The sequence below is a fragment of the Triticum dicoccoides genome, chromosome 1A (genome assembly GCF_002162155.2).
Source record: "Triticum dicoccoides isolate Atlit2015 ecotype Zavitan chromosome 1A, WEW_v2.0, whole genome shotgun sequence".
NCBI lineage: Eukaryota > Viridiplantae > Streptophyta > Magnoliopsida > Poales > Poaceae > Triticum > Triticum dicoccoides.
Window position 1 is genome coordinate 476,819,546 of NC_041380.1, and position 72,089 is coordinate 476,891,634.

A 72,089-nucleotide genomic window follows, 5' to 3' on the forward strand; every position below is an offset into this window, starting at 1 on the left:
GCGCCACCGTAACCATCGCCGGAAATCCCCGTTCACGGCCACCGCCTCGGACCGCCTATAAAAAGGGCCCCGAGCTCACCCTCGTGCACGCCTCATCCCCACACCTCACCAACGCCACGCCAGGCCACTAGGGGGACCCCGAGGAGGTCTTCCCCCTCAACTCCGGCCGCCCCGATCCGCCTCGGCCGCCACCTCGATTCGCTCCGGTGAGGCCGTCTCCGGCGCCCAAACCCCGTTCGTTACCCTGTCTAGCTACCAGGAGCATAACCCCCTCCTCAATTTGATCACTGCAGCTCTCTCCGACGAAGTCCGCAACCACCCGAACCGCCGTCCGTCGGAGCAAAGCTCGCCGCCGATGTGGTGCTCGCCGACCGCCACCACCACCACCAACCGACGCGGAAGGGTGCCCTGAACACGGAGGTACCCTCCGATCTCTCTGCCTCGCCGTGGATCGCCGCCGGCGACCACCGCGGCTCTCGGGCACCGGCGAACTCTGCCGCCCCGTTTGAATATTTAAACCTGACGGGCGGGACCCGCCTGTCAGCCTCTCTATCCTGTCGGAGCGAAGCGTTTTCTGAAAACGTCTTCTGCCGAATGCGCTTTCCCTCTGGGCTGGCGTAGTCGCTACCGAAGCGCTTTCTGTTTTTATAAACTAGCCCCTAGAAAACTTCTGTTTCATTACAGATGAGTCCCTGGACAAAAACCTTTATAACTTTTAAACAGAAAGGTATTTTTGGTTGATTCTTTGTCTGTTCTCTTCAAAATTTTGTCTAGTTTTTTATCAGATTTATTTGAAAAAAATTTGGTATACTTTCTGTGCACTCCTTGGTATTCACGATAGCGCATATATTTTCTTTATACCGTAGATACCGAAGGAGGTGACGGAGCCGCGAACTTCACCGAGCTAGGCTCCGACTACTCTGAACCAGGCAAGCATGTTTGAACTTTTGATATGATGAGTGTCTTGGCATGTTTTGCATTTAGTTAGTTTCATGGCATGTTGATAAGCATATCGATGAACGTTATTTTATGCGATAATGAGGTAAGTGAGTTCGATGATCCATAAGTGGATGGATGTGAGTATGAATGGCCATGTGTTGGCATGAGGATGGGTGAGATGGCAGTGTTGTAGCATGCCAGTCTTATGCCAGACTATGTGACTTCAGTGTCAAACCGTATCGGTCCAGTTCCTTTCATTTCCTTCCCTGTACTACCACATGTTTTCCGCAAGGAATATGGTTTAGTAAGTTGCAAACCGCTTTTCTGGTACACACCAAAAGGAGAGGCCGTGATGATGGTTCCATGGCCCTGGATTAAAGCCAGTCATCCGGTCAGGGGGCATGGGTGTTTCCGGTTGGGACCGAGAGGGGGGCACCCCTTAGAGCGCGCGTATATAAATTTGATCCCATGCTATTCAAGATTGTGATCTCCCCGTCTCAAAAGTTTTTCTTGGACAATGTCTAGGGTGATTCCTAGCATCGAGAGGTATGATGGGTGTGTACTGGTTAGCTGTGTTTTCTTCCGAAATACCGTAAACGGAACTAGTCCTTCGTGACTACGGAAATCCGTTGGCTGTGGAAATAATTTTGTACAAACTCTGCAGAGTCATATATCCCTCCAAATCATCTATTCCATGTCCAAATTCATATTATCTTGTCCTGACAATGACAGTGTTGATGACAGAGACTCCGGTGATTCGCATGAGTGCTAATTCCGGTTAAATGAGTATTCCTGTGGATGGACTAACCCATTTATTCTCATGAATTAAATGTTTATTATGAGTATTATTTACTTATGAATCAAAGCCCTTTCTGTGATGTCGCCCCGACGTCCGACTGTGGCATTTCTTTTAAAGCCCTTTCTGTGATGTCGCCCCGACGTCCGACTGTGGCATTTCTTTTAAAGCCCTCTCGGTGATGTCGCCCCGACGTCCGACTGTGGCATTTTTTTAAGCCCTTTCTGTGACATCGCCCCGACGTCCGACTGAGGTATTTCTTTTTAAGCCCTTTATGTGGTGTCGCTAAGACGCCCGACTGTGGCATCTTTTTTCTTATATTTATTTGTTCACCTTTCGAGGCGTCGCTTCAGATACCCGATCGGTAATTATTTATGTTCTGTTGGGATTTCAGGCGGACTACCGCCGTTTCCCTTTTACTTACCTTGTTATGATAATTTTGAATGTACATTGGTGAATTTATTCATGACGCATCCATGCATGCATTTGTTATATCTTACGTCCGAACTGTCTTGGCAGTACTTTCAAAGTACTCACTGGCTTGTTGATTTGGCCAGATGCTGACGAAGGCGATTTCATGGATGAAGAGTTCGATAGCGAGTCCGACACTTAGAGGAGTCCCAGTCAGTCTCGTGCGACCCTGGATTTGGTCACTGTTTTATATCCGCTTCTGCTACCAAATAAATTCATCGAGCCTCACCTCGACGCTCGATGAGATGATAGACTTAGAGTCTTGTATTTCTCTCCCCGCTGTGTTTTTCCACCACCGCCCTATCCTTGAGTCAGTAGTATGTCTCCACACCACTGTGTCATGTCCGCCATTATGTATAATTATTGGTGTGCTTGTAATAATTTGGTTGAGCAACCGCAGTTCGACCCTGTAATATATTTTATGCTACTGGCTTATTGTATCAAGAAATTGTCTACCAGTGAGGAGGATTTCTCTCATACTGGACTCAAAAGATTGGTTTCTCAATAAATATTTTTATTGAAAAACCGGTCGTGACAAGCTTGGTACCAGAGCCAGGCTGACTGTAGGAAGCCACTAGGTGCGATCACTAATTAGTTATTAGCATGATAGAGCTAATTTATATTTTTGCAATTGTAGTCATTTTCTGTCAGTCAGCATAAATTTATGATCTGACCCTGCAGAATTTTTGCCTACTTTTGTAGATGGCCAACAATAGCTGCGAGTCTTAGACCTTCGCCAACGTGCCCGATGGGTTCGTCAAGCTTCTTTCTTTCATCGTTCAGGTCGCGATGGGGCCATCCGTGCGCCCAGTCTTCACACTCTGCCAGCACCGAGTCAACGATAGTCTGACCATGCACCAGGCCGCGGTGCAGTTCAAGGGAGGGCGTGGTGAGTTACGCCGATTCCGGTTTGTGGGAAGAGCAATGCCTACGGAGAGGCATGCTATGCAGATGGCAGCCCGTGAGGCGATAGCTCGTCTCAGGGATGTCCTTCCCGTGATGAAGACTCGTCGTTACCGTTATCTTCCGTGCCATGTGCCTTACACCTGTCACTACGCATACTCCTGCCCCAGAGGAGAACGAGACGAGGCTTTTGAGATGCTCATTGAGTATCTCCGGGCCCTGGAGGCAGCCTTCGACAACCTGGTGGACGACTTCGTAGCTACCCGCATGGACTCAGTCCATGGCTGTGCTGCCAACAGGAGGGAGCTCCTACCCATCGCTCCGCCACTGACTTTAGTCTCGTCCTCAGCATCTTATACGCCTACTCGTTGCCTGCCTTCTACCGAAGAATTCAACCAAGTCATTGCACCCACTTCAGCGCGCACTGCACCACCCTTCGCGCCCACTCCTGTACGTGTTGCTCCACCCCTAGCAACCGCTCCGTCCACTCTGCGCAACACTACATGTATGGAGCCTATTAGCGAGGAGGAAGTCGAGTCCCCAACCTCGCTACGCCTCGCCCTCGGCAGGGCAAAGGAGGTCGTCAACATCTCTGCCTGAGTACGCTTAGCTGCCGTGTATTGCACCGCTTTGTAAGATATGTACGTAGGTTGTGAGAAGTAGCCTGTTTGCGCATCATGTAGGATCTGGAGAAGTGCACTAGCCTAAATAACATGTCAGGATTATGTACGCATATCCTGAGTGATGTATTGTATAATTACCGCCCGCGTGTAAGATATGTAATGAGCAGTCCTTCTCCGTGCGCAAGTCGATTTGTTTTTCTTAAGTAAGCCGAGTTATTTAATTCTACCTGCCAGCTTTATGCATTTATGGTTTTGTTTTGTGACTCTTTCCGCTTTTCTTATGAGTTTTACAAAAATGCATCCCCAGAGTGAAAAATGTCTCGTCCTTGGACACGCTCCATGCCAACTCCACCAGAGGAAAATTATGATGCACAACCCAACAACGAGTTCACTCAGGGACAGTCAAGCCAACAGGGCAGTGAATCGGCACTTTCACAAATGTGCCGCCTTTATGAGCAGAGTCAGCAACAACATCGTGAGATGATGAACCAAGTCATCAACATGGGGAATCATCATGGACAGTATCAGCAGCATTCCAAGTTATCTGAGCTACAGAAGACACGTCCTCAAACATTTTCTCCCACTGACAAGGCTCTTGAAGCCGAGGACTGGCTTCGAGATATGGAGAGGAAATTAATTATTGCAAAGTGTTCAGATCTCGAGAAAGTACTATATGCTCCACACTATCTCACAGGAGCAGCCGCATCGTGGTGGGAGAATTTTCTGCACATGCATCCCAACAAAAATGACATAACCTGGGATGATTTCAAGGAAGGTTTCCGTGGTGCACATATTCCTAAGAGTATTATGAAAATCAAGAAGAGAGAATTCGATGACCTCAAACAAAGGAACATGACAGTGTCAGATTACAACAGTCAATTTACCCTATTATCCCGCTACGCCAATGAGGAGCGTATGACTGAAATCAAGAAGATGGAGAAATTCCTTGACGGTCTGGCGCCCGCGCTTAAATGCCAACTGGTCGTGCACACTTTTCCTGATTTTAAAACACTGGTGGACAAAGCCATTACTCTGGAAAATGAGAGACGCAGTCTGGAAGATATCCGCAAGCGAAAAAGGGACCAGACTAATCACGCTCGCAATCACCGAAGCAAGACAGATTTTCAAAAGGGTGGGACACACAAATTCACATCCAATGTCTCATGCCCAATCAAGAATTTTCATGCAAGGGACAAGGAATTCACCTATCGCCCCGGCGTTACTTGTTACGCTTGTGGAGAAGAAGGGCACTATGCCAAACAGTGCCCCAAGCCAAGGAGTTCAACCCCAAAGCCGAACAACGGCGGCAATAATTCAGCACCCAAGCGAAACAATTTCAATCCCAACAATAACCACAGGAAGGGTCATCTGAACCACGTAACCAAAGAGGAGGCACAAAATGCTCCGGATATCGTACTCGGTACGTTTCCTGTCAACACAATACCTGCAATGGTTTTGTTTGGTTCTGGAGCTTCTCACTCTTTCATTTCGAAAAGTTTTGCTTTGCAAAATAAGTTTTCGATACTTCCTTTGGAGAAATCCATGATCATCAAGTCCCCTGGGATTCAGCAAGTTTCTCAGAATTACTGTCAGAATGTGGTCATTGAGTTCGAAGGATTGGAGTTTCACGCAAATCTTATTGTATTGGAAAATAAAGGACTGGATGTCATCCTAGGGATGGATTGGCTAACCACCAATAAAGGTTTTATCGACTGTTTCAACAGGACCGTGATTCTCACACACCATCAAGGGAAGACAATAAGAGTATCAGCCAAGGAAGGAAAAAGACCCCGGCAACCGAGATTAAATAAGGTGGATGTTTCTGAGCTAAACAAGGTTCCAGTAGTGTGTGAATTTCCAGATGTATTCCCTGAAGAGCTACCAGGCATGCCACCAGACCGAGAGATAGAATTCCGCATTGAGCTAGCACCAGGAACCACCCCCATATACAAGAAACCATACAGAATGGCACCATCCGAGTTGATCGAGTTGAAGAAGCAAATAAAGGAATTACTGGAAAAAGGATACATTCGAGCCAGCTCCTCACCTTGGGGATCACCAATTTTATTTGCCAAAAAGAAGGATGGAACGCTGAGATTGTGTATTGACTATCGAGCACTTAACATGGTCACAGTCAAAAACAAATACCCGATGCCAAGGATAAACGATTTGTTTGATCAACTTGCTCAGGCCAAGGTATTCTCAAAAATTGACTTAAGGTCAGGATACCATCAATTGAAGGTACGAACGGAAGATATCCCCAAAACAGCCTTCACCTCCAGATATGGACTGTACGAGTTCACAGTGATGCCATTTGGATTAACTAACGCCCCAGCATATTTTGTTCACCTCATGAACAAAGTATTTATGAAGTTTATGGACAAATTCGTCGTGGTATTCATCAACGATATTCTGGTATACTCCAAGACACCAGAAGAGCACGCAGAACATCTCAGGATTGTGCTAGGAGAGCTAAGAAAACACCAATTGTATGCCAAGTTCAGCAAGTGCGAATTTTGGCTAAGACAAGTAGGTTTTCTAGGCCACGTGCTGACTCAAGACGGTATCGCAGTGGACCCAGAGAAAGTCAAGGCCGTACTTGACTGGAAATCACCAGCCAGCGTAACGGACATACGGAGTTTCTTGGGAATGGCAGGATATTACCGCAGATTTATTGAAGGATTTTCCACCATAGCCAAGCCTATGACACAGTTGCTCAAGAAAGATAAGAAGTTTGAGTGGACAGAAGCCTGCGAGAAAAGTTTCCAAGAGCTAAAGCGGAAATTAACAACAGCACCGGTATTAATTGTACCCGACATACACAAGAATTTTGAAGTATATTGTGATGCGTCCAGAAAGGGTCTCGGATGCGTGTTCATGCAGGAAGGCAAGGTTGTCGCCTACGCTTCAAGGCAACTTCGCAAGCATGAGGAAAATTATCCCACTCATGACTTAGAAATGGCAGCAGTTATTCATGCACTCAAGGAATGGAGGCATTTCTTACTTGGGAATCGATGTGAAATATATACGGATCACAAAAGTCTTAAATATATTTTCACGCAGCCAGAACTAAATTTACGACAACGACGCTGGTTGGAATTGGTAAAGGATTATGATGTTGGTATCCATTACCATCCAGGGAAAGCAAATGTAGTGGCCGATGCCCTGAGTCGGAACCCCAGCTCCGACGGAAACTATCTGCACAGCTTGAGGCCCGAATTCCATCAAGAATTTGCCAAGCTCAACTTGATAATGGTAGCAGAAGGCACCATATCAAACTTGGAAATACAACCCAACCTTGCGGAGAAAATTAAAGAAGCTCAGCCCGGTCACCCCAGCATTGAAGGAATTAAAAGAAAGTTGAATATGGGCAAGGCCTCGGAATTCGTCATAGATAATGAAGGAATATTATGGTACGGAGAAAGGCTATGCGTGCCAAACATAGAAGACCTTAAACAGCAAATTTTAGCTGAAGCACACACCACTCCATATTCGATCCACCCTGGAGGAACCAAAATGTATAAGGATATTCAGGAAAGATTTTGGTGGCACGGTATGAAGAGGGACATAGCCGCCTTCATTGCATGTTGCGACTCATGTCAACGCATAAAAGCTGAACATCAGAGACCAGCCGGACTACTGCAACCTAACAAAATACCTGAGTGGAAATGGGATGAAATAGGGATGGATTTTATTGTCGGACTACCTCGGTCACGACACGGGAATGATGCCATATGGGTCATCACTGACAGGTTGACCAAAGTGGCACACTTTATTCCAGTGAAGACAACCTACACCACTCAGAGGCTTGCCAGGATTTATCTTTCCCGCATAGTTTGTCTGCACGGTGTCCCGAAGACTATAATAACCGACAGAGGCACTCAGTTCGTCTCAAGATTTTGGGAGCATTTACAACAGGCTCTGGGAACCCAACTAGCCTTCAGTACCGCATACCATCCACAGACTGATGGACAAACTGAACGCGTAAACCAAATTTTAGAAGACATGCTGAGAGCATGTGTCCTCACATATGGAACCAGTTGGGAAGAAAGCCTGCCATACGCCGAGTTCGCGTATAACAATAGCTACCAGGCCAGCCTACAAATGGCACCATTTGAGGCTTTGTACGGACGGAGATGTCGTACCCCGTTAAATTGGTCAAAGACCGGAGACAGCCGCATCTACGGACCAGACATGCTCAGAGAAGCCGAGGAAAAGGTCAAGCTAATCAGAGACCGACTTAAGACCGCTCAAAGTCGACAGAAGAGTTATTATGATCAGAAACATCGTAGGGTCAGCTTCGAACCCGGTGAGTTCGTATACCTGAGAGTATCCCCTATGAGAGGATTGCAACGATTTAAGATTAAAGGAAAGTTAGCACCAAGATTCATTGGACCATTCTGCATAGTAGCACGAAGAGGCACTGTAGCCTACCAGCTAGACTTACCCGAAGACTTGTCCGACATTCACGACGTGTTCCACGTCTTTCAATTAAGGAAGTATGTAAGCAACCCAGAGAAACAAGTATCCCATGAGAACATTGACGTGCAGACAGACCTCACTTATCGAGAACGTCCCATAAGAATATTAGAGGAGTCTGAAAGGAGGACCCGACAGAAGACCATCAAGTTTTTCAAAGTCCAGTGGAGCAATCACACCGACAGTGAAGCAACTTGGGAAAGCGAGGATTTTCTTCGGACTGAGCATCCACACCTATTTAAGGATCAGCTGAAATCTCGGGGACGAGAGTTTTCCTAAGGGGGTAGGTGTTGTGACACTCCAAAATTTTTATTTGGTTTTTATCAAAAACTTTGTGGTTTTTGAGGAGAGGCCTTTTTAAAATTTTCCTTTTCAGAAAAACCTTCCACTTAAAAACTTCCTTTGCTTTGGCAAGGATTTTATTTTTTCAAACCTTGGTGTTTGATCTTTTGAAACTTCTTCTCTGTTGGTTCTCTCCCAAATTTATTTTTGGGAGTTTTAAATTGTTTTCTTTTAAAATGAAGCTCTATGAAAATTTGGGGATTTTCATATCTTGGAACCACCCTTGACTTTGCATTGTTCCCTTGTGGTAAAACCCCTCCAAAACCTCCCCTACACCTTGTGATCAACCTAAGTCCTCTGTCACAACTAATCCAAACAAGTTTTGGATTTTATTCTAATTATTTTTCCTCTCAAAACAAATCTGAAAATTATTTTGAGCCCAAATGATTTTCAAAGCAAGTACCATATTGCATTTGAGTTTTGACCTCAAACCAACTCTCCTGGATAGTCCTTTGTACCCACAACCCAGAACCATCTTGATCCACTCCTCCTCTTTTCAAAATTTTCAAAATTTAGTCTCTGCAAGTTTGGACCAGATTTGCCAAATTTGATGAAATTCATATCTACACTGCTCCAAAAATTCCACCAAAATTCAGGCAACCTATGTGAGCAATGAGAAGCCACTCCACCAAGTTTCAGCTCAAGGAAAAATCTGCAGAGGCCAAAAGCATTCTGTCGAACACCTTGCGGGCACTGTTACTGTTCAAAAATTCAGAAATTGTAGTCTTCAGTGTCGTTTGCGTTCGTCAGTTCCCCTCACGCGTAGACAGTGCACTTGGCATGTTCCTCGCAGCCTCTCCCTGCTGTCCGGAGCTTCACATGCGTGCGTGGAGCCTTCCTGGCGTCGGTAGCAGCGAGCCTCGCCGGTGTTGGGAGCTTCTGCGGCGTCGGGACCTCCCGTGGCGGCTGACAGGGGACAAGAACGGCGGCTCAACGCCGTTCCGCGCCGCCCATCGCTCCCTGGCTCTCCGCGTGGCCTCATGCACGCCAACGCACACCCGCTGCACCGTCGCCGTGGCCCGACAGCGTTGGACGCGCTCTCTGCCGCCAACGGACCCGCGCCGTCCCGTTCCGACCAAAGCCTGCTCTAAGCCTCTAATCCAAGTTCGGTTAGCGTCTAAACGGATCCAGTAAACTCCCACGACGGCGCTCGACTCCCTAATCACCCCCGACCGAGCACTGCGCCACCGTAACCATCGCTGGAAATCCCCGTTCACGGCCACCGCCTCGGACCGCCTATAAAAAGGGCCCCCGAGCTCACCCTCGTGCACGCCACATCCCCACACCTCACCAACGCCACGTCAGGCCACTAGGGGGACCCCGAGGAGGTCTTCCCCCTCAACTCCGGCCGCCCCGATCCGCCTCGGTCGCCACCTCGATTCGCTCCGGTGAGGCCGTCTCCGGCGCCCAAACCCCGTTCGTTACCCTCTCTAGCTACCAGGAGCATAACCCCCTCCTCAATTTGATCACTGCAGCTCTCTCCGACGAAGTCCGCAACCACCCAAACCGCCGTCCGCCGGAGCAAAGCTCGCCGTCGACGTGGTGCTCGCCGACCGCCACCACCACCACCAACCGACGCGGAAGGGTGCCCTGAACACGGAGGTACCCTCCGATCTCTCTGCCTCGCCGTGGATCGCCGCCGGCGACCACCGCGGCTCTCGGGCACTGGCGAACTCTGCCGCCCCGTTTGAATATTTAAACCTGACGGGCGGGACCCGCCTGTCAGCCTCTCTATCCTGTCGGAGCGAAGCGTTTTCTGAAAACGTCTTCTGCCGAATGCGCTTTCCCTCTGGGCTGGCGTAGTCGCTACCGAAGCGCTTTCTGTTTTTATAAACTAGCCCCTAGAAAACTTCTGTTTCATTACAGATGAGTCCCTGGACAAAAACCTTTATAACTTTTAAACAGAAAGGTATTTTTGGTTGATTCTTTTTCTGTTCTCTTCAAAATTTTGTCTAGTTTTTTATCAGATTTATTTGACAAAAATTTGGTATACTTTCTGTGCACTCCTTGGTATTCACGATAGCGCATATATTTTCTTTATACCGTAGATACCGAAGGAGGTGACGGAGCCGCGAACTTCACCGAGCTAGGCTCCGACTACTCTGAACCAGGCAAGCATGTTTGAACTTTTGATATGATGAGTGTCTTGGCATGTTTTGCATTTAGTTAGTTTCATGGCATGTTGATAAGCATATCGATGAACGTTATTTTATGCGATAATGAGGTAAGTGAGTTCGATGATCCATAAGTGGATGGATGTGAGTATGAATGGCCATGTGTTGGCATGAGGATGGGTGAGATGGCAGTGTTGTAGCATGCCAGTCTTATGCCAGACTATGTGACTTCAGTGTCAAACCGTATCGGTCCAGTTCCTTTCATTTCCTTCCCTGTACTACCACATGTTTTCCGCAAGGAATATGGTTTAGTAAGTTGCAAACCGCTTTTCTGGTACACACCAAAAGGAGAGGCCGTGATGATGGTTCCATGGCCCTGGATTAAAGCCAGTCATCCGGTCAGGGGGCATGGGTGTTTCCGGTTGGGACCGAGAGGGGGGCACCCCTTAGAGCGCGCGTATATAAATTTGATCCCATGCTATTCAAGATTGTGATCTCCCCGTCTCAAAAGTTTTTCTTGGACAATGTCTAGGGTGATTCCTAGCATCGAGAGGTATGATGGGTGTGTACTGGTTAGCTGTGTTTTCTTCCGAAATACCGTAAACGGAACTAGTCCTTCGTGACTACGGAAATCCGTTGGCTGTGGAAATAATTTTGTACAAACTCTGCAGAGTCATATATCCCTCCAAATCATCTATTCCATGTCCAAATTCATATTATCTTGTCCTGACAATGACAGTGTTGATGACAGAGACTCCGGTGATTCGCATGAGTGCTAATTCCGGTTAAATGAGTATTCCTGTGGATGGACTAACCCATTTATTCTCATGAATTAAATGTTTATTATGAGTATTATTTACTTATGAATCAAAGCCCTTTCTGTGATGTCGCCCCGACGTCCGACTGTGGCATTTCTTTTAAAGCCCTTTCTGTGATGTCGCCCCGACGTCCGACTGTGGCATTTCTTTTAAAGCCCTCTCTGTGATGTCGGCCCGACGTCCGACTGTGGCATTTTTTTAAGCCCTTTCTGTGACGTCGCCCCGACGTCCGACTGAGGTATTTCTTTTTAAGCCCTTTATGTGGTGTCGCTAAGACGCCCGACTGTGGCATCTTTTTTCTTATATTTATTTGTTCACCTTTCGAGGCGTCGCTTCAGACACCCGATCGGTAATTATTTATGTTCTGTTGGGATTTCAGGCGGACTACCGCCGTTTCCCTTTTACTTACCTTGTTATGATAATTTTGAATGTACATTGGTGAATTTATTCATGACGCATCCATGCATGCATTTGTTATATCTTACGTCCGAACTGTCTTGCCAGTACTTTCAAAGTACTCACTGGCTTGTTGATTTGGCCAGATGCTGACGAAGGCGATTTCATGGATGAAGAGTTCGATAGCGAGTCCGACACTTAGAGGAGTCCCAGTCAGTCTCGTACGACCCTGGATTTGGTCACTGTTTTATATCCGCTTCCGCTACCAAATAAATTCATCGAGCCTCACCTCGACGCTCGATGAGATGATAGACTTAGAGTCTTGTATTTCTCTCCCTGCTGTGTTTTTCCACCACCGCCCTATCCTCGAGTCAGTAGTATGTCTCCACACCACTGTGTCATGTCCGCCATTATGTATAATTATTGGCGTGCTTGTAATAATTTGGTTGAGCAACCGCAGTTCGACCCTGTAATATATTTTATGCTACTGGCTTATTGTATCAAGAAATTGTCTACCAGTGAGGAGGATTTCTCTCATACTGGACTCAAAAGATTGGTTTCTCAATAAATATTTTTATTGAAAAACCGGTCGTGACACCCGCAATCAATAAAACATTGCCAAATTAGAACATGCACCTTGATTGGTGAACAGGACATGCCATCTGCCTTTGACTCCTCGAGGTTAGAATAGTCATTAGGATCATATTCTGAACAAGAATCAGCAGGTGGGGAGTGTATGAGTTTCATTGCATCCAAAATGGCACTCAATGCCTTGGTGCCAATTTTGTAAGTCATTGCAGTGTTTAGCTTCAAGAGTGGACTGCTGCTAGTGCGACACAAAGCAGCTACATAGATCATAGTGTAGATATAATGGGAAAACCTTAAGCATCAGAGTAAAATCAGCAAAGTGGAACTTGCTGGAATATATGTGCTAGTATTGCCGGTACGGCTAGAAAGGCCTCGAATACCGGCTCTCTTCAAGTGAAGGTGCGGTACTGTTAATATCAGTGTAACTCTCAAAGGCGGCACAGCTTCCCGCATTTCCTTGCTATTCTTATAGGATTCAAGTGGGCAGGCCACGACAAATCCTATTCTTATGTTTACAAGATCCTACGAATCAAAGAGGCTCAAAGTGTCCATCACAACCGATCATATAGACCTCTACACTGCAAATATCCCTGCTCATCTTCAGTACAAGGAACATACTGTACTACTATCATACTCCCTCCATTCCAAAATATAAGAGATTTCCACTATGGATCACATACAGATGTATCCAGATACATTTTTGAGTGTAGATTCACTCATTTTGCTCCATATGTAGTCCATGGTGGAATCTATACAAAGACTTGTATTTAGGAACGGAGAGAGTACATATTAAAGAAGAATGGAAGAGGGACATGCTAAAGAAGAGCAAGCAGATTTTGGATAATAAAATGTTGGTTGCACAGTGCCCACACATGATGAACCAGAGCACATAAAGAATGCAACTCCCAGCTGTCTCTCGACCATTTCAGGATGTTGGATGAAGATCCTACGTCTCCTAACCCTTCTTCTTCCTTGTCTCTGATTCTTCCCATACAGAACACCACACGGGCCGCCGGCCGGACCACCGGCCCCCACCGCCTGTGTTCCTCCGGCACCCCCACACCCACCCCCGCCCCAACCCCCACCCGCGTCGGGTTTTCTTCATTCGGCGACGCCCCACAACCACCCGAGCCCCTTCGATCGCACCGGCGAACTCCGGCGAGCTCTAAAAAATCGACTGACCCAATTTTGAAATTTAGTCTACTGTGATTTAACTAGTGTGGAATATAAAAGGGGAAAACCATAAGCATTGGGAGTATAGTGTTGAGCGTGCCATGGCGGATCTGAAGGTGCAAACCGGACAAAGGCAACTTCGCAACCAAGACAAGAAATCAGAGTAAAGCAGTGGCGATCTATTTTCTTGCTGCGATAAATACGTTGAGCAGATACGAAAGAGTACCGCCTCTGGTGCGGCGTCGTGTATGCATCTGCTGAGAATTTGACGGTGTTGCGGTAGAGATGGCTGTCGGTGGCATGGAAGTGATACGTCTCCGTCGTATCTATAATTTTTTATTGTTCCATGCCAATATTCTACAACTTTCATATACTTTTGACAACTTTTTATACTATTTTTGGGACTAACATATTGATCCAGTGCCCAGTGTCAGTTCCTGTTTGTTGCATGTTTTTTGTTTCGCAGAATATCCATATCAAACGGAGTCCAAACGGGATAAAAACTGACGGAGATTTTTTCGAATTATATATGATTTTTGGAAAGAAAAATCCACGCGAGACGGTGCCCGAGGTGGCCACGAGGCAAAGGGCGCGCCTGCCCCCCCCCCCGGCACGCCCCTGACCCTCGTGGGCCACTTGTAAGGCGGTTGGTGCCCTTCTTTCGCCGCAAGAAATCTAATATCCAGATAGAGATTGTGTCAAAATTTCAGCCCAATCGGAGTTACGGATCTCCAGAAATATAAGAAACGGTGAAAGGGAAGAATCTGAGAACACAGAAACAAAGAAAGACAGAGAGACAGATCCAATCTCGGAGGGGCTCTCGCCCCTCCCACGCCATGGAGACCATGGACCAGAGGGGAAACCCTTCTCCCATCTAGGGAGAAGGTCAAGGAAGAAGAATAAGGAGGGGGGCTCTCTCCCCCTCGCTTCCGGTGGCACCGGAGTGCCACCGGGGGCCATCATCATCACCACGATCTACACCAACACCTCCGCCATCTTCACCAACATCTCCATCACCTTCCCCCCCTCTATCTACAGCAGTCCACTCTCCCGCAACCCACTGTACCCTCTACTTAAACATGGTGCTTTATGCTTCATATTATTATCCAATGATGTGTTGCCATCCTATGATGTCTGAGTAGATTTTCGTTGTCCTATCGGTGGTTGATGAATTGCTATGACTGATTTAATTTTCTTGTGGTTATGTTGCTGTCCTTTGGTGCCCATCATATGATTGCGCACGTGGATCACACCCTAGGGTTAGTTGTATGTTGATAGGACTATGTATTGGAGGGCAAGAGTGACAGAAGCTTCAACCTAGCATAGAAATTGATGCATACGGGATTGAAGGGGGGCCAATATATCTTAATGCTATGGTTGGGTTTTACCTTAATGAAGATTAGTAGTTGCGGATGCTTGCTAATAGTTCCAATCATAAGTGCATAGAATTCCAAGTCAGGGATGGCATGCTAGCAGTGGCCTCTCCCACATAATACTTGCTATCGGTCTAGTAAAGTAGTCAATTGCTTAGGGGCAATTTCGCAACTCCTACCACCACTTTTCCACACTCGCTATATTTACTTTATTGTTTCTTTATCTAAACAGCCCCTAATTTTTATTTACGTACTCTTTATTATCTTGCAAACCTATCCAACAACACCTACAAAGTACTTCTAGTTTCATACTTGTTCTAGGTAAAGCGAACGTCAAGCGTGCGTAGAGTTGTATCGGTGGTCGATAGAACTTGAGGGAATATTTGTTCTACCTTTAGATCCTCGTTGGGTTCGACACTCTTACTTATCGAAAACTATTGCGATCCCCTATACTTGTGGGTTATCAAGACCTTTTTCTGGCGCCGTTGCCGGGGAGCAATAGCGTGGGGGTGAATATTCTCGTGTGTGCTTGTTTGCTTTATCACTAAGTAGTTTTTATTTGTTGTTCTTAGTTGTTCTTTATCTTTAGTTATGGATATGGAACACGAAATACCAAAAAAATTAGGTGTACTTTCTTCTCATGGAGATGAGGAACCTCCTAAAACCCGCGATGCTGGTTATGTGAAAGATATTATGTACTACTTTAATAATCCTGAGAAAACCCCATTCAATTATGTAATGGGAGTAATGTTGGATCAACGTGAATACTTTAGGGATTACCACTTGACACAAAAAGGGAAACTATTATGGGATCAAATTCATATATTGAATTGGTATGCTAGGCAACTATGCTTGAGATATGATTATACTTGTTGCTCTAAGATGAAGGCTCCACACCTTCCCTTTTTATGCGAATTTAATGATAATAAAACCTTAGCTTCTTATGCTAGAGGTATATATGATTACTATGATGTGAAACAAATAGAAGAATTTGTTGCTTTTATGGGTGCTTATGAAATTGAATCTATGTTTAAAGAGTTTGAAGATTTTGATGATTCGGTTTATACACCTGAAAATTTATCTATCCTTAAATATTGTTATGAGAATTATGAATACAATTACGATATTAATGCACTTATTCAGAAAGTCTCCGCTATCCAAGAAGAGACTAATATTTTGCAGGAATCTATGGAAGAAGTTGATGAAACTGTGAGCTCATTAGATGAAAAAGATGAGGATGAGAGCGAAGAACAAAAGGAGGAAGAGCGGATTGATCACCCGTGGCCACCTTCTAATGAGAGTAACTCTTCAACTCATACATTGTTTAATTCCCCTTCATGCTTACCGAAGGATGAATATTATGATAATTGCTATGATCCCGTCGATTCTTTTGAAATATCCCTTTTTGATGATGCTTGCTATGCTTGTGGCCAAGATGCCAATATGAATTATGCTTATGGAGATGAACTTGCTATAGTTCCTTATGTTAAACATGAAATTGTTGCTACTGCACCCACACATGATAGTCCTATTATCTTTTTGAATTCTCCCGACTACACTATATCGGAGAAGTTTGCCCTTATTAAGGATTATATTGATGGGTTGCCTTTTACCGTTGCACATGATGATTTTGATGAATATAATATGCATGTGCTTGCTGCTCCTACTTGCAATTATTATGAGAGAGGAACTATATCTCCACCTCTCTATGTTTCCAATACGATAAAATTGCAAGAAACTGCTTATACTATGCATTGGCCTTTACTATGTGTGCATGAATTTATCTTTTATGACATGTCGATGCATAGGAAGAGAGTTAGACTTTGTTATTGCATGATATATGTTACTTTGTGCTCACTACTAAATTATAAATCATTGTTAATTAAAATTGGCTTTGATATACCTTGGGATCCGGGTGGATTCATTACTTGAGTACTATATGCCTAGCTTAATGGCTTTAAAGAAAGCGCTGCCAGGGAGAAAACCCAGAAGTTTTAGGGAGTCATTTATTTCTGTTGAGTGCTTTCATATAGTTTAAAAACAACAAAAATAAAGAGGGGAACCCAAAACTTTTTCAAAAAGGAAAGCAAAAGTGAGAAAGACAAGCATTGTTGAAGTGGGAGCTAGCCTTGAACTTTGTTCATGCTCACGGAAACTTTGTGAATCTTGATTACAGAAACTTTTCAATAAAAATAATTATACCCTTGTACAATCCCATTGTATTATAAAAATAATGTGCCAAGGTTTGCCTTTAGGATGTATACATTTGCTTGATGGTTTGTACGGTGCGGGACAGAAACTTTGGCTGTAGTGCGCGATTTTACATTTTTAGCTGGAACGTCAAATGGTTCTGATTATTTTTGAACTGTATTCCTATACAAATTGTCTATTTTTCCTAATTTTGGTATAATTTTTAATATATCAGAAGTATGGTGAATGTTCATATTATTACAGACTGTTCTGTTTTAGACAGATTCTGTTTTTGATGCATAGTTTGCTTGTTTTGATGAAACTGTCAATTTATATCAGTGGATTAAGCCATCAAAAATTTATATTACAGTATACACAATGTAAAAACAAAATATGAATTGGTTTGCCATAGTACTTAGATTAGTAATTTGCTTTATTATACTAACGGATCTTACCGAGTTTTCTGTTGAAGTTTTGTGTGGATGAAGTGTTCGATGATCGAGAAGGTCTTGATGTGAGAAGAAGGAAGAGAGGAAAGAGCTCAAGCTTGGGGATGACCGAGGTGACCCAAGTAAATATTCAAGGAGACTCAAGCGTCTAAGCTTGGGGATGCCCCGGAAGGCATCCCCTCTTTCTTCAATAAGTATCGATATGTTTTTGGATTCGTTTCGTTCATGCGATATGTGCAATCTTGGAGCATCTTTTGCATTTAGTTTTCATTTTTCTTTTATGCACCATGATGGTATGAGATAGTCCTTGGTTGATTTATAGAATGCTCTATGCACTTCACTTATATCTTTTGAGTATGGCTTTATAGAATGCTTCATGTGCTTCACTTATATCATTTGAAGTTTGGATTGCCTGTTTCTCTTTACATAGACAACCGCCATTTGTAGAATGCTCTTTTGCTTCACTTATATTTGTTAGAGCATGGGCATATCTTTTGTAGAAAGAATTAAACTCTCTTGCTTCACTTATACCTATTTAGAGAGAAGACGGGAACTGGTCATTCACATGGTTAGTCATAAAATCCTACATAAAACTTGTAGATCACTGAATATGATATGTTTGATTCCTTGCAATAGTTTTGCGATATAAAGATGGTGATATTAGAGTCATGCTAGTGGGTGGTTGTGAACTGTAGAAATACTTGTGTTGAGGTTTGTGATTCCCGTAGCATGCACGTATGGTGAACCGTTATGTAATGAAGTTGGAGCATGAGGTATTTATTGATTGTCTTCCTTATGAGTGGCGGTCGGGGACGAGCGATGGTCTTTTCCTACCAATCTATCCCCCTAGGAGCATGCGCGTAGTACTTTGTTTCGATGACTAATAGACTTTTTCAATAAGTATGTGAGTTCTTTATGACTAATGTTGAGTCCATGGATTATACGCACTCTCACCCTTCCACCATTGCTAGCCTCTCTAGTACCGCACAACTTTCGCCGGTACCATAAACCCACCATATACCTTCCTCAAAACAACCACCATACCTACCTATCATGGCATTTCCATAGCCATTCCGAGATATATTGCCATGCAACTTCCATCATCATCATATACATGACTTGAGCATTCATTGTCATATTTCTTTGCATGATCGTAAGATAGCTAGCATGATGTTTTCATGGCTTGTCTGTTTTTTGATGTCATTGCTATGCTAGATCATTGCACATCCCAGTACACCGCCGGAGGCATTAATATAGAGTCATATCCTTGTTCTAGATATCGAGTTGTAATATTGAGTTGTAAGTAAATAAAAGTGTGATGATCATCATTATTAGAGCATTGTCCCATGTGAGGTTATCAAAATAAAAGTGGCCAAAGAAGCCCAAAAAAGAGAGAGTGTCGGTGTACTAGAGTAGGGGTACCCTAGTATCCCGAACTTGTGCACGGGCAGTCGCAGCATCCCGCGGCAAGGCTTGCCGGGTGACCACCAAGGTCCTCCGTGGTTTCTTTGGAGCCATTCAAGGACAAAGTATCTAAGCCAAGGAGACAAGACCCCGGCAAGAGGAGCTTGCCGGGAAGGCCAACCAAGGCATGACAAAGTATCCAAGCCAAGGAGACAAGACCCCGGCAAGAGGAGCTTGCCGGGAAGGCCAACCAAGGCATCTCAAGGAACTTGCCGCGACGCGCCACGCGTCCCGGCAAGGCCCGGTGAGCGACAAGCTCCCGGACGCGATAAGACAACAACCGCGGCAAGGCGCTTGCCGCGGCAAGCCACCACTTTGTGCCCGCGCTCCAGCACATCCACCAACGTGTCGCTCTGGGACCCTTCCAGGCGTACGTGGCGGGAGGCTGTGCAGCCAGCGGTGCGCGGTGGCAAGCGGCACTGACAAGATTGCCATCGTGGCAAGCGGTGGCGTCCCTGACGGTCCCTTTTGCACTATTTAGGCGACGCAGATGGGCATTTAATGCCCTTGTCCCCTGCCGTCAGGGTTAGGTATGATACACTGTAGCAGGTAGCTGTACCAACCGCAACACCTTTCCATTTTTACCCTTGTCTACGTTGCCACCTGTCAGTGACCCCTTGAGCATATAAAAGGAGGCCCATGCGCAACGTAGAGAGGGGGGGAGTAGGGAGAGAATGCTCACGCTCGGTCTCGTTAGCTGCTGGGGTGTACTGTAGCACTCCGCGCTCCCGAGCAAGAACTCAATACAAACCACAAAGCAAGAGTAGGGTTTTACGCATCCGTGCGGCCCGAACCTGGGTAAACTGCTCGTGTGCTTCGCCTCGATCCGCTCTTCATGCGACCCTCGCCCCCACCGAACCGAAAGGGACTCGGTCCGCCGGTCCCATAGGTGCTCGTGGATTAGTCCGCCGACATCTTTGGCGCGCCAGGTAGGGGGGTCGAGGTTGTGTGAACCAGATCCGTCGTTCACACGAGCTAGATCTTCATCATCTTCATCGACATGCTGCCGAAGAAGAAGGCTTCGGAGGCGGCTGCTCCGTCCGCGCCGAACCCACCACCACCGGAGCAAACGGCTGATGGGGCAGACGCCGGCGGAAGAACGGGCATCGACGAGGGAGCTCACGGTGCTGCCAGGTCCAAGGACAAGGCTGCGCTGCCCATTGGCGGCGTAGCCGGCTCCCACAACGACCGGGCGCACTCCAAGACCTCGGCGTCCGTACATGCACCGCGCCCATCTCAAGAGGCGCGGGACCGACAGCGTCATGGTACTCACGGTACCATGCGTTTGCTGGACCAAGATCGAGCTGGTGGATCTCGGAGTGCTCAAGACCAGCATGCACGCCAACATGCTGGCACGAGCGAGGCACGGTCGCCTGGACGGGATACTGCTCCTTCTAACATAGTTAGAAGTCCGAGCATATCCTGCTCTTCGCACCGTTCGCCACCGCCACCTGCCACTACAGCAGAAGCTTTGGCGCGAGCTCAACTGCTCCTGGACTACCCTCCAACGGCAGACAAGATCGACGACTGGAGGGCCACCATTCAGAGTCTCATCGGCTTCGCCAACGGCGACACTCAACGGCAGTCGAGCACGTCGCAGCCGCCGCAAGTCAGCCAGGCGCGAGCCGGTGGCGACAAGACCGGTGGGGGCGCAACCACTATGCACTCTCCGCCCCGAAGGCCAAGATCGCCGACTCGCCGGATCCACCTCGACAGCGACTCCACCGCGTCATCAGATCCATGAGCTCGTCGCGATCAGCGCCAAGTTCTTCACGAACGACAGCAAGAAGACGCTCGTACTCGCATCGAGCGCCGAAGAGAAGCGCGACGTCAATCGGACCAGCGCACTGGGCCCTCTGTCGACATGCATGCGCCAGGGGAACCAGGCGACTTGTCGTACACGGTAGGTTGCCCTGCATTTACTCGTGAGCTGCGGCAAGTCCAGTGGCCCAGCATGAAGAATTTCAAGCCAGACGTACCAGAGAAGTACGACGGCAAGTCGCATCCGTCGGAGTTCCTCAGCATCTACACCATCGCAGTGCAGGTTGCCGGGGGGCGGGACGACAAGATCCTTGCCAACTACTTCCCATTAGTGCTCAAGCCCAACGTCAGGTCCTGGCTCATGCACTTGCCGGACAACTCCATATCCTCCTGGGCAGACCTATGCCATCAGTTTGTCGGCGCCTTTACAGGCGGCCACAAACCTCATGGCCGAGAGAGTGACCTTCATCTGCTCGCCCAGAAGGAAGAAGAGCCCCTGCGCAAGTACATTCAGAGATTCAGCCGTGTACAGCACAACATCCCAGATGTCCACCCTGCCGCGGTCATCAGCGCGTTCCATCAGAACGTGCGTAACCGCAGGATGCGGGAGGAGATGGCGATGGTCAAGATCAGAGACGTCAGTGAGCTGTATGCCCTGGCCGACAATGTTGCACGTGCTGAGGAAGGGAGGAAACTCCCCGGAGAGAATACAGGAGTAGGAGCATCTAACAGCGAGGATGCTGCCCCAGCAAAGAAAAACCGGCGGCAGAACAACAGGAAGAAGAAAGGCAAAGATGTGCTAGTCATTGAGCAGTCCGGCAACGAAGGTGGCGCCAAGAAAGCCAAAGCTGGTAGCTCCGGCAAGGAAATTGCCGCATGCACCAACTACCAGACTGTGGCGGTCGCCGACAAGCAGGACGGCACCGACAAGCAGTACTGCAAGATCCACCGCACCAAGGGCCATGACCTCCAGAGCTGCAAGAAGGTCGAGCAGCTTGTCCAGCAGCAAAAGGCTGAATACGAGCGACGCGACAAGGAGAGGGCCCAAGGAGGCGCTGGAGAATCCGGCAAGAAGCGCTCCGGCCGGGGAGGACGCCGCGGCAAGGCCAAGCAGCGGCAAGGAGACAGACCTCCCCGCGGCCGCGACAAGGATGAAGATGACGACGACGACGAAGACATGGATGGTGTCGAGACCAGTGAGCAGGAGTTCCAGAAAGCCACAGAGGTCTTGTGCGTTGACGGCGGTGCTTCTCTGCATACTTCGCACTGCCAACTCAAGCAGTGGGTGCGGGAAGTCAGTGCGGCGGAACCACCTGTCGAGTCACGCAAGCTTCTGAAATGGTCCAGCACGCCTATCATCTTTGATATTGAGGACCACCCTGATCGCACAACTGCGGTCGGGTGCTTGCCGATGTTGGTTTCACCAACTATCCGCAACCTCAAGGTCACTAAGATGCTAGTTGACGGCGGAGCCGGCTTGAACTTGATCTCCTCCGCTGTACTCCAGAAACTCCAGATCCCTGACAGTGAGCTTGAAGAGACCGGCACATTCCAAGGAATCAACCCGGGAAAGAGCAAGCCGAAGGGGAAGGTCACGTTGCCAGTAACATTTGGCAGCGAGGTGAACTTCAGGACTGAGAGGATCACTTTTGACGTTGCCGATTTTCCATTGCCTTACAATGGGATACTCGGCCGTCCAACACTCGCCAAGTTCATGGCAGCCTCTCACTACGCATACAACATGCTGAAGATGCCAGGCCCGATAAGCGTCATCTCTGTCCCTGGCGACAAGAAGGATGCTCTTATCTGCGCCGACAAGATCTACCGGGAAGCGGCAGCCGCAATAGATCGCAAGTCACCTGCCGTTGAAGCTCCCGGGGGGAAGAAGAAGACCAAGTCTGGCAAGAGTTCTGATGCCCACTCCGGCAAGCGCACCTCTTTGGAGTGCTGCGCTGCCGTCGAGGACGCACCATCGAGCTCCACCGGCAAGTGTAAAAAGACAATGGCAGCTCCGCCAGAGACCAAGAAGGTGTCCGCCAAGGAGGACAGCACTGGTGGTACCTTCACTATCAATGCCACTCTCGACCCTAAATAGGAAAGCGCGCTCATTGCTTTCCTGCGGGCGAACGTCGATGTGTTTGCGTGGCAACCGTCTGACATCCTCGGTGTACCCAGGAAAGTAATTGAGCACCATCTTGCCGTTTGTCCTCATGCGTGGCCCGTCAAGCAGAAGATCAGGAAGCAAGCAGTGGAGCGCCAAGAATTCATCGCAGAAGAGATCAAGAAGTTGGAAGCAGCAGGCCTTGTCAGAGGAGTGCTCCATCCTACATGGTTGGCCAATCCTGTAGTCGTGCGCAAGGCGAACGGGAAATGGAGACTTTGTATCGACTTTACCGATGTTAACAAAGCTTGTCCCAAAGACCCATTTCCTTTGCCGCGCATTGACCAGATTGTTGACTCCACGGCCAGATGTGACTTGCTTTCATTTCTTGATGCATACTCAGGATACCATCAGATCTTCATGGCAGAAGAAGATGAGGAGAAGACCGCATTCATCACTCCATGTGGCACGTACTGTTTCATACGGATGCCTTTCGGTTTAAAAATGCTGGTTCAACATTTGCAAGGGTAGTCCATGTCGCTCTTGAGCCACAAATACACAGAAATGTGGAAGCCTACATGGATGACATAGTGGTTAAGAGCAAGGACAAGGCAACTCTGATTCAAGATTTAGACGAGACCTTTGCAAATCTGCACAAGATCAGCCTCAAGCTCAACCCTGAGAAGTGTGTGTTTGGATTCCCCTCCGGCAAGCTTCTCGGGTTCTTCGTGTCTCAGCAGGGAATCGAAGACAATCCCGACAAGATCAAGGCCATTGAGCAGATTGAAGCACCAAAGCGCGTCAAGGATGTACAAAGACTTGTTGGTTGCGTGGCTGCTCTCAGCAGGTTTATCTCTAGGTCTGCTGAGCGCGCCCTGCCGTTTTTCAAAATATTGAAAAAGGCAGGTCCAATGAAATGGACTCCGGAAGCGGAGGTTGCGCTGCAAGACTTGAAGAGATAACTGTCCTCCACTCCAACACTTGTCGCACCTAAGCCACAAGAGAAGTTGCTGCTGTATATAGCGGCAACCAATCAAGTGGTTAGTGTTGCGTTAGTAGCAGAGAGGGAGGCAGATGACGAGCCAGCAACCACGGCAGGCGCATCCAGCGACAAGCAGGGGGGCTTCCCCGACAAGCTCTGGTCCCGACAAGGATGGATCTGCGCAGACGCGCGAGGGGATACAGAAGAGAATGGTACAGCGCCCAGTTTACATTGTCAGTTCCCTTCTGCAGGGGGCTAGGTCAAGGTACTCTGGCATGCAGAAATTGCTTTTCGGCCTTCTCATGGCCTCGAGAAAGTTGCTCCATTACTTCCAAGCACATGAGATCACAGTTGTCACTCGTTTTCCGCTGAAGAGGATACTACAGAATCCAGAAGCGACAGGCAGGATTGTTGAGTGGGCACTGGAACTGTCAAGCTTTGGCCTCAAGTTTGAGAGTACTTCAACTATCCAAAGCAGAGCATTGGCAGAATTCATAGCAGAATGGACGCCAACACCAGATGAAGAAATTCCAGAAACGAGCATCCCCGTCGAGGAAGCAAGCAAAGAGTGGCTGATGTACTTTGATGGTGCCTTTTCGCTGCAAGGCGCTGGCGCTGGCGTGCTGCTTGTCGCACCCACCGGAGAGCACCTCAAGTACGTAGTCCAGATGCACTTTCCCAAGGAGCAAGAAACAAACAATACTACAGAGTATGAAGGCTTGCTTGCCTATCTCAGGATCGCGGCAGACCTTGGGATCAAGAAGCTCATTGTCAGGGGTGACTCGCAGCTTGTCGTCCGCCAAGTCAACAAGAGCTATCAGAGTCTGCTGATGGAAGCCTACATCGACGAAGTGAGAAAGCTAGAAGCGCACTTTGACGGCCTACAGATGGAGCATGTTCCAAGAGCTCAGAACGCCATTGCCGATGGCCTATCAAAGTGCGCCGCACTTAAGTTACCTATGGAACCAGGGATCTTTGTGCTCAAGCTGACTCAACCGCCTGTAACGCCATCAACTGGACAGAGCAAGAAGAGGAAGTTGATTTCTGGTGACTATTTTCCGATAGAGCTTCCCGAAGCCGCTGCCAAGAAGGTCCCCAAGATCAACGCCAAGAGCGGTGAGGAGCAGTCTGCTCCGGCAAGCCCTGGGGTTTGTTCCGTTGAAGCAGAAGCTCCCGACAAGTTTTGCTCCGGCAAGCTTGTCGGGGAACGTCAAGCTCCGGCAGAGCCGCAGCTTCTCGCCGTAGAAGTGGATGTTCCCGCAGCAGCAGATTTGCCTTTAGTCCTTGTTGTCGAGCCACAAGCTCCAACATGGACACAACAGATTGTCCGTTTCCTTCAGACAGGAAAACTTCCCGAAGAGCAAGAAGAAGCGGAAAGAGTAGCCCGGCAGTCAAGTATGTACCAGTTTGTCGACAACACACTGTACAGAAGAAGACTCAATGGTGTGAAATTGAAGTGTATTCACCAGGAAGACGGACAAAAGCTGTTGGCAGAGATACATGGAGGCATATGTGGTCACCACATTGGCGCAAGAGCACTTGCCGACAAAGCATTCCGGCAAGGTTTCTTTTGGCCGACAGCCCTCCAGGATGCAACTGCACAAGTAACCAAGTGTGAAGCGTGCCAATTCCATTCCAAGCAGATACACCAACCAGCTCAAGCTCTCCAGACGATCCCTTTATCCTGGCCATTTTCGGTCTGGGGGCTCGACATCCTCGGCCCCTTTCCCCGAGCAGTCGGGGGCTTTGAGTACTTGTACGTTGCAATCGACAAGTTCACAAAGTGGCCGGAAGTGGAAGCAGTGAGGAAGGTGACAGCACAGTCAGCAGTCAAGTTCTTCAGGTCGATTGTTTGCCGCTTCGGGATCCCTAACAGGATAATCACCAACAACGGTACGCAATTCACGAGCCGCACCTTCATGCAGTACATCCAAGATCTTGGCGCCAAGGTCTGCTTCGCTTCTGTTGCTCACCCGAGAAGCAACGGTCAAGCGGAGAGGGCAAATGCTGAAGTGTTGCGTGGGCTCAAGACCAGGACTTTCGACAGGCTGCACAAGTGCGGAAGAAACTGGATCGAGGAGCTGCTGGTGGTTCTTTGGTCGATCAGGACGACGCCAAATCGAGCCACTGGCCAGACACCTTTCGCTCTAGTCTATGGAGCAGAGGCAGTTCTCCCCACGGAACTCGTATACGGGTCACCTTGAGTGCTCGCTTACGATGAGCTTGAGCAAGAGCAGCTGCGACAAGATGACGCGCTACTCCTTGAGGAAGACCGTCTTCAGGCTGCTGTACGAGCTGCTTGCTACCAGCAAGCTTTGCGCCGCTACCATAGCCGCAAAGTTAACGCCAGAAGTCTCGAGGAAGGCGACCTTGTTCTTCGGCGTGTTCAGTCCGCCAAGAATTCCAACAAGTTGACGCCGAAGTGGGAAGGCCCTTACCGGGTGAAACGAGTCACATGGCCTGGCGCTGTCCGCCTTGAGACCGAAGATAGCATTCCGGTGAGCAATTCCTGGAACATTGAGCATCTTCGTAAGTTTTACCCGTAAGGCACGGTTGCCGGAACCTGTTCCGGCAACCACCTTTTGTACAAGTCTTGCCGCTGTTGCATGTAATCCTTTGTACAAAGCCGGGCGCAGACCCCGTGCATAAGTAAAGCTCATATGCTCCGCACATCCTGTCAATTTCATGCTTTCTATTTTTTGCATATGTGATCTGACACTTTGTGCAGCACCTACTCCCCGGTAAGCAATAACGAGCCGTAAGGCTCCTTATCTTTATTTTCTCCTCTTTCTTTTTTCTCAAGAAAAGGAAGGTTCCCTCGCCCACAAGTTTGCCGGGGGGAAAGGAGAAGATAATAGTATGGACCAGGCGTCGTTCAAGAAAGTTTCGCCTTACCGGGAAGCAAGCAATAGAAAAGCTAAGTTGCCAAAGTTTGAGCAATCAGATTTTTAAAATTTTTAAGTTATCTCCCTTGAACGACCGCACTTTGTATGAAAAACTATGCGCGGAGGAACCAACTCGTAGCTAGTTGCGACCTTACTTTGTTTCGAGTCTGCTCAACAACTTAAGTGAGCTGCGACTAGTTGCGACAAGGTTTCTTGTCGGTAGCGGCACCGCCAGCAGGCTACTGACGTCCTGCACTCAGCGCTCGCGGCTAAGGGTGCCTGCACCGGCAAGTTCCCTAAAAGCGTAGGGCAAAAACATACAAAGGGAGGAATCAAGTAAGGGGAATAACATTGAAATCATTACCCGAAATAGAGTTATATTACAAGGTAGCTTGTCGCGGCTCTAACAGATTGTTCTCATAACATGACCAGCAGCGACAAGAAAAGAAGAAAACGGGCGGCCTAGTCTACGCGATCGCCCTCAATCCTCTTGATCCCGCTCACCTTGTCCACAATGGGTGCGACAAGGGTCTTGAGCGCCTCCAGATCAGCATCCGGCGGCAGGGTCTTGAGGACGTTGGTGAGGTTGAGGCCCGGGTTGCGGAAGACCACCTTCACCAACACCTTTTGAAGAGCTCCCGTACAGATCTTGCGTGACTCGTCGGCCAGCTGCTTTGGGATCTTCTCCCGGAGCCGCTGGAGGGCCGTCGCCATGCCTTTGAAGAACAAGGTGAGCTTGGCGCTGGGTTGGAGGTTCTCATCAGAGGGATACCCGAGATCCTCCACCCCCAGCTGCGCCAGCTCCTTGTCGATATCTGCGGCAGCTTTCACGAGACCCTCCGTCCAGTGCTCCACATTCTCCCTAAAAGCATTCTGGGTGGCGGCAGCACTCGCTAGCAGCGCCTTGTCGGCCTTGATCTCCTCCTTCAAGGCCACCTCCTGCTCCCTGGCGCCGTCCAGCGTCTTGGTCAAAGTAGTCAGCTTCAACTCAAGATCTGCGTTGGAGTCCCTGGCGGCGCTAAGCTCTTTGCCCTTCTCGGCGAGACGAACCTGCAGCTCTGAGTTGCTGTGGGCGTCCTTCTCCCGCTCACGCTTGAGCACGGCAAGCTCTTCATCACTCGCCTTGAGATCGGCCTCCAGCTGCGCCACCTTCGTCTCCAGCTCCTTCTTGGCGGCCTCGGCAACTGCGGCAGCATCCTCTGCTTGCTTAAGGGCTCCGCTGAATTTTTGCTCACGCGCGGCAAGCTCCTCCTCGTGGCTGTCGAGGTTAACTTTCCGCTGCACCAGCTCGCCCTCCTACGCAGACAGCTTTTCAGCGGCAAGACGCTGTTGCTCTTCAACTTCGGCCTTCTCAAGGAAGAAGGCCTTCTGCTCTTCGGCGAGTTACTCCCGCTCCTCTGCCAGGGACCGGAGAGCTTCCTGGTTGAGACCCCGGAGCTCCTCTGCACGCTTCTCGATGTTCGCTCCCGCCTTCGCGACAAGCGCCTCACGGGATTCCAGCTTGGCTTGCCGCGCGTGGTAGAGCGACAACAGCTTCCGCAGCAGCCGCTCCTCCTCAGGCTCGCCATTGCTGCTGCTCGGCGCATCAACTAGCGTCAGCCTAGCGGAGGCGAGCACCTCTCCATCAAAGCTCTCTCCCTCGACCGACGCCCTGGAGCTTGACGCCCAGGGGAGGTTGATGAAGACGCCATCGCCGGCCTTCAAGTAGACGCCTGGCTGGGGCTCTTCGGAGCCTGGCGCTGCGGCAGTGGCGGACGGGTCGGCGGTCGACGTAGCGCCTGGCGCTCCTGCGGCCTCAAGGCCGTCAGTGCGATCGCCAGACCCCTCGCCAGCTGCTGCGGCGACAGCTTTGGCGGCCTCGTCGCCGGCAGGATCATCAGCGCCGGCTGCTTCTTCAGTGGCAGCGGTGTCGTCGACAGCAACCTCGGTCTCCATCGGCTCCGCAGCAGATGGGTCTGATGGCCGGAAAAGTGAGAAAAGTGAAGCAAATACCCAAAAAGAAGAAGAACCCAAGGGAAGCTTTGAAGAGAAGATTACTTGTACTGGGTTCGGCAGTCGTAGTCTCCACTGCCGGGGGGACGCTGGTGCTCTCCCTTGCCGGAGGACTCTCCCTTGGCATTTCGGGGGTAGCCTCCGGGCGCCCCTGGTGGGGCTGCTCTGCTCCTACACAAACCAACAGTCAGATGTCAGCAAAGAAAGAGTATCCATGCGCGCCTAACAGGGGAAAGCGAACCATATACTTACGCTGGGGGCTGCTCTAGAGAACAGTCGCCGGGTCCGGCAAGGTTGTCTCGGACGCACCCCCTGCTGTCGCGGTGGGTTCGTCCTCGATGACAATCACCGGGACCTTGGCTCTCTTCGCTGCTCTCTGGGCCAGAGTCCTAAAAAGGAATAAGTTTAGAGTAAAGCAAATGAGATACAAGACAAAACGGCAAGGATTGACGAACTACAAGTACAACAAGAGAATCTTACTCTTCTTCTTCCTCGTCGGAGCTGAACGCGGAGAAGTCGAAGTCCGGCTCACGTCCGGCGCGAGGAGGCGGAGGAGTAGTTTCCCTTGGCCGCTTGGCGGGAACAGTGGCAGTGGCCTGAGACGACCCCCTTCCGGCTGCCGCCGCGGCGTGAGGAGCGGCAGGAGCAGAAGCGGTGCTCCGGGTGGACCCCGCTCCAGTTGCCGCAGCAGCATGAGGTGCTCCCACGGCAACAGTGCTTGCCGCGGTGGAGCGTGTCGCGTGGCGCGGCGATTGTTGACTCGACCGCTGCCCCGCTACGTCCCCGGCCTTGCGGAGACGCCTTCTTGGTGGGAATGGAGGCTCTGCTTGCGGCGAGCTGCCTGAAGATGAGGAGGAAGAGGAGTTGATCTCCAGCGAGCCGCTCGTATCCTCGGCGGGCTCGCTCGACTCGACGTCATGCCCGGCAAGCTCTTTCTCACTGACAAGCTCCTCTCGCTCGGCCCGGTTGCCGCCTCTGCTGCCTCTGCCTCCTCCACGGTGAATCCAAATTCGCCCGCGGCTGCGGCTGCCGCCGCCTCTTCCAGCCTAGTGGCGATGTGTGTCATCTCCGCATCGGTGGTGTCGCGGGTGAGGCTATTCTTTTCGCCGGAGCAGACCGGCACTTCTACCAAGCCGTCAAAGAACTCCTGCACGACGTACAGCAGCTAACGAGACCGAGCGTGAGCGTTCTCTCCCTCCTCCCCCCTCTCTACGTTGCGCATGGGCCTCCTTTTATATGCTCAAGGGGTCACCGACAGGTGGCAACGTAGACAAGGGTAAAAATGGAAAGGTGTTGCGGTTGGTACAGCTACCTGCTATAGTGTATCATACCTAACCCTGACGGCAGGGGACAAGGGCATTAAATGCCCGTCTGCGTCGCCTAAATAGTGCAAAAGGGACCGTCAGGGACGCCACCGCTCGCCATGATGGCAATCTTGTCAGTGTCGCTTGCCACCGCGCACCGCTGGCTGCATAGCCTCCCGTCACGTACGCCTGGAAGGGTCCCAGAGCGACACGTTGGTGGATGTGCTGGAGCGCGGGCACAGAGTGGTGGCTTGCCGCGGCAAGCGCCTTGCCGCGGTCGTTGTCTTGTCGCGTCCGGGAGCTTGTCGCTCACCGGGCCTTGCCAGGACGCGTGGCGCGTCGCGGCAAGTTCCTTGAGATGCCTTGGTTGGCCTTCCCGGCAAGCTCCTCTTGCTGGGGTCTTGTCTCCTTGGCTTGGATACCTTGTCATGCCTTGGTTGGACTTCCCGGCAAGCTCCTCTTGCCGGGTTCTTGTCTCCTTGGCTTGGATACTTTGTCCTTGAATGGCTCCAAAGGAACCACAGAGGACCTTGGCGGTCACCCGGCAAGCCTTGCCGCCGGATGCTGCGACTGCCCGTGAACAAGTTCGGGATACTAGGGTACCCCTACTCTAGTACACCGATAGGAGCCCCCGGGCCTGGGCCATACACGGTGCCGAGCGCTGTTGGGCCAGGCCCAAAACAGGGCACGGGCACACGCGGCCTGGGTTACACCGTATCTCTCCCCGTGTCCACCGCGCCCTCCCCGAATGGCACGCGTTGAATGCAGCATCGTGGGAGAGATCGTGGGTGGTTTCTTTATTCGGAAAGGCGGAACGTCCGCCCCCTCCCTCTTTATAAGCATGGGAAACAGGGGTAGTTCGCCCATTCACCGGTTGCTACTCCAATCTCGGAAACCTTCGCCGCTCCCTCGTCTTCCCAAAGCTGAAAGAGAGCAGTGCCCCGCCCCCCATCGCCACCAGCACCACCAACGCCGTCGACCTCCTCCACCACTTCCGCCATGGCTCCGAGAGCCGACAAAGGGAAGGTTGTGAAGTCGACCGAGGCGCAGCGGCTTGCGTCGCTGCGAAAGGAGCGGGCAATCTTCCCCCCAAGCTCGTCGCGAGGGAGCTGAGGGAGAATTACTACCTCTTCTGGTCGATGGAGACGCGAGCGCATCCGCGCACGAAGGTACTTCCAGCCGCCGCTTGGAAAATGGCTCCAAATGGATATCCTTTCTTCGCCTTGTTCTTCTACTGCGGGCTCTGCCCGCCTTTCTCTGAGTTTTTCTGCGATATTATGAACACCTACGGGTTCCGCCTCCTTGCTTCACCCCCAATGTTGTTCTGACCATGGCAGTTTTCGCACATCTCTGTGAAAACTTTGTCGGAGTCTATCCCAATGTAGCCCTTTTTCGCCACTTCTTTATGCCCCGAGTAGAGAGAGGAGAGCCTTTATCCGGCGGAATCGCCTGGATCTCGAGGGCCGGCAAGAAGGACACTTATCTGGAGGGAGAGTTCCGCGGCAAGTGGGAGGAATGGAGAGCAGACTGGTGCTGGATTGTCGAGGAGAACCCACAGTCGTTTACCGCCCGGCGCCAAGCCCCAGTAGCACGCGACAGCGTTGGAGTGACGTGGCCCCGGAAGACGATAGGCTGAAGATTGCCGTCACCCGGATCCAACGCCTCAGGCTTGCCGGGCTCACTGTAGGCGCTGTTGGCGCAGATTTTCTTCGCCGCCGCATTGCCCCCCTGCAGGAACGGAGGAGACCCGCCTGGGAGTCCAAGAATGCGGCGGATATCATGAGGCTGCGTCCGGGCCTCAACTTCAACTTCACTGTTCTAGAGCTTAACGCGATGCTCCAGGAGCTGTTCAAGTACGACCCTCAACATCCCGAAGTGTTCAGGTTGCCGAAGGGTGTCGTTCCGCTATGCAACAACTCCACGCTTGACCGCATCCGTGCAATGATGCCGCTGTGCGATTCGCATGGAATTGTCCCAACTTGGCAAGAGCCTGCAGAGAGGCCAAAGAAGCCTACAAAAAAATGAGAGAAAAAGAGAGAAGGGGCAATGTTACTATCCTTTTTCCACACTTGTGCTTCAAAGTAGCACCATGTTCTTCATATAGAGAGTCTCTTAAGTTATCACTTTCATATACTAGTGGAAATTTTCATTATAGAACTTGGCTTGTATATTCCAACGATGGGCTTCCTCAAATGCCCTAGGTCTTCATGAGCAAGCAAGTTGGATGCACACCCACTTAGTTTCAGTTAGAGCTTTCATATACTTATAGCTCTAGTGCATCCATTGCATGGCAATCCCTACTCACTCACATTGATATCTATTGATGGGCATCTCCATAGCCCGTTGATATGCCTAGTTGATTTGAGACTATCTTCTCCTTTTTGTCTTCTCCACAACCACCATTCTATTCCACCTATAGTGCTACGTCGATGGCTCACGCTCATGTATTGCATGAAAGTTGAAAAGGTTTGAGAACGTCAAAAGTATGAAACAATTGCTTGGCTTGCCATCGGGGTTGTGCATGATGTGAGTATTTTGTGTGGTGAAGACGGAGCACAGCCAGACTATATGATTTTGTAGGGATAACTTTCTTTGGCCTTGTTATTTTAAAAAGACATGATTGCTTTATTAGTAGGCTTGAAGTATTATTGTTTTTATGTCAAATGATAGACTATTACTTTGAATCACTCGTATCTTAATATTCATGCCATGATTAGACATATGATCAAGATTATGCTAGGTAGCATTCCACATCTAAAATTATCTTTTTTATTATTTACCTACTCGAGGACGAGCAGGAATTAAGCTTGGGGATGCTGATACGTCTCCGTTGTATCTATAATTTTTGATTGTTCCATGCAAATATTCTACAACTTTCATATACTTTTGGCAACTTTTTATACTATTTTTGGGACTAACATATTGATCCAGTGCCCAGTGCTAGTTCCTGTTTGTTGCATGTCTTTTGTTTCGCAGAATATCCATATCAAACGGAGTCCAAACGAGATAAAAACTGACGGAGATTTTTTTGGAATATATATGATTTTTGGGAAGAAAAATCCATGCGAGACACTGCCCGAGGTGGCCACGAGGCAGGAGGGCACGCCTGCCCCCCCAGGCGCGCCCCTGACCCTCGTGGGCCACCCGTAAGGCGATTGGTACCCTTCTTTCGCCGCAAGAAAGCTAATATCCGGATAGAGATCGTGTCAAAATTTCAGCCCAATCGGAGTTACGGATCTCCGGGAATATAAGAAACAGTGAAAGGGAAGAATCTGAGAACGCAGAAACAAAGAGAGACAGAGAGACAAATCCAATCTCGGAGGGGCTCTCGCCCCTCCCACGCCATGGAGACCATGGACCAGAGGGGAAACCCTTCTCCCATCTAGGGATAAGGTCAAGGAAGAAGAAGAAGGATGGGGGCTCTCTCCCCCTCACTTCCGTTGGCACCGGAGTGCCACCGGGGGCCATCATCATCACCGCAATCTACACCAACACCTCCGCCATCTTCACCAACATCTCCATCACCTTCCCCCCTCTATCTACAGCTGTCCACTCTCCCGCAACCCGCTGTACCCTCAATTGAACATGGTGCTTTATGCTTCATATTATTATCCAATGATGTGTTGCCATCCTATGATGTCTGAGTAGATTTTTGTTGACCTATCGGTGGTTGATGAATTGCTATGATTGATTTAATTTGCTTGTGGTTATGTTGTTGTCCTTTGGTGCCCATCATATGATTGCGTGTGTGGATCACACCCTAGGGTTAGTTGTATGTTGATAGGACTATGTATTGGAGGGCAAGAGTGACAGAAGCTTCAACCTAGCATAGAAATTGATGCGTACGGGATTGAAGGGGGACCAATATATCTTAATGCTATGGTTGGGTTTTACCTTAATGAACATTAGTAGTTGCGGATGCTTGCTAATAGTTCCAATCATAAGTGCATAGAATTCCAAGTCAGGGATGACATGCTAGCAGTGGCCTCTCCCACATAATACTTGCTATCGGTCTAGTAAAGTAGTCAATTGCTTAGGGGCAATTTCGCAACTCCTACCACCACTTTTCCACACTCGCTATATTTACTTTATTGTTTCTTTATCTAAACAGCCCCTAATTTTTCTTTACGTACTCTTTATTATCTTGCAAACCTATCCAACAACACCTACAAAGTAATTCTAGTTTCATACTTGTTCTAGGTAAAGCGAACGTCAAGCGTGCGTAGAGTTGTATCGGTGGTCGATAGAACTTGAGGGAATATTTGTTCTTCCTTTAGCTCCTCGTTGGGTTCGAAACTCTTACTTATCGAAAACTGTTGCGATCCCCTATACTTGTGGGTTATCAGCAAGCAGATCTAGGAGGGTAGACGGTGGCGGCGGGGCGTGGTGGACGAGACGGTCACAGGAGCGGCGCCAGCAAGGTGGACGACGGCGGGGATGAAGCGAGAGTACGGGATGCAAGGATCCTGGTCCGAAGCCGTGGATGAGAGAGGTCGATCTCTTGTAATGGACGGCAGCGTCGGGGTATCAGCTCCGGCATGGTGGAGGAGGACGGTGGTGGATGGGGTGGCGGACGGCGCCAGACGGAGGAGGGTGTTTTGGCGCCCACGGAGCATGAATGGGGAAAAGGGAGGTAGAGAGGAAGGGGGGAACCATGTATTCAGGGCGCGCTTGTCTCAAACGCGAGGAAATTTACAAACTTAGCCCCCATTTCAAATTTCTACTACATCACAGCAACATTAGTTGGTTGGGGATAGGATGGTAATCTCGCATACACCGAATATTTGCCGAGGGAGTTTGTTTTTGGCGCCCACCGTGTATGAATATGAATCGGGGAGGGAGTCGATTTCGGCCGAGGACACATTGTGTTTTGGCGCCCACCATGTATGAATCTGGGTGAGAGGCGGTTACGTCACGTTTGGGTGAAATTACAAACCTACCCCTATCGAAACCTATAGAAATCCAGCAGATAGGCTTTGCGTGGCAGGGATAGGCAGTAGTGATTTCCATCTCGCAGATTTTGGTTTCGGGCGGTTACTACGACTTTCCCCGCTATGTTCAAATTTTGCAGAGTGCATGTTTAACGTGCCAACTCAATTTGAATCTCGTTTGTATTCTATTTTTTTCGGGCGGGATCCATTTTCAATTGGAATTACATTCTATATACATCATTTTTTATATACTTTCAAAAGCACAACAAAAAATTCTGCTCCTTTATATGTATAATATGATTTACAAATACAACGATCTCGAAATCTTAAGGTTGAATTCGAAAAAATTTAACCAAATTATGTTCTACTAAAATGTATGGATCAGTAATATCTCATATTAAATAACATAGATGTGCGTGAATTCATATGAGTATGCATGTTTGATAGATCAATTTTGGTTCGAGTATGGATTACATGTATCATCATCTCGAATTCAAATATTTGAATCCCTTTTTTGTTCACTCCTTTCACGCCCATCTCTCTCGCATGCATGCTCCTTCAGGTAGCTATCACTCTCTTTTCTCCAGCTCACCCGCACGCTCACTTCATGTTTCTCCTATCCTCGCAAACATGGTCTCTCGACGTCTCCCTTGAGAAGTGTCACACTCTCCCTATCATTATACATTACATGGTTTTCATTATCTCTCACGTCTCTACAATTCTCTGGTATCACTCGGTACCTAAGCTTTCTTTTTCATCGCCACACACACAGTCTCCACTCGTCTTTCACTTTGTCTTTCTCTCTATGGGATTCTCTCACACACCATATATGTCTCTACATATGACTCATACCACTAAAATTACTCTCTCTCTCTCTCCTGTAGACACACCATTTGTTGCAGTCTCCTTTTCGTCTCCATCCCAGACTGACATTATTCATTTGTTTACCGATCAGACAACCCCGACTACCGTATCCTCTCTCTCTCACACACAGACACACACACACAACTCCTGCTTCCACTCCCCTTCCCGACTACCCTCTCTCTCACACACAAAACTCTCGCTTTCGCACCCCGACTCGTATTTCTCTCACAAACATTTATCGACTAGCTAACCTCTAGATAGGTTTATACACCCACACACTCGTGCTTCCACCATCGCATACATGTCTCTCCCGCTCCTTGTGTCTATGTAGATTTTTCTTCCCTTCTTGAGACACGCCCTCTCGATCGTGCACACACACACACTATCGCCTCATTATAAGCTGATACTTATCGCACACACACTCCTTGTGTCTTTGTCACACATGCACTCCGTCCTCCTCCACTCTCCCTCTCTCTCACACACGCATGGGCTTTTTGCAACAACTAGCAAGATGCCCATGCATTGCACGGAACATCAAGATGCATTTGTATGAGTAGTTTATCTTGTGGGGGAAAAGGATGAATGAGGAAAGGCCTTATTTGCAAATGTGGAGAGGGGTGTGGGTATCTTTTTGCAAAATTGCCATAGTTTCCTTCCTATCCGTCAGATATAGATCGGACGGCCTATATTGCAGGATGGCAGGCACACGATCATCACCGACAATGCTTTTTATAAGAGTAGGGATAAAAAATAGAGTTGGTGATGATGGTGGGCCTTCCATCCTGCAATGTAGGTCGTCCGATTTATATCTGACGGATAGGAAGGAAAATATGGCAATTTACCCGCACTCTTCACCACATTTGTAGATAAGGCCTTCCCTCGTTCATCCTTTTCTCCCACAAGATCTTGATGTTTCATGCAATGCACGGGCATCTTGCTAGTAAGAGTAGAAATTAGACATATACCACTTCTCGAATCTTGAAACCAACAACATTCCTCCCTTATCTCATCAAAACCGCCAAAGGAATATATTTTGAGTGAAACATAACATATTTTTAGTGATATACGTATTTCAAAACTAGAATTTTTTTTCTATCAAATCGGTGAATATGTATTAATCTACTTTGATCGTGTGGCAATGCATTGGCACATTGCTAGTAGTTATTATAATTTTTTGGACACCAGACAAACAGTGGAGTACATATACGAAGAGAAGAGGTGCACGCATGCAGTCGGCCTCTCGCTGTCTCGCACACATGAGTGTCACATAAAGGCGGCATTAACAAATAAACCCTAAAACCCTAGGTGCACGATTGCTGCATTCGCGGGTACCGGGTACGTGGTGGAGCACCTTTGTAGGAATAGTCAACTCGCGTGATAATTTGATCCGTAGGAGTTGATGGTCGGGACCACAGGTGAACAACTTGGAGCGCGGTGGCTCGCTAGTTGCCACAGATCGTAGCCACGTTTAAAATATCGTTTTTTAGTGGGGTTAAGAGTTCCGTTTTTCAATGGCGCGTTATAAGTAGTAAGTAGTTTTTAGAACGATTGGTATGGAGCGAAAATGGAATTCATAGTACCACGTACCTCCTTGGCGTATGGTTGTATGGTTTTTTTGCGACAGAGGTTGTATGGGTTTATGTTGCGAGATGTTGAACCTGGTAGTTCTAGGGCAAATACTATGGTTTAGATTTAGATGCTGGTTTTCGGTAATGAAAATCGGAAGGGGAAACCCTTCTTTGATTAAAAAACTACTGCCTCCATTCTGGTTTACTAGTCCCCATCGTACTTTGGGTCAAATTTTGTCCACGGATTTTACTTGTAAAATGTGATTGGAAAACGAGATGCATGCATGAACACTAGTTACTCTAACCCCCCTCTAAGGCTGATTGTAATGCGTAGTATCATACCTTAGTATCATGCACATGATACTAAGGTATGATACTACCTCCGTAATGCACAGTATCATATACTAGTATCATATGTAATTTTATTTATTGCCATGCATGACACATAGTAGCATAGCATTTAATACGATACGGTATCATGATATGATACTCAACACTCTCTTTCTTCATTTAATTCTATGCCACCTCACTAAAATTGTCTAGTTGGCATGCATGATACTAGCTATGATACCACCATTACGACCAGCCTAACCCCCCTCTTTTCTTTAATTCTTTGCCACATCAGCATGTTTGCTATTCCCATGTGCATGATACCAGCTAAGATACCACCATTATGGCCAGCCTTAATCATCGCATGCAATAATTTAGTGCACCTTGAAATATGAACATGTGTGGGGCATGTATGTTTTTAATGACTTGAGACTATACCTAGCCCGGCATGCAAGATGACTTATTATGCACCATTCCCCATACTTGCAGGAAGACCGTTCGTCTCCAAATATTTTCCTCTCCATGTGTGAAAACAATATGCCTGCCAAATTCTCCTTCTACCTCCGGCGGTCCCACCACTCCACTCCGTGTGAAAAAATCTGCATGCATGACTCTCCTCCCCCCACGCTCGTCCAATCCGTTGTGACCAGCAATATTTCCGCCCCTTTGCTCCCCCGTAATTTACTCCAACAAATATGTCCACGTAGCTGTTACTTAACTGCAGGTGCATTGGGTCACTGAGATATGGGCCCAACAGGGGTCTGGCCCACATGTCGGTGACGCAACTGGACCTGTAGTTAAGTTAGTGCAGCTCAGTCCATACTTACGTAGGTGTGCCATTGCTCGCTATAAATATTGCGCCTCCCACGACATCGCTATCTCCTCCCCCTCACGTTCACGTTCATCGCTATCTCCTCCCCCTCCCTCTCACGTCGACCACCATGGCATCGCCCCTCCCAAGCCCTAGGAGCCCCTCGCTGCACTGCGCGGACGGTCACGCGTCGTCGTTCCGTTCCTCGCCGCCACTGGTCGAGGAGGACACGTCAGTGTTCCGCTCCTCGCCGCTACGCGACGCGTCGCCATTCCGTTCTTCGCCGCCACTAGTCGAGGAGGACGCGTCGGTGTTCCGCTCCTCGCCGCGACGCGACATGTCGCTGTTCCGTTCCTTGCCGCCACTAGTCGAGGAGGACGTGTCGGCGTTCCTCTCCTCGCCGCGACCCGTCGAGGTGGACGCGTCGGCGTTCCCAATCTCGCCAGCACGCGCGCCGAAGCACGCGTCGGCTCCCCCCAGCCTTGAGGAGCTCTGGAAAGAAATGGATGTTGCCTTGCGGGAGGCTTTGCCTCCAGCGGAGTGCGCCAAAATAGAGGCGGAGAAGAAGGTCGAGGAAGAGAAGTGCACTGCGGAACAAGCTGCCTGGGAGGCCTATGTTGCATCCGAGAGAGTCAGGCGATTGGCTCTTTGGCAGAAGGCTCATGCGAGGGCCGTGAGGGTGGCGGAGGACGCCCGTGCCGATGCCCTGAGTGCAGTCGGGGCCAAGCGCCTCATCTACGCTTGGCGGTACGTGGAACGGGTGCACGCTTCCAGCAAGGAGGAGTACCTGTTGGCGCTGGATCACCACACCGGTGAGATCGCGCTCGCCCGCCGGCAAGCCACCAATCAGCACCTCGTGAGTTGCGAGGCTGAGGAAGAGGCGTTGTGTCGGCACGTTGGGAAACGGCCGTGCACCAGGGCACTCGTGGCGCGCCGCAAGCGCTCCTGCGAGCGCTGTGGCTTTTAGGAGGAGTATAATTTTTGTTTCGTAAGGCGATCTCATTAGTTTTGGGACGCAAATGATAAATCCCGAACGTTCAGGAATTTTTAGCGTCCTTAATTAAGTATGTAAAAGGGAAAGTTTGGAAACCTTGTGTATTCGTACGCATTTTGCAAGTACGTGCATATAGCACAAACTTTACTATATACTATCGCACTACACGTCTCTCTCGATATATGCTTGCAGACTGTGCTACTCCCTCCGTCTAGGTCAGTAAGTCATATTTGGTTGTGCACCGTGACCAAGAAGGAGGGAAGACTTATACACCTAGACGGAGGGAGTACTACTATTACTTATGTACGTGCAAATGCACGTTTTAACATTACGATGCGGTTTTTGTAAAAGTAGAAAAACATCACTAGTCAAGCTTGTGAAACGATTCAATGCAAAACAAATGCAAAAATGCTCGTTTGATTGTTTACTTTTAGCTTCCTTCTCTGTGGTTATTTCTCTATCATACTTTGTACAGAGTATCTCACTGGTTGGAAAGGCATGCAAATTCCCAAACCGCTTCCTACACCCTGTATCGAATTTTTTGCCTAACAAGTTGTGCCGTGCAATTGGAATTCCAACTTGAGTACAACTACAAGTAGGAGTACCAGGGGCCAGTTCTTTTAGGCTTCTAGATTAGTAATCCCATAACTACTACCTCCGTCCTGGTTTATTGGTCCCCATTGTAATCTGTGTCAAATTTTGATCATAAATTTAACTAGCGAAATATTAGTGCATGTCACATGCACTACTCCATCTGTCTAGGTGAGTAAGTCATCTTAGAGCAAGGTTCATAGTTAAGCCTACTGCCGGCTCTATAGTAGAGCCATGTCACCTGTAGCCTGTATTTGAAAAAGTTTATACAGTAGAATGGATGTAGTGTTGGCTATACATTTAATGCATGCATGTTGTGCTAGGCAAAGGAAAGTGACAGGATTGGCTGGGGGAGGTGAACGCCGGCCGTAGCACTCGCATGGGCTGCATGCAGGCTCGTTTTCCTCGTTGCTTGTGCTATCGCCCGGCGACTCGCGAAGCGCCCGCTTGGTCCTTTCTTCTCACTTCTCTCTCCTCCAGCTATGATTTTGCTGATGTGGAAGATGCTATAGCCTGCTGACTAGTCTCTATTGTACTTGCTCTTAGGCTGTGCACTGTGACCAAGGAGGAGGAGAAAACGAGAAATGTTAATGTTTATTTGCTAATTAATAGTATTGCATGCAATGAACTAACCACTGCATGTCGTGTTTGATATCTCAAGTCATTAAAAGCATGCACACTCTTTATCTCTTATTGGTTGATATGTCAAGAAACAAGAAACGAGGTAGAAGTTAATGCACCGTGCCTAAGTGTTTTGGGATTATTTGGTTTTCGTAAGATGACTTGCACACCTAGGCGGAGGGATTACAATGGTGAGGATTAAACCAGTTAAATCTTTGGTTAAAATTTAGCACAAATTACAATGGTGAGGAATAAACCAGGACGGAGTAGTAGTTTAGAAGCCCAAATAAATGAGTGAGGTGCCTTATTGTTTCTCTCCACTGTGACTAGTCTTGTGGGAAAAGCTGGGGAAGCCGCCAAAAGAACTGGCCCTAGGAGTAGTAGCTAGGGATTGAGTGTGCGAGATGAGCCGGAGAAATTAAATGCAGAGAGATGAATTGCAAAAAAGACGGAGGAATGTGATGGTTGCTTGTCCGTTTATTTTACCAGGCCACTTATTACTGGGAGTGGTTGGGTTTTGTGATATGACGGCTTTACTGCCGCGCCACGAGCGGGGTGAGAGGTGAGACTCCCGTGCAGTGCCGCCCTCTACACTTGTACTACATCGGTCGTGGTTTATAAGTCCCCCGTTGAATTTGACTGAAGATTTAATTGACAAAATGTTAGTGCATGTCAACAAAAACTATATCGTTGGATTCATATTTGAACATAGTTTTGAATGATATAATTTTAGGTGACATGCATCAGCATTTATCATACTATATATAATGTTAGTTCAATTTTTGGTCGTACTAATCTATAGTAGTAAGGTGCCCGTGCGTTGCACCGAAGAGTGAAATGCATTGATCTGGGAGTTGTTTATTTTGACAAAGGATGTGGGGGTCATCTCATGTGTAACGGGTATCGATAGGTTTCTTCGGATATTATTTCATCTCTAGAGCTCACAAACATCCGGGTGAAATTGATAAAAAGGTATCTTTTGCAAACAAAAGCGTTCAATTGTTCAACCTGCATCCAAAACTTGTGAAGAAATAACACTTATTGTGCTTTGCAAGAAGTGATCTTTTCTATACTATCTATACTACTATATAGTATACGAGTCCTGGATTGCACCTAGAGCATCAATCCTAGCCGCTCATCTCCTAAATCTAACGGCTGATATTGGAGGGATTCACAGTGAACAGTGCCTGTAGCTGAATCTACTTGGTTCTGGAACCATCGCTGCACCGTGTCATACCTTCCTGAAAAGAAGACCTATGCCTCCTCTACTATGCTGCAATTGTCAGGTTGTGATGAGTAAAAAAAGAGTTGGTTGTGAGCCAATGTGAGATGGTCTGGAGGAGAAACTAAAGTTGAAGTAAACAATTTGTGGGTTCCACCACGTACTTTTTTTTATATTCTTTGAAAATTTCTGGATGACCGCAGGCAATAGTTGCATTTTGTACTAGCAATTAGTAAATTTCTAAACTCTATTTCGTGTGCATCAACAATATTTTTTTGCTCGAAATTCATTTTTCAAAGTATTTTTTGGTGGAAGCACACCATACTGTTAAGACGTGCATACACACTAGTAAGAATTAATTTTTGAGTATCGATTGTTATACATGTTGGCTACAGATGACATGGCACTTTCTTATAGTCAACAGTTGGCTATACTATTAAGTAATATTAACCATGCCCTTATACACCTAGACAGAGGGATTAAATCGGGATGACTTGCAAGCAGGCAGAGGAGATGTAAGAAATGGTTCATCATAAGTCTTTCACCAGTACTGTAGTAAAAATCCATACATGGAAGATTCTAGACTAAACCATAAACGGATACACTTTTATTCATGTGTGATACTCCAATAGAGCAAGATCCTGCATGGAAGTCTCCATATGCTTAGACGGCGGATTACATTGAGCGAAGACTAATGATCAACATTTAACTTGATAATGCATATGTCCAGGTGAACCTCTTTGGAGTCCCCGTGCACCGCGTCGGCAGGTAAAGGATGCCATGGGTTTTCCAAGTCCACATTGGCGGGATAGTCCCAGCTCCCCAGAGTCCAAGTCTGTTCGATGAGGCCGGTGTCGCCGCCCACGCGACCCGGAGGGGTAGTAACACTGACCATGCACCCGTACATTGGCCTCGTGTCAGTGTCAGCGTCAGCGGCGTCGCCCCTGACACACATTACAGAGACGGGGCGGCGGCCTGCGCGGGCCTCGCCGGTGCCCACAATCAAGAGGAAGACGTTACCATCCTCCTCCGAGACTAGCAGGAGGCGGTGATCCTCCAGCGACTCCGGCATGGTGAACGGGTAGCATGTCTCGTACTTGATGTTCTCCGCCAAGGGCCAGCAGTGACCGCTGCACACATCAATGAGGTGATGCACCATGTCCGCCGGCGAGCCACAAAACGGCATCGGGCACTCATAGCAGTGGACGAAGGGCTCCATGGAGGCATCGACCAGGCGATCCATGAAACGGGAGTGGCTGTAGGGGACGTTGCGCCAGTTGAATATATGAGCAAGTTACTACGAGATTTAATTCGAATAAGCACAAAATAAATCATGACGGCTATAACAGAGATGAAACTAATCATGTGGACTAGCATAGTAGTAGGATACATAGTAGAAACATGAATTCTACCACGATTTCGAACAGGAAGGACAGAAACACATATGGTGCAACAAGAGCAACACCGTTGGCGTTGAGGTTGTCGCCCATGTCCAAACACCACGTAGACACGGGCCCTGTTTGGATACTCTAACTCAGTTAGAGGTTAGAGTTAGATTCTAACCTTGAATTAGCTCTGAACTAACTATAACCAAAAAGATGTTTGGATGGCAGGGTTAGATGGAGCGCAGATACTGCGAGGCGCCTTCATGGGCGGTGAGAGAGGGAGGGAGGAAGAGGACGAGAAGCTTCGAGGAAGTGGGGTGGGATCTGCCACGGGAAGAGCGTGAGAAAAATGTGTTTTTTTAGTGATCCCGAGAATAACTAACTCAAATAAGCACCTCTTGGGTGGGTTAGTTTTTTGGGGTGGGTTAGATGGATCTAACCAAACTAACCCTCCTGTTTGGATATTTTTGTGTTAGTTGATTCCAAACTAACCCAAACTAACTCTAACCCATATCCAAACAGGGCCACGGTCTTTGAGCACGGTTCGTAGTCGTTCCACACTCGGGCATTGAAGTTTGTAACTATTTTAGATTAGAATATACTACTCCTCCGGTGCTAGTAGTAGAGCAGAGTCCTACTCTACTACTCTACTCAAGCAAGTTAGGGCATAGCACTGTAGGGAGTACCAGTACTGTGATCACTCAAGCAAGTTGTCTGGCATCGACATGACCCTACGCTGCTGGTATGTGTCTCGTAAGTCAAGCGGCGTGATGTAGTCATCATCACCTGTCCACTTCCCGCAGCACATATTCACTTCTCCATCTTTGTCCGCACATAATCTCGTCCAATCTTCCATCCCCGCTAAGGCGCCTCCCCCCCTTCGTCCGAAACCCAAGCACTAACAATGGCAGAACCGAGCAGCGTCCGCCGAAAGAGTGGCTGGAATTCGCTCCCCACAGAGGTAATCATGCTCATTGTTTCGCATGTGGACAATCTCAGTACCATGCAAGGATCATGATGGCAACGCGGTTTCGTTCATCAGGCAAAACTGTGTGTACACAGCGTACCATGCGTCTCTGCATGCACCATACCCGGATATGTGCCGCCATGCTCTACAGCCCAAAGTAGGAGAGACGGTCACAAGTATCAGACTTTGACCTGCTAGTTGGAGTTTCCCCCGTCAGGCACCCATCTGGTTCAAGCTGTCAGCCAATCTCCACAGCTTAATAAATAGTAACGTCTAACTAAGCCAGTTAGTTAGATGCGTACACTTGGTGTAGTAGGATCTTTATTTAGTTTGATGAATACACTTGTTCTTTTTTGGTAGCCCTTTTGTAATGATGGCTGATGTTTGGTTTGGAAGAGAGTGCTGCATCTTCACTCTTCTGGCCTGCTTACTGCTTCTGTTGCATCCCCAGCCCTGGTTGCTACTGCTGTTGTTTTCAATGTACAATCAGTAATATATTTCGTCTGTTGGTTAAATTAATGTGTTGTTAGAACGAAAAACACAATGTTTTGGAAGTCGTTGCATGGTTCGATCCTTTAGTGCCCCGTACCGTACGTAGCGCATACTATTTTTCGTGTGGAACACATTTTCCACTTGTTGATAACATGCAGCCAACTAATGAAGGCTCAATAGAGAAGCCCATAATTAACTGGAAGGGAGGCTCTCACATGAATCCGGCCCAGGTACATGCTCATGGTCCCCTAAACATAAATAAGTAAATAAATAAATAAATAAATAAAGCTAAATGCTCATGCACCAGTTCTTTGGGAAAATAGGTAGCCCAGTATTTCTTTTTGAAGAATACCCAAGCTAGGCCTATTTGTTTTCTCCGAATTACTGGGCTGCAAATCTTTCAAGACGAGGAGGGATGCATTCCGGCCTGGCTTAAGAGTATGGTCAATGTCTGTTAAAAGTAATATCAAAAGGGGTTGAAAATTCCAAAAAAATTATAGCAAATGGGATATAAGTTTCATTTTTTGTTTTTGTTCTTCACTGATACCTTATACGTATTTCACTGGATTTAACATGACATAGTACTAATTTATTTTTAAATTTGTTTTAGTATGGCTATTAATTTTGGGATTAAGAATATTTCGTCCCCCAGCAAAAAATTGCGAATTTTCAAAATTTCCCACATATTTAATTAATTTTTTGACCCTGGTACTGACCAAAAAATGGCCGGCAATTCTAAAAATGGAAAACGGGCTGCAATAAATTCCATATGAATTAGAAAATGAGTAAAAATTATAAAAATAATAGCAAATGGGCTGTACACGCCACATATTTCGAGGATGACTTGTTTACGCAAGGCTTTGTCAGTGAACACACGATTCTATCAGCAGTGACTGTTGGATGTCCATCCAACGGCCGACGTGCTTCTTCAATCTCTGATCTTCCTATTCTAGCCGCCTAAACTAGCGCCGGTGGGACTGCCTGCTCCCTCCTCTTGTGGCCCGCTGTGATGCCGTGCAGGCTTCCCTGACCCACCCTACTCCCTCCGCTGGCCTAGCCGCACGCAATCAACTGCCTCCTTATTACACGAAAAAAATGATTCCTCCCACTGACATCTGGGGCGCACCGGTTGGGAGGCTGACCTATGGGCCTACTAAGTTGACGCGTACGCAGGGCTTGTCAACTTAGTCAACAAACGATTCTAGCAGCAGTAACCATTGGATTTGAATCGAACGGTCCTGCTGCTTCTTCAATCACTGCTCTTCTTGCACCAGGCGCCCAAACCAGCACCGGGGAGACCGCCTGCTCCTGCCTCCAGTGGCCGGCTGTGCTGCCGTTGAGGCCTCATCGCCCCCTACTACTCCCACCGCTAGCCAGGCCCTGCGGCGACGGCAGCCTCACACCGCAGCCGAACCAGTGAACCCTCATACTCCTCTCCGCGTGGGCATCCACTGCCTCGTCTTCCCTGGCTCCGCGTCGTCCCCTTCCTAGGCCTCGCCGTCGTCCACCGATTTGGTGCTCTCGGCGCGGCGTGGTCAACTTTGTCAACGACATTCCATCGGAAGAGTACTGTACGTGGAGAGGCTGACAGCTGGGTCCACGGCCACGGCCCAGTTTTTTTGTGATTTGCCAAGTTTTTATGCATGGAGAAATGCCGTTGACAAAGTTGTTCATTCGGCTGGCAGCAATATACACATCAAACCGGCAATTAGTTTCAAATATCTTTTTTTCATTTCAAGATTTTAAATTACATTAATTTTTATGCATGGAGAATTTGTTGGATTTTATATTGATATACATTTATTTTTAAAATCAGTTTGATTGTGATTTGAAATTTTGGGATTAAAAACAGTTCGGACCGCACCGAAATATGCAAAATTTCGTATAATTTTTTAACTGTGGCCACAATATGGGCTGTAATGCTAACAAAAAGAATATGGGCTCCAAAAAAAACCTTAATAATTAGCAAATGGGCTATAAATTATTAGAAATAATGGCAGATGGGATGTATGCTGTTTTCCAGAGATTTGAGGCTTTCCTAAAAAAAAGGTTGACGCACAAGCAGTGACTGTTGGATGGCCATCCAACGGCCATCGTGCTTCTTCAATCTCTGCTGTTCCTGCTCCAGCCACTCAAACAAGCGTCGGCGGGACTGCCTGCTCCCTCCTCCCCGCAGCCGGCTCTGCTCCCGCGCAGGCCTCACCGCCCCACCGTACTTCCATCACTGGCCTAGCCATCCCTCTACTCACCCACACCTGCTGTTATTCTCCGGGGACGGCAGATGAACTAGTAAACCCTCGTATAGTCGTACTCCCCTCCGCGTGGGAAACAACTGCCGAGTCTTCCCTGCCTCTGTGTCGTTCCCTTCCTAGGCCTCGCCGTCGTCCACCGCCCTGGTGCTCTCGGCGCGGCCTGGTCAACATGGTCAACGACCGACATGCATCTGAAGTGGACTGTACGTGGAGAGGCCGACAACTGGGTCTACGGCCGCACACAAGGAAATGCCTCCTTATTACGCGCAAAATAATGATTCCTCCACCTGGCATCAGGGACCCACCGAAAGGGCCTCTGTATTTCATGAAAAAAATGTTACCGCCGCTGACAGCTCGGACCCACCAGCTATATCTTCACACGCAAGGAAGTGCCTCCTTATTACGCACAAAAAAATGAATACTCCCCCTGTTAGCTGGGACCCAGTATAGTGGCAGGCTAACTTGTGGGCCTACTAAGTTGATGGGGACGGAGGGCTTTGTCAACTTAGTCAATATATGCACGATTCTAGCTCCAGTGACCGTACGATGTCCATCCAACGGCCGTAGTGCTTCTTCAACCTCTGGTCTTCTTGCTCTAGCCGCCCAAACCAGCGCCGGTCGTGCCTCGTGCTCCTGCCTCCCATGGCCGGCTGCGATGCGGCAGAGGCCTCACCGCCCCCTACTACTCCCGCCGCTGGCCAGCCCATCCCTCTAGTCACCCACGCCCTCTGTTATTCTGCGGCGATGGCAGCCTCACACCGCAGTGAACCAGTGAACCCTCGTACTCCTCTATGCGTGGGCATCCATTGCCGTGCCTTCCCCGGCTCCACGTCGTCCCCTTCCTAGGCCTCGCCGTCGTCCACTGCCCTGGTGCTCTCGGCGCAGCATGGTCAACGTGGTCAAGGAACGGCTTCCATCGGATGTGGACTGTACGTGGAGAGGCTGACAGCTGGGTCCACGGCCGCAGCAAGGAAGTGCCTCCTTATTACATGCAAAATAATTATTCCTCCACCTGACAGCGGGGACCCACCGGACGGGCCACCATATTTCGTGAAAAAAAACGTTTGCCCCTGACTGTTGGGACCCACCAGCTACATCTTCGCACGCAAGGAAGTGCGTCCAGGCAAAAAAGCGATTTGCCCCCCTGACTGCTGGGACCCACCAGCTACATCTTCGTAGGCAAGGAAGTGCCTAACAGTCGGGACCCACCTGGTCGAAGCGTACGTAGCACTGTCATTTTGGTCGCGAACGTGTACGTACATATATACTGGTGGATGTAGAGGCGCGCACAAGTCGTAGTAGAGGCGCGTACGTGTCGTAGTAGAGGCGCGCACGTAGTATGTACACGTACGTACAGCGGCCAGGGTGCATACAGGTGGGGTCTCGAACGCCTACTCGCGCATACGTACGGTCAGGCTCATGTACATGGCTATGTCGGAACAGAGAAACAGTGTCGTCGCCGTGTTCATGGGGAGGCAGCGTCGTCGTCGTGTTCATGGGGAGGCAACGGAATGCGTCGTGTTCATGGGGAGGCAACAGAATATGTCGTGTTCATCGGGAGGCAACGGAACGCGTGGGAGCCAACCGGCTGGGTCGGAATGGAATGCGTGGTCGTGTTCATCGGGAGGGCTTGGACGGAACAAGCGATGGAAACGAGGCCTGAACGGGGTCCTGTTCATCGGGAGGGGTCTGGCGTACCGCAAAACGGAGGAAACGGACCTCCTACGGTCGAAACGGGGGTCCTGTTGATCGGGAGGGGTGTGGCATACCGCAAAACGGACGAAATGGACCTCCTACGGTCGAAACTGCGGTCCTGTTGATCGGGAGGGGTGTGTCGTACCGCAAAACGGACGAAACGGACCTCCTACGGTCGAAACGGGGGTCCTGTTCATCGGGAGGGGTGTGGCGTACCGCAAAACGGGACTCCACGAGATATTGTTCATCTCCATCGTCGACCTCCTCCAGCTTCCACGGGCTCCTGTTCATCCAGCCTCCACCGTGCACTACTCCACCGGCTACTGTTCAACCACCCCTCCACCGTCTACTGTTCATCCAGCCCTCCACACCACGGGGTCCTGTTCAACCACCCCTCCATGGGCACCCCTCCACCGTCTACTGTTCATCCAGCCCTCCACCACACCACGGGGTCCTGTTCATCCAGAGGCAATGCCACCACTCACTGTTTATCCAAACCCCCGCAACACTCACTATTCATCCCAGAGGCAGTATCGATCGGCTTCAGTTAGCAGCAGTAGCGAAGGAATCGCTCGATCGAGTTCAGTTAACAGCCATCGATCGATCGCTCGGGTTCAGTAATGCGTAGCCTGCAGTGCAATCGCTCGGGTTCAGTTAGAGCCCAACGCCTCGCTCGGGTTCAGTTAGAGCCAATGCCTCGCACACACGCGCTTACGTGTACGATAGAAACGCGCATCGCTCGGCCCCCGACCTCCCACCGTAACCGGGAACTCCCCGAAATTTTCCTCCCCCTCGCTTCTACCATGGTTTTTTCCGTCATGGATGGCCCAAAGAATGTCATGCAGCTGCGCCTTCGGCCCGCCCAGGACGAAAAGCCCATTTTCTGTCATGATTTTTTGTCATAAAAGTAGGAGCCCACCACATCTATGATGATACCGGGTTTTGTCACAATTATCATCATAGAAGTGTCATATGTATGACAGAAGAAAAAAAATCGTTTGGCCCAAAATGTCACGGATGTGTCTTTTTTTGTAGTGAACTTGCTTGCTGTTCTTCTTGAAGTTCCCTTCTTCTTCCCTTTGCCCATTTTCCTTGAAATGGGTGGTCTTATTGACCATCAACACTTGATGCTCCTTCTTGATTTCTACCTCCGCAGCCTTTAGCATTGCAAAGAGCTCGGGAATCTTCTTATCCATCCCTTGCATGTTATAGTTCATCACGAAGCTCTTGTAGCTTGGTGGTAGTGATTGAAGAATTCTATCAATGACGCTATCATCCGGAAGATTAACTCCCAGTTGAATCAAGTGATTGTTATACCCAGACATTTTGATTATATGTTCACTGACAGAACTATTCTCCTCCATCTTGCAGCTATAGAACTTATTGAAGACTTCATATCTCTCAATCTGGGCATTTGCTTGAAATATTAACTTCAACTCCTGGAACATCTCATATGCTCCATGACCTTCAAAACTTCGTTGAAGTCCCGGTTCTAAGCCGTAAAGCATGGCACACTGAACTATCGAGTAGTCATCAGCTTTGCTTTGCCAGACGTTCTTAACATCGTCAGTTGCATCTGCAGCAGGCCCGGCACCCAGCGGTGCTTCCAGGATGTAATTCTTCTGTGCAGCAATGAGGATAATCCTCAAGTTACGGACCCAGTTTGTGTAATTGCTACCATCATCTTTCAACTTTGCTTTCTGAAGGAAGGCATTAAAATTCAATGGAACAACAGCACGGGCCATCTATCTACAATCAACATAGACAAGCAAGATACTATCAGGTACTAAGTTCATGATAAATTTAAGTTCAATTAATCATATTACTTAAGAACTCCCACTTAGATAGACATCCCTCTAATCCTCTAAGTGATCATGTGATCCATATCAACTAAACCATAACCGATCATCATGTGAAATGCAGTAGCTTTCAGTGGTGAACATCACTATGTTGATCATATCTACTATATGATTCACGCTCGACCTTTCGGTCTCAGTGTTCCGAGGCCATATCTGCATATGCTAGGCTCGTCAAGTTTAACCTGAGTATTTTGCGTGTGCAAAACTGGCTTGCACCCGTTGTAGATGGACGTAGAGCTTATCACACTCGATCATCACGTGGTGTCTGGGCACGATGAACTTTGGCAATAGTGCATACTCAGGGAGAACACTTTTATCTTGAAATTTAGTGAGAGATCATCTTATAATGCTACCGTAAATCAAAGCAAGATAAGATGCATAAAAGATAAACATCACATTCAATCAATATAAGTGATATGATATGGCCATCATCATCTCGTGCTTGTGATCTCCATCTCCGAAGCACCGTCATGATCACCATCGTCACTGGCGCGACACCTTGATCTCCATTGTAGCATCATTGTCGTCTCGCCAATCTTATGCTTCTACGACTATCGCTACCGCTTAGTGATAAAGTAAAGCATTACAGGGTGATTGCATTGCATACAATAAAGCAACAACCATATGGCTCCTGCCAGTTGCCGATAACTCGGTTACAAAACATGATCATCTCATACAATAAAATTTAGCATCATGTCTTGACCATATCACATCACAACATGCCCTGCAAAAACAAGTTAGACGTCCTCTACTTTGTTGTTGCAAGTTTTACGTGGCTGCTACGGGCTGAGCAAGAACCGTTCTTACCTATGCATCAAAACCACAACGATAGTTTATCAAGTTGGTGCTATTTTAACCTTCGCAAGGACCGGGCGTAGCCACACTCGGTTCAACTAAAGTTGGAGAAACTGACACCCGCTAGCCACCTGTGTGCAAAGCACGTCGGTAGAACCAGTCTCGCGTAAGCGTACGCGTAATGTCGGTCTGGGCCGCTTCATCCAACAATACCGCCGAACCAAAGTATGACATGCTGGTAAGCAGTATGACTTATATCGCCCATAACTCACTTGTGTTCTACTCATGCATATAACATCAACGCATAAAACCTAGCTTGGATACCACTGTTGGGGAACGTAGTAATTTCAAAAAAAATTCCTACGCACACGCAAGATCAGGATGATGCATAGCAATGAGAGGGGAGAGTGTTGTCCACGTACCCTCGTAGACCAAAAGCGGAAGCGTTAGCACAACGCGATTGATGTAGTTGTACGTCTTCACGATCCGACTGATCAAGTACCGAACGCACGGCACCTCCGAGTTCAGCACACGTTCAGCCCGATGATGTCCCTCGAACTCCGATCCAGCCGAGCGTTGAGGGAGAGTTTCGTCAGCACGACGGCGTGGTGACGATGATGATGTTCTACCGACGCAGGGCTTCGCCTAAGCACCGCTACAGTATTATCGAGGTGGACTATGGTGGAGGGGGGCATCGCACACGGCTAAAAGATCAAACGATCAATTTTTGTATCTCTAGGGTGCCCCCTTGTCCCCGTATATAATGGAGCAAGGGGGGAGGTGTGGCCGGCCAGGAGGGGCACGCCAGGAGGAGTCCTACTCCCACCGGGAGTAGGACTCCCTCCCTTTTCCTTGTTGGATTAGGAATGGAGGGGGAAAGAGGAGGGAGAGATGAAGGAAAGGGGGGCATCGCCCCCCTCTCCTTGTCCTATTTGTACTAGGGGAGAGGCGCGTGGCCCTTTCCCTGGCCGCCTCTCCTCTTCTCCACTAAGGCCCACTATGGCCCATTAAGCCCCCGGGGGGTTCCGGTAACCCCTCGGTACTCCGGTAAAATCCCGATTTCACCCGGAACACTTCCGATATCCAAATATAGGCTTCCAATATATCAATCTTCATGGCTCGACCATTTCGAGACTCCTCGTCATTTCTGTGATCACATCCTGAACTCCGAACAACCTTTGGTACATCAAAACTCATAAACTCATAATATAACTGTCATCAAAACTTTAAGCGTGCGGACCCTACGGGTTCGAGAACTATGTAGACATGACCGAGACACGTCTCCGGTCAATAACCAATAGTGGAACCTGGATGCTCATATTGGCTCCCACATATTCTACGAAGATCTTTATCGTTCAGACCGCATAACAACATATGTTGTTCCCTTTGTCATCGGTATGTTACTTGCCCGAGATTCGATTGTTGGTATCTCAATACCTAGTTTAATCTCGTTACCGAAAAGTCTCTTTACTCGTTCTGTAATACATCATCCTGCAACTAACTCATTAGTTGCAATGCTTGCAAGGCTTAATTGATGTGCATTACCGAGAGGGCCTAGAGATACCTCTCCGATAATCGGAGTGACAAATACTAATCTCGAAATACGCCAACCCAACAAGTACCTTCGGAGACACCTGTAGAGCACCTTTATAATCACCCAGTTACGTTGTGATGTTTGGTAGAACACAAAGTGTTCCTCCAGTAAATGGGAGTTGCATAATATCATAGTCATAGGAACTTGTATAAGTCATGAAGAAAGCGATAGCAACATACTAAACGATCGAGTGCTAAGCTAACAGAATGGGTCAAGTCAATCGCATCATTCTCCTAAAGATGTGATCCTGTTAATCAAAAGACAACTCATGTCAATGGCTAGGAAACATAATTATCTTGGATCAATGAGCTAGTCAAGTAGAGGCATACTAGTGACACTTTGTTTGTCTATGTATTCACACAAGTATTATGTTTCCGGTTAATACAATTCTAGCATGAATAATAAACATTTTTCATGATATAAGGAAATAAATAATAACTTTATTATTGCCTCTAGGTCATATTTCCTCCAAGTAGAGGCATACTAATAGCAAGACTTCTCCCATGTCCTCAGGAACAAACGTAACTACTCACAAAGCATATTCATGTTCATAATCAGAGGGGTATTAATATGCATATAGGATCTGAACATATGATCTTCCACCAAATAAACCAACTAGCATCAAGTACAAGGAGTAATTAACACTACTAGCAACCCACAGGTACCAATCCCAGACTTAGAGACACGAATTGGATACAAGAGATGAACTAGGGTTTGAGAGGAGATGGTGCTGGTGAAGATGTTGATGGAGATTGACCCCCTCCCGTTGCGAGGATCATTGGTGATGACGATGGCGATGATTTCCCCCTCCCAAAGGGAAGTTTCCCCGGCAGAACAGCTCCGCCAGAGCCCTAGATTGGTTCCGCCAAGGTTCCGCCTCGTGGCGGCGGAGTCTCGTCCCGAAAGCTTGCTTATGATTTTTTCCTCAACGAAAGACTCCATATAGCAGAAGATGGGCATCGGAGGGCCACCAGGGGGCCCACGAGGCAGGGGGGTGCGCCTAGGGGGGTAGGGCGTGCCCCCCACCCTCGTGGGCAGGGTGTGCCCCCCTGGTGAACTTCTTGTGCTCGGTATTTTTATATATTCTGAAAATGACTTCCGTGAAGTTTCAGGACTTTTGGAGCTGTGCAGAATAGGTCTGTAGTATTTTCCCCTTTTCCAGCCCAGAATCCCAGCTGTCGGCATTCTCCCTCTTTATGTAAACCTTGTAAAATAAGAGAGAATAGGCATAAGTATTTTGACATAATGTGTAATAACAGCCCATAATGCAATAAATATCGATATAAAAGCATGATGCAAAATGGACGTATCAACTCCCCCAAGCTTAGACCTCGCTTGTCCTCAAGCGAAAGCCGAAATCGAAAAATATGTCCACATGTTTAGAGATAGAGGTGTCGATAAAAATAAAATACGGACATGAGAGCATCATGATCATTCTTAGAACAGCAACTTATATAATTCTTGTCATATGATCTCTTATGCTAAAGTAACAATTCAATCACAATTTCAAGTATGAATCATAAACTTCATTCAAAACTAACAAACTATAATCTCAGTCATTGGAGCAATTGAAATTTATCATAACATAGGAAAGAGTCAATATAAGAGCTTTTCAGCAAGTCCACATACTCAACTATCATATAGTCTTTCACAATTGCTAACAGTCACGCAATACTTATGGGTATGGAGTTTTAATCAGACACAGAGAAAGATAGGGGCTTATAGTTTTGCCTCCCAATGTTTTACCTCAAGGGTAATGTCAACAATAATAGTTCATGAAAACTCACATCCAATTAGCCATATATACCAGGATCTTTCCAACATGTTGTGCTTGCCAAAAGATAAAATGTAAAAAGGAACAGTGAAGATCACCATGACTCTTATGTAAGGCAGGAGATGAAAGTAAAAGATAGGCCCTTCGCGGAGAGAAGCAGAGGTTGTCATGCAATTTTATGGTTGGATGCACAAAATCTTAATACGAAAGAACGTCACTTTATATTGCCACTTGTGATATGGACCTTTATTATGCAGTCCGTCGCTTTTATTTCTTCCGTATCACATGATTGTATAAAGCTTATTTTCTCCCACACTAATAAGTCATACATATTTAGAGAGCAATTTTTTATTGCTTGCACCAATGACAACTTGCTTGGAGGATCTTACTCAATCCATAGGTAGGTATGGTGGACTCTCATGGCAAAACTGGTTTAAGGGTGTTTGGAAGCACAAGTAGTATCTCTACTTGGTGCGAAGAATTTGGCTAGCATGAGGGGGAAAGGCAAGCTCAATCATGTTGGATGATCCATGACAATATAATTTATCTCAGATGTAAGAAAACATAACCCATTATGTTGTCTTCCTTGTCCAACGTCAACTCTTTAGCATGTCATATTTTAATGAGTGCTCACAATCATAAAAGATGTCCAAGATAGTATATTTATATGTGAAGACCTCTCTTTCTTTATTACTTCCTATTAATTGCAACGATGACCAAAACTATGTTTGTTAACTCTCAACAGCTTTTATTCATCATACTTTTTCTATGTGAGCTCATTACTCTCCATAAGCTCCATATGATCTCTTTTATTCTTTTTATTCTTTCTCTTTTCTTTTATTCACTCAAGATCATGGCAAAATAATCAAGCCCTTGACTCAAGACTAATCTTTATTATATATATCTCACGGACTCGATTACATAGAAGGATCATAAAGCAAAACTCACAACTAGATCATACTAAAAGCTTTTATTCCACTAGATCAAGATATTATCAAAAGGATCGAACTAAGAAAAATGGTAAAGATAGAAGTAATAGTGATACGATACCGGGGCACTCCCCCAAGCTTGGCAGTTGCCAAGGGGAGTGCCCATACCAGATACTTAATTCTTCTTTGTTGGTGGAGAGGGTGGAGTTGTTGATGAGGTAGGCTTCTTCCTTGATTTGTGCTTGAGGAAAGAATTTTGGTCCCTTAGGTCAGCGATCTCCTGCTCCAGGCTCAGTATATTTTTGCATAGTCCTTGCTTGTTTTCCTGCAAGAGGCGAAAAGAGATAAACTCGATCTTAGGTTTCCTTACTCTATCCGGGAGGCTTGACTTTTTGAACTCCACATGCATATCCCCAGGTTGAGGTAATGGGACTTCATATTCTTCTGAGCTCGTCTCCTCCCTTCCCTTGGGTTCATAGTCCTCTTCTTCTTCCTAGTCCAACCACAATGCTCCACGTCCCCATAGACCTTAGGATCTACGAGGTAATCAGCCACATAGCTTTCTCCTTCTGAATCCTGGGACGACATGTTGCTTTAATCTGCAGCAGGACACCTCGAAACAAAGACAGGAGATAATTGCATGATACGGTGGTCAAAACCTTCGGGAGGTTATATAATACATTTTTACCGACCAAAATACGTAACGTATAAGAAAACGGAGTCCGGAGAGCACACGAGGTGCCCACGAGGTAGGGGGCGTGCCCTCCACCCTCGTGGAGCCCTCGTGTCCTTCCCGGACCGCTTCTTATTTTTCTATTCTTCTAAATATTCCAAAACGGAAGAAAATTGTCATTAGAACTGTTTTGGAGTCAGTTTACTTACCGTACCACATACCTATTCCTTTTCGGAGTCTGAAACGTTCCGGAGAGCGTCCCTTATGTATTCCTCCGGGGTTATGGTTTCAATAACATTGGTTTCAACATTTATAGGATTACCTGAGATATAATGTTTAATTCTTTGACTGTTCACCACCTTCATATTTGTGCCTTCGAAGTTGTTGATTTTTATGGCACCGGAACGATAGACCTCCTCGATAACATAAGGACCTTCTCATTTAGATAGAAGTTTTCCTGCAAAAAATCTTAAACGAGAGTTGTATAGCAATACATAATCACCTACATTAAACTTAGGCTTTTGTATTCTTTTGTCATGCCATCTTTTAACTTTTTCTTTAAATAATTTGGCATTCTCATAGGCTTGGGTTCTCCATTCATCAAGTGAGCTAATGTCAAATAACCTCTTCTCACCGGCAGGTTTGAAATCATAATTGAGCTCTTTAATAGCCCAATAAGCCTTATGTTCTAGTTCGAGAGGTAAGTGACATGCTTTTCCATAAACCATTTTATATGGAGACATACCCATAGGATTTTTATATGCAGTTCTATAGGCCCATAATGCATCATCAAGTTTCTTGGACCAATTCTTTCTAGATCTATTAATAGTCTTTTGCAAAATTAATTTGAGTTCTCTATTACTCAATTCTACTTGACCACTAGACTGTGGGTGATAAGGAGATGCAATTCTATGATTAACATCATATTTAGCAACCATTTTACGGAAAGTGCCATGAATAAAATGTGAACCACCATCAGTCATTAAATATCTAGGGACTCCAAACCTTGGAAAAATAACTTCTTTAAGCATCTTAATAGAGGTGTTATGATCAGCACTACTAGTTGGAATAGCTTCTACCCACTTAGTAACATAATCAATAGCAACTAAAACATGTGTATATCCATTATAGGTAGGAAAAGGTCCCATATAATCAAAGCCCCAAACATCAAATGGTTCAATAACAAGTGAATAATTCATAGGCATTTCTTGACGTCTACTAATATTACCAATTCTTTGACATTCATCACAAGATAAAACAAACTTACGGGCATCCTTGAAGAGAGTAGGCCAATAAAAACCGGATTGCAATACTTTATGTGCAGTTCTATCTCCAGCGTGGTGTCCTCCATAAGCTTCGGAGTGACACTTGCGTAGGATCTATTCATGTTCATGCTCAGGTACACAACGTCTAATAACACCATCTACTCCTTCTTTATAAAGATGCGGGTCATCCCAAAAGTAATGTCTCAAATCATAGAAGAACTTTTTCTTTTGCTGGTATGTGAAACTAGGTGGTATAAATTTAGCAACAATGTAATTAGCATAATCAGCATACCATGGAGCAGTATGAGAAGCAGTTATGACATTTAATTGTTCATCAGGAAAGCTATCATCAATAGGTAGTGGGTCATCAAGAACATTTTCTAGCCTAGACAAGTTGTCTGCAATGGGGTTCTCAGCTCCCTTTCTATCAATAATATGCAAATCAAATTCTTGTAGCAAGAGAACCCATCTAATAAGTCTAGGTTTAGCATCTTTCTTTTCCATAAGATATTTAATAGCGGCATGATCAGTGTGAATAGTTACTTTAGAATCAACAATATAAGGTCTGAACTTATCACAAGCAAATACAACTGTTAAGAATTCTTTTTCACTAGTAGCATAATTTATCTAACCATTGTCTAGAGTTTTACTAGCATATTGAATAACATTTAATTTCTTATCAACTCTTTGCCCTAGAACAACACCTACAGCATAATCACTAGCATCACACATAATTTCAAAGGGTAAATTCCAATCGGGTGGCTGAACAATAGGTGCAGAGATCAATGCTTTCTTAAGTATTTCGAATGCTTCTACGCAATCATCATAAAAAACAAATGGTATATCTTTTTGTAATAAATTAGTCAGAGGCCGAGAAATTTTTGAGAAGTCCTTAATGAACCTCCTATAAAAACTGGCACGACCAAGGAAACTTCTTATACCTTTGATGTCCTTGGGACATGGCATCTTTTCAATAGCACCAACCTTAGATTTATCAACTTCAATACCTCTTTTAGAAACTTTATGCCCCAAGACAATACCTTCATTAACCATAAAGTGGAACTTTTCCCAATTCAAGACAAGATTAGTTTCTTCACATCTCTGCAAAACTCGGTCAAGGTTGCTTAAGCAATCATCAAAAGAGGATCCATAGATGAAAAAATCGTCCATGAAAACCTTTGAAAGGTAGCAGGTGCATTACATAAACCAAAAGGCATACGTCTATAAGGAAAAGTACCAAAAGGGCAAGTAAAAGTAGTCTTTTATTGATCATTGGCTCACAGGTATTTGAGAGAAACTAGAATAACCATCTAGAAAGCAAAAATGTGTATGTTTGGATAATCTTTCTATCATTTGACTGATAAAAGGTAAGGGGTAATGATCTTTTTTGGTAGCTTTATTTAATTTGCGTAAATCAATTACCATCCTATAACCTGTAATAATTCTTTGCGGGATCCACTCTTCTTTATCATTAGGAACGCCAGTAATACCTCCCTTCTTAGGGACACAATGGACAGGACTTACCCACTGACTATTAGCAACAGGATAAATTATACCTGCCTCAAGAAGCTTTAGTATTTCCTTTCTTACCATTTCCTTCATCTTAGGATTCAGCCGTCGTTGATGATCATGAACTAGTTTGGCATCTTCCTCCAAATTTATTTTGTGTTGACACAGAGTGGGACTAATGCCCTTAAGATCATCAAGAGTATATCCAATAGCAGCACGGTGCTTCTTCAGAGTTTTCAGTAATCTCTCTTCTTCATGCTCTGAAAGGTTAGCACTAATAATAACAGGATATATCTTTTTCTCATCAAGATAAGCATATTTAAGAGTATCAGGTAACAGTTTAAGCTCAAACACGGGATCACCCTAGGGTGGAGGAGGATCCACTAGGATTTCAATAGGCAAATTGTGTTTCAAGATGGGTTCCTGTTTAAAGAATACTTCATCTATTTCCCTTCTTTCATTCATAAACATATCATTTTCATGGTCTAGCAAATATTGTTCTAAAGGATCACTAGGAGGTACGACAATAGAAGCAAGACCAGTAATTTCATCTTTACTAGGAAATTCCTCTTCACGTTGTTGTCTACGAAATTTAGAGAAATAAAATTCATGAGACATATCACCTAAACCAATAGTAACGACATCCTTTTTGCAATCTATCTTAGCATTAACTGTGTTCAAGAAGGGTCTACCAAAAATAATGGGACAAAAGCTATCTTGTGGGGAGCCAAGAACAAGAAAATCAGCAGGATATTTAGTTTTCCCACACAAGACTTCAACATCTCTAAGAATTCCCATCGGTGAAATAGTATCTCTATTGGCAAGTTCAATTGTGACATCAATATCTTCTAACTCAGCGGGTGCAATGTCATGCATAATTTCTTTGTATAAGTCAAAAGGTATTGCACTAGCACTAGCACCCATATCACATAAGCCATGATAACAATGATCTCATATTTTAACAGAAATAACAGGCATGCCTACCACAGGTCTATGTTTATCTTTGGTACAAGGTTTGGCAATTCTAGCGGTTTCATTACAGAAATGAATAACATGCCCATCAATATTATCAGCCAAGAGATCTTTAACGATAGCAATACTAGGTTCAACTTTAATCTGCTCAGGAGGTGTATAGGTTCTAATATTGCTTTTACAAACCACATTTAAAGCTTTAGCATGATCTTTTATCCTAACAGGAAATGGTGGTTTCTCAACATAAGCAGTAGGAACAATAGGATCATTATAAGTGACAATCTTTTCTTCAACTTTAATAGGTGCAGCTACTTTTACTTCTATGGGAGGATGATATTTAAACCACTTCTCCTTAGGGAGATCGATATGAGCAGCAAAAGATTCACAGAAAGAGGCTACTATCTCAGAGTCAAGTCCATATTTAGTGCTAAATTTACGGGAAGGAGTTGGCACACGTTTTCGCCGTGATTCTCTGGTAGGAACTTTGGGGCACTCTTTGAGGTTCTATTTGTTGGTTGAATACATGAATCTGAGATTGTGTGATGCATATCGTATAACCATACCCACAGATACTTGAGGTGACATTGGAGTATCTAGGTGACATTAGGGTTTTGGTTGATTTGTGTCTTAAGGTGTTATTCTAGTACAAACTCTAGGGCTGTTTGTGACACTTATAGGAATAGCCCAATGGATTGATTGGAAAGAATAACTTTGAGGTGGTTTCGTACCCTACCATAATCTCTTCGTTCGTTCTCCGCTATTAGTGACTTTGGAGTGACTCTTTGTTGCATGTTCAAGGATAGTTATGTGATCCAATTATGTTATTATTGTTGAGAGAACTTGCACTACTGAAAGTATGAACCCTAGGCCTTATTTCCACACATTGCAATACCGTTTACGCTCGCTTTTATCATTAGTTACCTTGCTGTTTTTATATTTTCAGATTACAAATACCTTTATCTACCATCCATATACCACTTGTATCACCATCTCTTCCCTGAACTAGTGCACCTATACAATTTACCATTGTATTGAGTGTGTTGGGGACACAAGAGACTCTTTGTTATTTGGTTGCAGGGTTTCTTGAGAGAGACCATCGTCATCCTACGCCTCCTACGGATTGATAAACCTTAGGTCATCCACTTGAGGGAAATTTGCTACTGTCCTACAAACCTCTGCACTTGGAGGCCCAACAACGTCTACAAGAAGAAGGTTGTGTAGTATACATCAAGCTCTTTTCTGGCGCCGTTGCCGGGGAGGTTAGCACTAGAAGGTATATCTTTAGATCTTGCAATTGAATCTTTTTGTTTCTTGTTTTATCACTAGTTTAGTTTATAAAAGAAAACTATAAAAATGGAATTGAGTTTGTCTCATACGCTTCACCTTTTTAATATCTTTCGTGAGTATGATGGAAAGGATAACTGTGCTCAAGTGCTAGAAGAAGAAATCTATAAAATGTTTGGCACTAAATAAATGGAATTAAGGTTGCCTCATATGCTTCATGTTTTTAATGTCTTTCGTGAAAATGATGGAAAGGAAAATTGTGCCCAAGTGATAGAAAAAGAATGCATTAAAATACTTTGCACTAAATCTTTGAATGATGAGCATGATTGCAATTTTGTTAGTATGAATTCCTTGAATATCCATGATGCTAATGATATGCAAAGCCACAAGCTTGGGGAAGCTATGTTTGATGAAGATGATATTTTTTGTCCCCCAAGTTTTGATGAGCAAATTTATTATGATGAAAGCATGCCTCCTATCTATGATGATTATTGTGATGACACGTGTGCATTAAAGAATAATGATAACCATGAAACTTGTCATCTTGATCTTAATTTTCAATCACATGATAGTTATTTTGTTGAGTTTGCTCCCAATATTATTCATGAGAAGAATTTTGCTTATGTGGAGAGTAATAAAATTTATATGCTTGTAGATCATGAAAAGAATGCTTTAGGTGCTGGTTATATTGTTGAATTCATTCATGATGCTACTGAAAATTATTATGAGGGAGGAATATATGCTCGTAGGAATTGCAATAATATCAAGTTTCCTCCCTATGTGCTTAAAATGTTGAAGTTATGCTTGTTTTACCTTCCTACGCAAGTTGATTCTTGTTCCCACAAGTTGTTTGCTCACAAAATCCCTATGCATAGGAAGAATGTTAGACTTAAATGTGCTAGTCATATTCTTCATGATGCTCTCTTTATGTTACAATTCTTATCCTTTATGTGAGCATCATTGAAATCATCATGCCTAGCTAGGAGCGTTAAACGATAGCGCTTGTTGGGAGGCAACCCAACTTTATTTTTATTCCTTGCTTTTTGTTCCTGTTTAGTAATAAATAATTCATATAGACTCTGTTTAGATTTGGTTTTATGCTTTTAATTAGTATTTGTGCCAAGTAGAACCTTTGGGAAGACTTGGGGAAAGTCTTGTTGATCATGCTGTGAAAAACAGAAACTTTAGCGCTCACGAGAATTGCTTCCTTTTTTATTTGGAGAGTGATATTGAGTTAATTCTTTTCGCAGATGATTAATAGATAAATTCCTAATGTCCAGAAATTTATTTGAGAATTTTATGAGTTCCATAAGTATATGTTTGATCCAGATTACTACAGACTGTTCTGTTTTGCCAGATTCTGTTTTTCGTGTGTTGTTTGCTTATTTCGATGAATCTATGGCTAGTAAAATAGTTTATAAACCATAGAGAAGTTGGAATACAGTAGGTTTAACACCAATATAAATAAATAATGAGTTCATTACAGTACCTTGAAGTGGTGTTTTATTTTCTTATACTAACGGAGCTTACGAGTTTTCTACTTTAAGTTTTGTGTTGTGAAGTTTTCAAGTTTTGGGTAAAGATTCGATGGACTATGGAATAAGGAGTGGCAAGAGCCTAAGCTTGGGTATGCCCAAGGCACCCCCAAGGTAATATTCAAGGACAACCAAGATCCTAAGCTTGGGGATGCCTCGGAAGGCATCCCCTCTTTCGTCTTCGTTCATCGGTAACTTTACTTGGAGCTACATTTTTATTCGCCACATGATATGTGTTTTGCTTGGAGCATAAATTTATTTTGTTATGATTTGCTTGTTTTTATTTAGAACAATGTTTTTCATCTTTTATTTCAATAAAAATGGCATTGATAGCTTTTACTATGCCTATGTTACAAGTATACATGTTGCTGTTTGAAAACAGAAAGTTTACCGTTGTTGCAATAATTCCCTCGAAAATTCAGAATGTGATAAAATGTTGAAACCTTTTGAATATTAAGATCTGATAAATTTACTACAGTGGGAATTTTCTTTCATAATTTTTTGAGCTAGGGAAGTATGGATGTTGCAGCATTCTTTACAGACTATCCTGTTTAGGCAGATTGCTGTTATGTTTGCATTGTTTGCATATGTTTGCTTCTTTAATGATTCTATTTGAGGATAGGACTATTAAATATGCAGAGGCATTTAGTATGCAATGTTAAATAATAATTTTAGTGATTTTCTACAGTAGAGTATGATAAGGTTTTTGCAATGGTTTATACTAACTTATCTCACGAGTCCTTGTTGAGTTTTGCGTGGATGAAGCTTTTGAGATTTAGGGAGACCGTGATATGAGAGGAATTAAGGGGACACAAAAGATCAAGCTTGGGGATTCCCAAAGCACCCCAAGATAATATTTCAAGAAGTATCAAGCATCTAAGCTTGGGGATGCCCCGGTTGGCATCCCACCTTTCTTCTTCAACAATTATCGGTTAGTTTCGGTTGATCCTAAGTTTTTGCTTCTTCACATGATGTTTGCCATTCTTAGAATGTCATTTTATTTTGCTTTGCTTGCTTTTTGAATAGAATACCAAGATCTGAAATTCTTAAATGTTAGAGAGTCTTCACATAGTTGCATAATTATTCGACTACTCATTGATCTTCACTTACATCTTTCAGAGTAGTGTGTTATTGCTCTAGTGCTTCACTCATACCTTTTAGAGCATGGTGGTAGTTTTATTTTGAAGAAATAGATGAACTCTCATGCTTCACTTATATTATTTTGAGTCTTAAATAGCATGGTAATTTGCTTAAATAATCCTAATATGCTAGGCATCCAAGAATAGTAAAAACTTTCTTATGAGTGTTTTGAATACTAAGAGAAGTTTGATGCTTGATGATTGTTTTGAGATATGAAGGTAATAATATCAAAGTCGTACTAGTTGAGTAGTTGTGAAATTGAGAAATGCTTGTGTTGAAGTTTGCAAGTCCCATAGCATGCACGTATGGTAAACTTGTGTAACAAATTTGAAACATGAGGTGTTATTTGATTGTCTTCCTTATGAGTGGCGGTCGGGGACGAGCGATGGTCATTTCCTACCAATCTATCCCCCTAGGAGCATGCGCGTAGTTCCAAGGTTTTTGATGAATTGTAGATTTTTGCAATAATTATGTGAGTTCTTTATGACAAATGTTGAGTCCATGGATTATACGCACTCTCACCCTTCCATCATTGCTAGCCTCTTCGGTACCGTGCATTGCCCTTTCTCACATTGAGAGTTGGCGCAAACTTCGCCGGTGCATCCAAACCCCGTGATATGATATGCTCTATCACACATAAACCTCCTTATATCTTCCTCAAAACAGCCACCATACCTACCTATTATGGCATTTCCATAGCCATTCCGAGATATATTGCCATGCAACTTTCCACCATTCCGTTCCTCATGACACATTCATTATTGTCATATTGCTTAGCATGATCATGTAGTTGACATAGTATTTGTGGCAAAGCCACCGTTCATAATTCTTTCATACATGTCACTCTTGGTTCATTGCATATCCCGGTACACCACCGGAGGCATTCATATAGAGTCATCTTTGTTCTAGTATCGAGTTGTAAATAAATAGAAGTGTGATGATCATCATTATTAGAGCATTGTCCCAAGTGGGGAATAAATAAATAAAAAGGGAAGGCTATAAAAAAAGAGAAGGCCCAAAAAAAGAGAAAGGCCATAAAAAGGGAAGGCCCAAAAATGAGAGAAAAAGAGAGAAGGGACAATGTTACTATCCTTTTACCACACTTGTGCTTCAAAGTAGCACCATGATCTTCATAGTAGAGAGTCTCTTGTTTTGTCACTTTCACATACTAGTGGGAATTTTTCATTATAGAACTTGGCTTGTATATTCCAACAATGGGCCTCCTCAAGTGCCCTAGGTCTTCGTGAGAAAGCATGTTGGATGCACACCCACTTAGTTTCTTTTGTTGAGCTTTCATACATTTATAGCTCTAGTGCATTCGTTGCATGGCAATCCCTACTCCTTGCATTAACATCAATTGGTGGGCATCTCCATAGCCCATTGATTAGCCTCGTTAATGTGAGACCTTCTCCTTTTTGTCTTCTCCACATAACCCCCCTCATTATATTCTATTCCACCCATAGTGCTACATCCATGGCTCGCGCTCATATATTGCGTGAAAGTTTATAGGTTTGAGATTACAAAAGTATGAAACAATTGCTTGGCTTGTGGTCGGGGTTGTGCATGATGAGAGCATTCTTGTGTGACGAAAATGAAACATGACTAAACTATATGATTTTGTAGGGATGAACTTTCTTTGGCCATGTTATTTTGAGAAGACATAATTGCTTAGTTAGTATGCTTGAGGTATTATTATTTTTATGTCAATATGAACTTTTGTCTTGATTCTTTCGGATCTGAAAATTCGTACCAAAATTAATAAGAATTACATTGAAATTATGCCAAGTAGCACTCCGCATCAAAAATTCTGTTTTTATCATTTACCTACTCGAGGACAAGTAGGAATTAAGCTTGGGGACGCTTGATACGTCTCCAACGTATCTATAATTTTTGATTGCTCCATGCTATGTTATATACTATTTTGGGAAATATTGGCTTTATTATCCACTTTTATATTATTTTTGGGACTAACCTATTAACCGGAGGCCCAGCCCAGAATTGTTGTTTTTTGCCTATTTCAGTGTTTCGAAGAAAAGGAATATCAAACGGAGTCGAAACGGAACGAAATCAATCGGAGAAGTTATTTTTGGAAGGAAAGCTACCGGATGGACTTGGACCCCACGTCAGGAGAGAAGGAAGGTGCCCACGAGGGTGGGGGCGCCCCCCCAGGGCGTGCCCCCCTGCCTCGTGGGGCCCCCGAAGCTCCACCGATGTACTTCCTGCACCCATATATACTCACATACCTTAAACTTCCAGAAGAGACAATAGATCGGGAGTTCCGCCGCCAGAAGCCTCCGTAGCCACCGAAAACCAATCTAGACCCGTTCCGGGACCCTGCCGGAGGGGGCAATCCCTCTCCGGTGGCCATCTTCATCATCCTGGTGCTCTCCATGACGAGGAGGGAGTAGTTCTCCCTCGGGGTTGAGGGTATGTACCAGTAGCTATGTGTTTGATCTCTCTCTCTCTCTCTCGTGTTCTTGAGGTGGTACGATCTTGATGTATCGCGAGCTTTGCTATTATAGTTGGATCCTATGATGTTTTCTCCCCCCTCTACTCTCTTGTAATGAATTGAGTTTCCCCTTTGAAGTGATCTTATCGGATTGAGTCTTTAAAGATTTGAGAACACTTGATGTATGTCTTGCCGTGCGTATCTGTGGTGACAATGGGATACCACGTGATTCACTTGATGTATGTTTTGGTGATCAACTTGCGGGTTCCGCCCATGAACCTATGCATATGGGTTGGCACCCGTTTTCGTCGTGATTCTTCGGTAGGAACTTTAGGGCACTCTTTGAGGTTCTATGTGTTGGTTGAATAGATGAATCTGAGATTGTGTGATGCATATCGTATAAACATACCCACGGATACTTGAGGTGACATTGGAGTATCTAGGTGACATTAGGGTTTTGGTTGATTTGTGTCTTAAGGTGTTATTCTAGTACGAACTCTAGGGCTGTTTGTGACACTTATAGGAATAGCCCAATGGATTGATTGGAAAGAATAACTTTGAGGTGGTTTCGTACCCTACCATAATCTCTTCGTTCGTTCTCCGCTATTAGTGGCTTTGGAGTGACTCTTTGTTGCATGTTCAAGGATAGTTATGTGATCCAATTATGTTATTATTGTTGAGAGAACTTGCACTACTGAAAGTATGAACCCTAGGGCTTATTTCCACACATTGCAATACCGTTTACGCTCGCTTTTATCATTAGTTACCTTGCTGTTTTTATATTTTCAAATTACGAATACCTTTATCTACCATCCATATACCACTTGTATCACCATCTCTTCGCCGAACTAGTGCACCTATACAATTTACCATTGTATAGAGTGTGTTGGGGACACAAGAGACTCTTCGTTATTTGGTTGCAGGGTTGCTTGAGAGAGACCATCTTCATCCTACGCCTCCTACGGATTGATAAACCTTAGGTCATCCACTTGAGGGAAATTTGCTACTGTCCTACAAACCTCTGCACTTGGAGGCCCAACAACATCTACAAGAAGAAGGTTGTGTAGTAGACATCAAGATGCACCTAGTCCTTCTAAAAGGAAGAAAAAGAAAAATGATAGGACTTTGCATGCTTCTAGTAAACCTGTTACTGACACACCTGAGAATCCAAATGATATCTCTATTTCTGATGCTGAAACACAATCTGGTAATGAACCTGAAACTAGTGATAATGCTAATAATAATGTTCATGATGATGCTCAACCTAGTAATGATAATAATGTAGAAATTGAACCTACTGTTGATCTTGATAACCCACAATCAAAGAATCAACGTTATGATAAGAAAGACTTTGTTGCTAAGAAACATGGTAAAGAAAGAGAATCATGGGTTCAGAAACCCATGCCTTTTCCTCCCAAACCATCCAAGAAAAAGGATGATGAGGATTTTGAGTGCTTTGCTGAAATGATTAGACCTATCTTTTTGCATATGCGATTAACTGATATGCTCAAAATGAATCCTTATGCTAAGTATATGAAAGAAATTGTTACAAATAAAAGAAAGATACCGGAAGCTGAAATTTCCACCATGCTTGCTAATTATACTTTTAAGGGTGGAATACCAAAGAAACTTGGAGATCCAGGAGTACCCACTATAACATGCTCTATTGAAAGAAACTTTGTTAAAACTGCTTTATGTGATCTTGGAGCTGATGTTAGTGTTATGCCTCTCTCTTTATATCGTAGACTTGATTTGAATAAGTTGACACCTACTGAAATATCTTTGCAAATGGTTGATAAATCAACTGCTATACCTGTCGGTATTTGTGAGGATGTGCCTGTTGTAGTTGCAAATGTTACTATTTTAACGGACTTTGTTATTCTTGATATTCCCGAGGACGATAGTATGTCTATTATTCTTGGAAGACCCTTTTTGAATACTGCAGGGGCTGTTATTGATTGCACTAAAGGCAATGTCACTTTTCATGTTAATGGTAATGAGCATACGGTACACTTTCCGAGGAAACAACCTCAAGTTCACAGTATCAATTCTATTGGAAAAATTCCATCGATTATATTTGGAGGTTTTAAATTTCCTCTTCCTACTGTCAAGAAGAAATATGATATTCTTATTATTGGGGATGTTCATTGATACGTCTCCAATGTATCTATAATTTTTTATTGCTCCATGCTATATTATCTATTGTTTTGGACATTATTGGGCTTTATTATCCACTTTTATATTATTCTTGGGACTAACCTATTAACCGGAGGCCCAGCCCAGAATTGCTGTTTTTTGCCTGTTTTAGGGTTTCGAAGAAAAGGAATATCAAACGGAGTCCAAACGGAATGAAACCTTCGGGAACGTGATTTTCTCATCAAATACAACTCAGGAGACTTGGACCCTATGTCAAGCCACGTAACATGAGGCCACGAGGTAGGGGGCGCGCCTACCCCCCCCCCCAGGCGCGCCCTCCACCCTCGTGGGCCCCTTGTTGCTCCACCGACATACTTCTTCCTCCTATATATACCCACGTACCCCCAAACGATCAGATACGGAGCCAAAACCCTAATTCCACCGCCGTAACTTTCTGTATCCACGAGATCCCATCTTGGGGCCTGTTCCGGAGTTCCGCCGGAGGGCGCATCGATCACGGAGGGCTTCTACATCAACATCATAGCCCCTCCGATGAAGTGTGAGTAGTTTACCTCAGACCTACGGGTCCATAGTTAGTAGCTAGATGGCTTCTTCTCTCTTTTTGGATCTCAATACAATGTTCTCCCCCTCTCTTGTGGAGATCTATTCGATGTAATCTTCTTTTTGCAGTGTGTTTGTTGAGACCGATGAATTGTGGGTTTATGATCAAGTCTATCTATGAATAATATTTGAATCTTCCCCGAATTCTTTTATGTATGATTGGTTATGTTTGCAAGTCTCTTCGAATTATCAGTTTGACTTGGCCTACTAGATTGATCTTTCTTGCAATGGGAGAAGTGCTTAGCTTTGGGTTCAATCTTGCGGTGTCCTTTCCCGGTGACAGTAAGGGCAGCAAGGCACGTATTGTATTGTTGCCATCGAGGATAACAAGATGGGGTTTTCTTCATATTGCATGAGTCTATCCCTCTACATCATGTCATATTGCTTAAGGCGTTACTCTGTTTTTAACTTAATACTCTAGATGCATGCTGGATAGCGGTCGATGAGTGAAGTAATAGTAGTAGATGCAGGCAGGAGTCGGTCTACTTGTCTCGGACGTGATGCCTATATACATGATCATACCTAGATATTCTCATAACTATGCTCAATTCTGTCAATTGCTCAACAGTAATTTGTTCACCCACCGTAGAATATTTATGCTCTTGAGAGAAGCCACTAGTGAAACCTATGGCCCCCAGATCTATCTTTATCATATCAATCTCCTACTACTTAGTTATTTACTTTGCCATTTACTTTGCCTTTATTTTACTTTGCATCTTTATCATAAAAATACCAAAAATATTATCTTATCATATCTATCAGATCTCACTCTCGTAAGTGGCCCTATAGGGATTGACAACTCCTATTTGCGTTGGTTGTGAGGATTTAATTGTTTTGTGTAGGTGCGAAGGACTCGTGCATAGCCTCCTACTGGATTGCTACCTTGGTTCTCAAAAACTGAGGGAAATACTTACGCTGCTTTGCTGCATCATCCCTTCCTCTTCGGGGAAAACCAATGCAGTGCTAAAAGAGGTAGCAAGAAGGATATACGGCGCCGTTGCCGGGGAAGTCTACGCAAAAGTCAACATACCAAGTACCCATCACATACCCTTATCTCCCGCATTACATTATTTGTCGTTTTCCTCTCGTTTTCCTCTCCCCACTTCACCCTTGTCGTTTTATTTGCCCTCTCTCTCTCTATCCTCCCTCTATTTGCCTCTTTTTGCCCGCTTGCTTTTTGTTTGCTTGTGTGTTAGTTTGCTTGCTTGTCACGATGGCTCAAGATAATACTAAATTGTGTGACTTCACCAACACCAACAACAATGATTTTATTAGCACTCCGATTGCTCCTCTTACCGATGCTGAATCTTGTGAAATTAATGCTGCTTTGCTGAATCTTGTTATGAAAGATTCGTTCTCCGACCTTCCTAGTGAAGATGCCGCTACCCATCTAAATAGCTTCGTTGATTTTGTGTGACATGCAAAAGAAGAAAGATGTGGATAATGATATTGTTAAATTGAAGTTATTTCCTTTTTTGCTTAGAGGTCGTGCTAAAGCTTGGTTTTCGTCTTTGCCTAAAAATAGTATTGATTCATGGAACAAGTGCAAAGATGCTTTTATCTCTAAGTATTTTCCTCCTGCTAGGATCATCTCTCTTAGAAACGATATTATGAACTTTAAGCAACTTGATCATGAACATGTTGCACAAGCTTGGGAAAGAATGAAATTAATGATACGTAATTGCCCTACTCATGGTTTAAATTTATGGATGATTATACAAAATTTTTATGCCGGATTGAATTTTGCTTCTAGAAATCTTTTAGATTCGGCCGCGGGAGGCACTTTTATGGAAATCACTTTAGGAGAATATACTAAACTCCTAGATAATATTATGGTTAATTATTCTCAATGGCATACTGAAAGATCTACTAATAAAAAGGTGCATGCGATAGAAGAAATTAATGTATTGAGTGGAAAGATGGATGAACTTATGAAATTATTTTGTAATAAGAGTGTTTCTTCTGATCCTAATGATTTGCCCTTGTCTACTTTGATTTAGAATAATAATGAATCTATGGATGTGAATTTTGTTGGTAGGAACAATTTTGGTAATAACACGTATAGAGGAAATTTCAACCCTAGGCCTTATCCTAGTAATCCCTCTAATAATTATGGTAATTCCTACAACAATTCTTATGGAAATTATAATAAGATGCCCTCTGATTTTGAATCTAATGTTAAAGAATTTATTACTTCGCAAAAGAATTTTAATGCTATGATTGAAGAAAAATTGCTTAAGATTGATGATTTGGCTAGGAATGTTGATAGAATTGCTCTTGATGTTGATTCTTTGAAACTTAGATCTATTCCACCTAAGCATGATATCAATGAGTCTCTTAAAGCCATGAGAATTTCCATTTATGGGTGCAAAGAAAGAACCGCTAGGATGCGTGCTAAGAAAGATGCCTTTATAAAAGTGTGTTCTTCTAGTTCCTATGAAAATAATGATGAAGATATAAAAGTTATTGATGTGTCCCCTATTAAATCTTTGTTTTGCAATATGAATCTTGATAATGATGGGACTGAATATGATCCACCTTTACCTAGAAGGCGTTCCAAGAATTCTGAATCTTTTGATCTTGATGCTAAATTCGATAAAAGTGGGATTGAAGAAATTAAAACCCTAGATGTTGCTAAACCCACTATTATGGATTTCAAGGAATTTAACTATGAATATTGCTCTTTTA